The 67,491-nt window shown below is 39.3% G+C and overlaps 1 protein-coding gene and 1 long non-coding RNA gene across 4 annotated transcripts; one reads left to right on the plus strand and one right to left on the minus strand.

Moving 5' to 3' along the window:
* Positions 1–24,523: 24,523 nt before the first annotated feature.
* LOC103163848 lies at positions 24,524–52,190 on the minus strand. 2 transcript variants are annotated; one of them, XR_004770545.1, is made up of 3 exons: positions 52,085–52,190; positions 26,412–26,517; positions 24,524–24,756 (listed from the first exon to the last, which is right to left on the minus strand). It is a non-coding gene; the product is annotated as an uncharacterized LOC103163848 (long non-coding RNA). The 2 variants fall into 2 exon arrangements; XR_004770544.1 differs by lacking the exon at positions 52,085–52,190 and adding an exon at positions 52,029–52,081.
* Positions 52,191–52,217: 27 nt separating this feature from the next.
* Positions 52,218–60,360, plus strand: Znf770 (zinc finger protein 770). 2 transcript variants are annotated; one of them, XM_027422260.2, is made up of 2 exons: positions 52,218–52,347; positions 56,157–60,360. In XM_027422260.2, exon 2 carries the CDS (start codon positions 56,210–56,212, stop codon positions 58,307–58,309), a length of 2,100 nt encoding a protein of 699 aa, XP_027278061.1. In that variant the 5' UTR covers positions 52,218–52,347; positions 56,157–56,209; the 3' UTR covers positions 58,310–60,360. The 2 variants fall into 2 exon arrangements, with proteins under 2 accessions (XP_027278061.1, XP_027278062.1); XM_027422261.2 differs by having other exon boundaries at positions 52,250–52,382.
* The last annotated feature ends 7,131 nt before the right edge of the window (positions 60,361–67,491 follow it).

Here is a 67,491-nt window from a genome sequence, read left to right on the forward strand (position 1 = left end):
GAATTCTCTAAGGATGCTTTGGTTTAGTTTTGTTCTAGTCCTTTGATTTAAATCTGAGAGACATTTAAAATGTCTCCTAAGATCTCCTAAGCAAATTGGGAGCAGGGGGAGAGGAGAGAGGGAGCTAGAAGAAAGAGGAGGGGAGAGGAGGACATGAGGGAGCAGGAAGGTTGAGTCAGGGGAATAATAGAGGAGAGCAAGATAAGAGATACCATAATAGAGGGAGCCATTATAGGTTTAAAGAGAAATCTGGCACTAGGGAAATTTCCAGAGATCTACAAGGATGACCCCAACTAACAATCTAAGCAATAGTTGAGAGGCTACCTTAAATGCCCTTCCCCAATAATGAGATTGATGACTACCTTAAATACCATCTTAGAGCCTTCATCCAGCAGCTGATGGAAGCAGAAGCAGACACCCACAGCTAAACACTGAGCTAAACTACTGGAATTCAGTTTCAGAGAGGGAGGAATGATGAGCAAAGGGGTCAAGACCAGGCTGGTGAAACCCACAGAAACAGCTGACCTAAACAAGGCGGGGGGCTCATGGACCCCAGACTGATAGCTGGGAAACTATAGCATGGGACTGATCCAGAACCCCTGAATGTAAGTGTCAATGAGGAGGCCTAGGCCATCTACGGGGCCTCTGGTAGTAGATCAGTATTTATCCCTAGCAAAAGAATAGACTTTGGGACCCCATTCCACATAGAGGGATACTCTCTCAGCCTAGACACATGGGGGAGGGCCTAGGCCATGACCCGAATGATATGACAGACTTTGAAGATACCTAATGGAAGGCCTCACCCTCCCTGGGGAGCAGAAAGGGAATGGGATAGGGAGTTAGTGGGGGGCAGGGGAGGAGGGGAGGGAGAAGAAACTGGGATTGACAAGTTGTTTCTTGTAAAACAAGCTTGTTTCTAATTTAAATAAAATAATAATAATAATAATAAATTGATTACATCACCCTATGCAGCAAATTATAAAGTTGACTTATCTAACATAATTTTATATTCTATAATATTTAATACAAACTGGTAAATCTATGGGATCATATTTATGTTGTTTGGAATACTAAGAAGACAAAAATATGACTTAACTGTTATTTAACATGAACCCTAGATTCAGTACTCTAGTGAGAAGGAACCTCAGCTCTATTTTGGATATTTGGTATAGGGTGAGTTTCTGGACGGGGGCAAATATAGGAGAATGAAGGGCCTTGCACACATTAAGTCTTCTAGTCAAGTTCAACTCTATGAATCAGGCTGTAAATGATAGTGGGATGGGAAATCTCAGTAGTAAATAGCTGATTCTGAAAAAGAAAAAAACACAACTGAATATTTTCATTTAAAAAAAAATGAAGCCTGGAACCAGGCCTAGTGTAGCAGCCTTGTAATCCTACTGCTCAGGAGGCTGAGGCAGGAGAACTTCACATTCAAATCAACCTGGGCAACTCAGTGAGATCCTGTCTTGAAAGTGAAAAGTTAGGACTAGACATATATAGTTCAGTAGTAGACCACTTCAGCGTGTATGAGGCTCTATATCCAAACTCAGTTACCACAACATAAAAAATAAAATGAGGAAGCCTAGGACAGGTTAAAACAACAATGAAGGTGACTAAGTTTTATCTTTGGTGGCTAACCCCATGCCTGGCATAGAGGAAATGTTTCTGGGGATGGTATCTTTGATAAGAGGATATGCTATTAACTGCCATTAGCATATTTATAAAGCCTATAATAAGACACAAAACACTGAAATCAACATTTTATTCAACATTTTCAAGTTCTCTTACTAATGAATATCTTCTCTTTATTTCAAATGGGTGGAGGGAACTTTTCTGTGCTTTGACCTCACACTTATCCTTAAAAGCAGACGGATCTTTAACCTTTTCAACTAATGAGGTAAGGGAAGTGTCCTAAATTACTCTTGGATCAATCCTATTCTTTTCTGTGGCTTGTCACAACATATTCTCTTTTTACCAAAGAGGAATGGCATATGTGATGCCAAAGGAAAAAGTCTGGAAAGTGTACAAAACATCAGTTCACCCTTTAAAGATAAACTCTAGACAAAGTTCAAGTCCAGAGTAAAAGATGATTTTTTGCTTCCCCATCACAAATCATTTTCTTCTGGCTTTTGCAGATTAACCATCTTTGGATTTCAAAAGGTATGCACTCCTTTTATTGAAATCAGAGGACAGAACCTGCCCATACAGCAAGGAACTTGGTATGATTATTTAACAAATATCATCCTTGGACAAGGACTTGAAACACACATGTATTGATGTGGGGGGAGGGCCGCTCATAGCTGAATTGTGATGGTTGGTAGGAAAAAAATGTATATTTTGCAAAGATCCTGAAGAGTGTACATTCATCCTCCAAACTTTGATGATAGGAAATAAAAATAACTGCAAAAGGGTATGAGAGGAGAAGCCACTGGCTTCCTTAACCACATTTTCCTCCTTGTTAACCTTTTCCTGAATTAGTTGCTGTTTTTCCATCTTAGAAAAGATTGAACAGCAGTAGAATGAACAATGGGAATTAGGATCAGAGTCATTCACTGTAAGATTTTTAAGGAACAAAATCAACTCAAAATGTCTCAGGCTCTCACAAGAAAATCATCCTGGAAGAAGTAACAGTTCCTGGCGATTGTCATTGTCTTCTACGAGAAATCAACACATCTGTCCCTTGGTGTGTTCTATCTCTGTGTATGTGACATTCTTTAAAAGCTGATTCCTTGAATCCCACAGTATTGGGTGACCCAAGATACAATACATAATCCGTAAGGTCAAGATATCATTTTTGAGATAAATACCAGCCAAACGCAAGCCAGAGCGTGCCAGGGGCAGCCGAGCGGCGAGGCCAGAGAGAAGGGACAGGAGAACCGGCTTCCATTCTCTCTGCAGCCCTTAAGAGCCAACGCCGCCGAGTAATCCTGACCTCACCTTGACCATGCCTTAACAGGCGTGGTCAGACACACCTGTAGCCAGCCTCTAACAGGAGTGGTTCACTGTTCCTTACACATTAAAGGGCTTGTGAGTTGGATTTGATAAGGTACTAATCAATTCTGATTCACTTTTTAGATCCTCCCCTCTCCCTTTATAGATCCTTTCATAACTCTCTCTCATTCTCTGTGTCTGTCTCCTCCCTCTCTCCCCTCCCCCTCCCTCCTCCCTCTCCCTCTCCCTCTCCCTCTCCCTCTCCCTCTCCCTCCTCTCCCTCCCCTCCCTCCCTCCCTCCTCCCTCCCTCCTCCCTCCCTCCCTCCCTCCCTCTCTCTCTCTCTCTCTCTCTCTCTCTCTCCTCTCTCTCTCTCTCTCTCTCTCCTTCTGGAATGTTTTACTCCACCAATGGAGACTATTCTCCAGACCTCCATGATGTTGTCAATGTTCTGGCGAACAGGTATTTCATAAACTAATTAAACATACAGAAGGAAGAGATGCTGAAATTCAAACAGATACAGGAAAAAGAGATGCTAAAATTCAAACTGACATGGTTTCCTTCCTTACAGTGTAGTTTGGAAGAAAATAAGACTAAAGAGCAAATAAAATCTTTACTTTGGGTATCTGAGGGCTTAGTTCATCTGTGCTGTTAACCCTTTACCCCAGAAAAATACAGATTGTACTAGGTGGGCACATAGTAGCAAGCTACTAGTCTATTTTTTATTAAAATGCATGCTATATTTTCAGAAGTATCTTGTATTAAATTCTTCAATCTTCTGAAAATAGACAAAGATGAAACTCTATTAGTGGGCCATTTACTTTTCCTCTTTTTTTTCTCCCTGTACCTCCTGAGCTATTTGTTGGATAGAATTAGCATCTTGTTCTTGCTCCTTCAGCCCTCTGTCTTGCCCGGCCCTATTTTGAGTGGTTCTCCTGTTGCCTTTGGATTTAGTCAGCAAGGAGACTTGTCTGCAGTCTGTCAGGATGTGCCTCTGCAGGATGAGAACCAGAGAGAAATTCTGAAAGTGCAGTGTGAGATCAGGACAGATGGCCGGGAAGCATTTTCACTCTTATTTCTTCTAGGAAATTCTGTGCATCTGGAGTAAAACCTTCTTGTCAGATCTTTTACCATGTTGTTCAAAACTTTCAAGAAATAATAATAAACAGCAGAGAGACACTTGGTTTTCTGTCCAGAGTGGCACCCTTTGAATGCTATAGATTACAGAGAAAAGCTTAGGGTTCAGGTGGTCCCCCTCCTTCACAGCCAGTCAGATCACTAGCATACTGACCACTTCTGGCTGAGGAAGAAAATCAGGAAAACACATTTCTAAATATAAAGTTTGCATCAGCTCTCCAGCCTGCGCCTTCTCACTCTTGACTGCAGAACTTCCTCTAAACAGACTTCATATGACAAGAGTGGAAGGGCCTCTTCTCCCTTCTACTCTACTGTGTAGCCTTTGAAGAACCACTCTGACCCCCCCCCCCAGTTCTTACAACTCCACTTAGAGATGAGGGAATGGTCTCATTTCTCAATGGTAGCATGCAACTAGCATTTGGACCCCTAAAGAAATTAATGAACCATCACATCCTCTTTGAAATTGGAAGCTGGGGGCACACAGACCAAATGAAGCTTGGAAACCTCACTGGGATCCTCAGCTGAGATCCTGAGAGATGGGTTAGGAGGGGATCTTATATGGAAGTATCATGATCCTACCTGTGACCCTGAAATAACACAGCATCCTCATTTCTACTAGACAAAAGGCCAGAGACAGGGACTCTCAGAAAAGGAACAAGAATATTATGGAATCAATACTATTTAAATCATGGCAATAGGAGCTGATTTTGTTGAACACTTGCCTGTACCATGTACTGTATTAAGTAGTTTTATGCATATCATCCTATTTAATCATAGCATCTACCATATGACTTCATTCTTCATTTATTTGCAACTGGTTTCTCCATTTACAACAAGAAAGAAATACAGCAAAAGTATGTAATGTATATATACTTTTTGTAGCATGCCCCAACTCTGTCCTGTCTTCCACCTATGTTTTCAAATTCTGCATCTCCTTTGATCTCCTCTGAGATCATCCTCTGCAGGGGATGATGGAATGCAGACCATCTCATGTGCATCCTCTCTACATCACTATGGACAACCACAGCACAGGATGAAACACATGCACACTAACTCTATGAGGAGGAAGAACCCAGAAGATCTAAGCAGGGATAAAAGCTGGGGAAACCCAAACATACTCTACTTGAAGTGGCCAATCACTGAGATCGAACCCCCAAATTAGGCAATTTCTGATTTTATTCTTTTTATAATGAAATAGAATGGGGATGGGGTATTCACTTCTTGCTTCCTTACTCACCCACAGAAGCCCTATCTCACACAGTTCACTTCTTAGGGTATATTAAAAAAAAAAACAGCCTATAAGAGAGCAAGTCCATCAGTTCATCAGCATAGGTTTCAGTCCATTTTATAGTAGACAGATGAATATTATTTTCAAAGAAAAATGTAATTACAAACATACAATTTAGAGGCTAGAAAGATGGCTCAGTGGTTAAGAGCATTGGCTATTCTTCCAGAGAAACCAAGTTTGATTATCAGCACCCACACAGCAGCTTACAACCATCTGTAACTCCAGTTCCAGGGGATCCAACACTTTCTTCTGGCCTCTGTGGGCACCAGGCTCATGCATGGCACTCAGACATACATTCAGGAAAAAAAATCCATACATATAAGACAATAAAAATAATTTGTAATTTAATATGCAGCTTATTAAATCTGTTTCTCTCATCTAGCCAATGGCCCTTTCTTCCCCTTTGAGTTGTTTAAACGAGTTAAAACAGAAGGGGTTTGTCTATTTTCCCAATCAACAAAATATGGCAGAATTTCTCTTATATTCTTGTTGCCCAATTCAGTCATTCAAGATTTATCATATCCTGAAAAAAAAAGAATGGTTCCCTTTTTATCATGCCCTCAGAACAGCTTCAAGCAGATGTCAACCTTCAAGCCCATCCTGGCTGAGTCATCAGGGTATCTGATTGACCCTAAGGACTTGGCTATTCTACACAGAATCCCTTGCCCTGTGACCACAACATGGGGAGTAGATGCAAGCTAAGAGTCAAATTTAAGAACTACCTCATGCTCTTGCCATGTGGTAGAGCCTGGCAGAATCAAGCAGGTGAGCCAAAAGATCACTGCTCCCTTCCCAGACACAGAACCTCTGGTTTAGGATTCATCATTAGCACTAAGCATATAACTGGTTTTGAACCATTAGTCCTATCTGGTTACAGTGGAAGAGTCACAAAGGCATCTTATATGTAAACTATAAATGCAACTGGAATTAAAATAAAATCAATATGTCTTTTTAAGATTCCAATACTTTGAGTATTCTACCAAACACTAAGCCACCTTGGGCAACAGTTTGTCATTTGTTGATCAGTGCTCAAATCCCCCAGTCTGAGAAAAGAAGCTGATGTTTGTTTGAGCATATTTTGCTATATTCTAGTGCAGTAACAAGCCTAGGCACTCTCCACTGTGGTGCCAGTTAATTTCAGAGTAATCCTTTGGGGTTCATTAAATCCATTTGCAGACTGCCATGCCACAAGGATGTGAGGTAATTCACCCAAACCCCCACAGGGAGGAAGAAGAGCCAGATCCAAACGTAGATCTGTCTGAGGCAAAAGCCCACTCTCTCCACTATACTAAAATGATAAGAAGCTGGTAAGGGCTGCTCTGATTTGCCCCAGTGATGTTGTAGTATTCAGTGATTCATACTTACTCCCCAGGTTCCACAGGACTCAGATTCAGTATGTAGAAGGGATCTAAAATCTATGGATGCTCAAGTTCCTTTTGTAAAATGATGGAATGCTTTCATGTGACCTATGTACAACCTCTCATGTGCTTCAAGTCACCCCTAGACTGCTTGAAATAACAAATATATTAGGAATGTTATACAAATGGTTGTTTACACTATATTGTTTAGAGTAATGGCAAGAAAAATGTCTGCACATGTTCAATACAGATGACATTGTTTTCCAAATGTTTTATTGGTGATTTGTATAAATCCTCAATTTAGAACATGTAGATAGAAAATAGCAACTACACATGTTCTTCAATACTACCTTTTCTTACCAGATAAGTGAACACTGAAAATTGGTAGTTTGGGTTATTTAAGACTGATGTCCTTGGAGCCCCTGAATGATGAGTAGCAAGCGGAAAAATAACTTAGGACTGATATAGTTTAAAATTAGTCTAAAGCAACCATTTGGAGTCACTTTATTTAGTGCTCTGTCTCTCTGGATTAAAACATGTGGTGATTTCATAGTCTTTTTCTGCCTTGCTCTTAGGATCTTCTTCTAGGTGTCTTCTGAATATAAAAATGCATTTGGGATGGGTGGTTTGCCATGAAACATAGCAATTTTATGGTGCATGGGGCCAGGGGCCTCACAAATTATGGACCTTCAAGCTCTGCAAGACATTGTCATTTGTTCACCTAGTTATGCTCGCCTTCTTGGTTTGCTGGTCTGCCACTTAACACATTGTCTTCTGCTGAGGATTAGCAGAGCTCAGAAGTTCCTTTGGATACCAAGAAGCCTCAGCTCCATCCTGGCAGGCTTTCTTCCTATATCTCTGCCTTCTAAATTATTTGGGCCCCAGACCAGTGCTGTTCTCATCCATAGTGTGCTTTTTCTTTCCGTTTGCCTCCTGATGTACAGATTGACAGACAAAGACAAGTCACATGTTACATGCTTTCCATCCACATCACCATTATTGTCAATTACTCCTGAGTAAATAGGATCTTCAGACAGGCATGGATGCCTGTTTCTCCAACAGCAGAAAAAAATAGTAAAGTATTTGCTCTTCTATGCCCATTGTTAGGACCTCAAAGCTTTTATACAAAACAAAAACAACTTCACAAAACGACTCAATGGGTGTAAATCAGTTGGAGTAGCAAGCTGCCTGAAAAAAAAAAAAAAAAAAAAAAAAAAAAAAAAAAGGCAGCCCTTGAGATGAAAGATTACTAGGATGAAGACAGGGAGAGGGCTTCCAGATTTTGTCTTGACCATAGGATGATTAGCAAAATGGCCTGGATGAAAATAGAGATCATAGTTTGTTTCTACAAATGTATTAGATGTGTTTTCTTTTCCATATAAATGCTATCTTTCTAACCACTTCAGTGACATCTGCTGTAGTATGGCCCAAATGAATCAACACAGAAATGAACATTAATCTAGGGATTGTGTGCCTCCTCAATCTTCACTGTTATCTCTTCATGTCCTACATTAATTTGTGACTCTCAAAGAAGTGGCCAAAGCACGGGATATGACCTGACACTGCCCACACCTTCCTCAACCTCCAGTTTCAACTGGAAATAGTTTATGATAAAGGTATCTGGGTTAGAGAGCTGATTGTCTCTGCCCTGTTTAAACTACTTAGGTATCATGACCCATATGGCTTTGTACTTGAGCTGACAATACAGAATGAAGAAATGACAGACACGGGTAATGTAAAGCTGGGAATGGGGCTGTGAATTCAGATGGAGATATGCCAGCAACAGCCCAGAAACTCAGTGCATTATTATACACAGCCCTAACTAGGATGAGGTAGGTCAGCTAATCTCAGTAGGCAGGGGGGCTTTTTAGGGGAGTTGTCTCAGACTGAAGCCTTCCAAGATGAAAATTCTTCTGGCACTGTCTTCACTAACTGCTTTTAGATAAAGAGCAACAGTTTTTGTCAATGTCTGTACTCAGACCAGGGGAAGGAAGGATTTGCCATTCTCATGGGCCTGAGGCACTTGGCATCCTTGACATGACCACACACATTCACTCAGGACTCATCTGTTCCCCACATTTAGGAGCTCAATCATTCATCATGAATGAAATACAAAAATACCAGAAGTATTAAAATCCAGAATTTAAAATGTTTTTGATTCTCAAAATACAATTTCCATTTTTAAAGTAACCAAATGCTCCTTAACATTTCTGAACTTCTATGAACATCCTTATTTCTATAATACCCAGATAAAACAGTCCAAGTTGTATGACAGGCCAATAAGGCCATCTAAGGCTACCCAAGAGCTTGAGTTCCATTGTCACCTTTGTGAATGTCTGTTTCCACTAATCTCTTAGTATTAGTAGTTCACCAAGTCATCACTCAAAACCAGCATGTCTCTCCAGCACACTGACATTTTGCTCCATTCACCCAAAGCACCACTCACCCAAGTGTGTTATGAATGCCAGGTATTATTAAAGTTTGGGGAATTTATTCACTGGCTGAACAAATATTTTTGAAGCTTTGGGGATTTCCCAGCAAACAAAAGAAATGAAATCTCAGCCTAAGCCCCAGGGGAACCACTTGGGACAAGGACAATAAATAAAATGCTTTGTATTATGTCTGGTAACAAGCAAGCTCAGTGAAAGCAGAGAAGGGGAACACAGAGGGTCCAAGGGAAGGTGGTAACTGCTTAAATAGAGGAGCCAAGATGACTCCGCCCGGAAGTCTTAACTCTGAGTTGTAAGGAAATGTTGTAGTGGTGGAAAGAGCCATGCCCCTGTCTAGAGGGAATGGGCACAGAGGGAACAGTCAAGAGAACTGGGGTGACTGCAGTGGGAATTAATGAAGAGGAAGATGAACAGAGATGTAGTGGGCAAGGAAAGTCGACTGTGAAAGCCAGTGTTAGATTTTGCTTGGAGTGAATTAAAGACATTTCATGCTCTTCAGTAAGGAGGAGGGGAGGGGAGGGGAGAGAAGAGAAAGAGGAGAGAGAGAGAGAGAGAGAGAGAGAGAGAGAGAGAGAGAGAGAGAGAGAGAGAGAGAGAGAGAAAGAGAGAGAGAGAGAGAATCTAACTTGAATTGTTGATGAATGGTTTGGCTCTTAGGTTGAGAAGACAGTAAGTACTCAACAGATTTGTGAACGATTACAGTCACCTGAGCTAGAGTTGGTGACTGAAACAGTGTTCTGGCTATGGTGGTAGTAAGGGGTTAATTGGGTTATGAGTGATATTGAATGTCACCGACAGGACTTACAGATGAATTAAATGTGGGCATAAAATGTAAGGGACACAACCACAGGAACTGAGATGTCATCTATCTGGGAGGTGAAGGAAAGGAGCAATAAGGAGACAGATCAAGAAATGATAGCACATTGATTGCCAAGCACAGCAATGCTCCTTTGCTGTGTTCCTCTAAATCCAGCCTTTGGCCTTTTCACTGGACTCCTAGTTCTCTGTATTCCTTTCTCTCTGCCATCACTTTGGGGCTTCCCATCATCTCCCTGGAGCGACTAAACTAGAAGCTCATGCTTTTAAGGATGATGACTTAGCTGGGGGTGGCAGAGAAAGTCATCAGAAAAGTTGATTATAAGAAATTCCAGAGTCTTATTTCAGACCTCTCGCCAAAGCAATGAATGCTCTCTTTAGCCAAACATCTATGGTGAAGTAAAGAAAAGAGGGAAGAAGAGAATACAAAGGAGATGCTACCGGCAAGAACACAAGAACAATGAATCGCTCTGCTCTGGGTAAAGCTGTGGCTCTGCTTTACCTTTCTGAAAGGTCCTCATCTCAGTAGCATCTGAGAACTGCTGACTTCTTCCCAGAAGAGCCCCTGAAACGTTTTAGCCTGTTGGAGAACTATTCTGCCATCAGACAGATGTGGGACCCATGTTCTTTCCCAATTATCCCCCTCCTTCCTATCCACATCCAAGGAAGACCATTGAGTTTTTATTTCCAAAAGAAAGACAAATGCTCCCTCAAGTCAGCAACACACAAGCCTGGGCCGTTTCCCTGTGCCTCATTAGGATTGCCTTCTTCCTTTATGCTGTGCTGTAAAGGAGAGGGTTACCTTCATATTGCCAAATAGCAAGACATCTGCCCATGCATTGCAGTGGGTGTTAATGCTGTGGCACCTGCTCTTTCTGTGACCAGGCCTCATAGGGTTGCCAGCTCTAAAACAAAAACTGGGCAGAGAACCAGGGAAGTTACCAACAGCCCAAAGACTCACTTCTGATAATCTCATTTTATTTAGACTTTCTATTGAGAGTTTCTAGCAAATACAAATGCTGACATACTTGTAAATAAATAAATAAATAAACAAAAATCTCTCAAACACCCATAACCCAAATTCAGTAACTGCCAATAGAGGCTGATTGGGATTCATTATTATTCCAACCCGGTGCTCTTCCTCTTGAATCATTTTGAAGAAAATTACAGACAATATATCATTTCATCTGCTTACTTCTCATTGTATATCTATAGTTTAAATACAAAAACTGACTTTTTACACACAAACCCAGCATTATTACATTTTAAAAATAAACAGCAACCTATTAATTGTGAAATAATCAATGAGTGCAATCTTCAGCTGTTTTATGAATAGCCTAATTTTCGTCCCATAATGTTAGGATATGGATCCAATTAAATCCACATATTATGATTGATTGGCAAGACTTTCAAGTGTTAATCTAGACACTGTCTCTCTCCCTTCCCATTTCCCCCTTCCCCTTTTCCTCCCATTCTCTTCACAGATTGCTTGTTGAAGGAATAAGGATTAAGACCCTTTAATGTTCCAAAGAGTCAGCTCATGCATCAGGGACAGGTCCTGGTCTCACTGCTAGGCATGCCTTGTTCAGCCTTGATGCAGCGGGGAGGAGCTTGGTCCTGCCTCAACTTGATGTTTTGTTGATTCCCATGGGCCTTACCCCATCTGAATGAAGACAGAAGGAGTGGATGGGGGAGGTGTAGAAGGTAGGTGGGAGTGGAGAGAGGAAAGGGAATTAGAGAGAGGAAGGAAGGGTAACTGTGGTTGGTACATAAAATAAATTTTAAAATGATGAAAAAATAAAAACACCCTTTAATGTTCCTGGCAGCATAGATGATGTTTGCTGACTGCCCATGGTACACTTTACTATGTGTTTCCTGTAACTGCCAGGGGACTCTGGGGGCTTGTTCTGAAATTAGTTCATTTTGGCACCAACCCCTCCGAACTACTGCATTTCTGTCAAGAAGCAGAAAGTTTGCAAGATACTTTCAAAGTGAGAAGCATTTCATAGCTTTATTTCAGAAGGGCAAGTGACCTTAAATCAAATGTTAGGTTAAAATTATTATTTAAACTCCTCCCAAAATGGGTGGTAATTTTTTGCCATAAGTTATAATCACACAGAGAACAAAAATTGTTCTCTACCTATCTCAGAGCAGAACTTTTTATGTGGTATAATTCACTACCTCCTCTGGGAAGTAATTGGCATTGCTGTTAGAATGCTTGAACACACTTCTGATAGATCTAAATGAGATTAAGGACTTCTGGGAAGCCAGGGTTACCCACCCAGCTGACTGGCCAGCCTAATAGCCTTTAACCAGACATTATTTTTTCTTGTAGCCAGTTTAACAAAGATTAACATTCACTTTTCCTACTGGATCCCCGCAGAGAATCTTGAAGTGGTGCACATAAAGGTCTCACCCCCGTGGTTAGTTCGAAATAAAGCTTTAAGCCAGACTTACAATCTATCTGTCTACCAAGTTATTTCAAGAACATTTAGGGAGAAATGCTGCAATTTTTGTTACTGCCTCATGAGGCTAACAAATGCCATCAAACAGTATTATATTGATGTAGATGAGGCCTCAAAAACTTAAAAAAAAAAAATGGTTTCTTTGAGATCTTTGAACACTTTGATTTGACTAACAAAGAGAAAATTCTTCTTTAGATAGTGTAATTAGAGTTAAAAGAATCTTCTTTCAGATTCTATAAGCACATATGGAAGGTACAACACCCCTTGATAAACACTTTAATAGGGATACCAAAGCATCATGGGTAATCTGTGGACACTAGTGAATCTGATAAATATAGGTTGAGTTGGTAAAAGATGAAATGTCCTTTCACTTTTTAAAAAAAAATATATTTAACTGAATGGAAACTAAAAGACAAATGCTTTGAAAATTTTCATTCTTGAGGATAAGCAAAATTAAATGAGGGGACTTGAGGAAAGGCACAATAGATCAAGTGCTTGTGGCAAGGGCATGAAGACCTGAGTTCTGATCACCTGCATCCATGGGAAAGAAGGGTGTGGCACTATGTCTGTAACCTTCATGCTAGGGGTTTCAGTAGAGATAGGTGGATCCACAGGGCTCTGCCTGGCTGGACAGTCTAACCTAAACAGGGAGTTCTAAGTTGAGAAATAGACCCTATCTCAAAAATTAAAATAGGAAGTAGTGCAAGAAGACATCGGTGTCAACCTCTGACCTCTACACATACACCAATGGGCAAGTTTACCCACATACATGTGCATGCATACACAAAGAACATTAAATGAAAATACAGTAATAAAGGCAGAGACTACAAACACAAATATGTGCTTTTAAAATTATTTTAACCTAGGTATATATGTGATATTTTAATGTATCATATATATGATTTTATATCAAATATAGTACATTTGATATAAAATATAGATATTTTGACACTATCTATAAACTTTTTTGTTTCCAAGGGAAATTATATGAACTTGCACTGGGTGTACTTCAGTAGAGTTGAGCCCCTACTTCTGCAACTATTTAGGATGCCGGAGTACATCTTCCAGGTCTATGTGGTTCTTTTCAGCCCTGAATAAAGAAGTTTGAGCATCTCATCCTGTTCCAAAGCATTAACCTGGTAAAAATAAATTTCAAATAGGATTTATGTAGATGTACAAAACAGAAGGCCCATTTTAGAGAGCCAGCCCTGGTAATTTACACTGCCTCATCTACTTTCATTAGCCATGAGTCACTACCAAGAGAGAACAGGACTCTCACATTAAGGAAATGGACTCTGGGGTGGTGGAGAAAATGACTCTTTCATAGAATTTTTAGAAGGATTAAAAATTATGTAAGGTATTCGGTGCAATGTTCAGTGGATTTCCAAGATACTTTAAACATGTTTAACATATTAAATTATAAACAAACGAATTTAATTTTATCTAAAGTATTAAATTAATATTTATAATTTTCTTCTCTATTTTAAAGCTCCCTCAGGGCTCTTGGAAGAGCTTGTCCATAAACAAAGCCTGATGTAATCAGAGTACCTGTACGTGTGGAGGGAGCTTTATAATCTACAGAAACTCTAGCATCCATTACTGCTCTTAACCCATGCACATGGCTCTGTGGGACAGAAAGATATGCCCCAGGAACCTGGTAAAGGAGGATATGATGCTGTTGCTACATTCCTAAGGGACTGTCACATCACAGTCAACACCTATCCCATACCTCCACACCTCACAGTGTCACAGATTTCTAAGTATGATGACCAAGTGAGGGCATCCTAGGGTATAAGACTTCTATTTCCCAATGCAGGGTAGACCCGGGATATCCAAGAGGAGACAGTCATCCTAATTACAAAAGAAATGAGCAAATACTAAAGCCCATAGACGAGGAGTGCAGAAAACTTCTGCTGTTCAGCAGAATCTCTTGGTTTCACAGTGGGGCTCAGGTTTTCAAGACTTTTACCTCTCCAAGGGAGTGTGAGGGCAGGTTGCAAGGCATTTCTCACCTTGGCCCCTAGCAAGGGGTCAGCACTGGTGTTAATCTCCTTCCTGGATTTAATCATTCTCTTTCTGAGGCCTGGCATGTGTGTCTCAGCATGAGCCCTCTGGCAGGAGCTCTGGTTTCCCCTCACAGAGCAGATGTCTGTGGAGGGCCAGACAGTCCTGCTGTAGTTACTCTACAGCAGCTGCAGCAAGAAACTGTACCACCATGGCGAGAAGGAGGCACAGCCTCCCAAGTCTCTTCTTTAGAGAAGTCTAAAACTGTCACATGACACAGATGTTAAAGAGCTGATATGTATAACAATACTGATAATTTCCTTCTTTCAAAACAGTCTTCTCTATAAGCATTGGGAGGACAGGAAGTGAGTGATGAGGTTGTAGTGTGGAGGTGAGAGTGACAAATGGGAGAAGACAAGCATTTTATGACCACCAATAAGTAGATGTTTCTTAGAGAAAGCTAACCTCTAGTGAAAGAAGGCCAGGGAGAGGGGGTTGATTTGTGGTTTTGCATCACTTGCCAAAAGGAATGCAAACAAATACAGCAACAAGGAAACCCATAGTTTTGCATATGCAGCTACCACAAGAGCAACTTCTGCCAGGTTGTAATGCTGGAAGCTGAAGAGTTTTGAGAGATGATGGAGGCTGAAGAGCTTTGGGAGAAAACTGTTAGCCAAAGATGCAGGGAGACCCCAAGACTGTAGGGAATCTTCTACTTACTAAGGGATTTGGCTATTTTAGAAAAATGGCATTTTGGGAAATTTTGGTTCTATAGGTTTTTAAGAGATTTCACCAGCATAGCACATTTGCCCTAGCAAAACTCTCTTACTTTGAAAGTGACCTCAACAGAGGACTCTTAACCAGTGAGACAAATACCTTTGGAATTACCCCTCCAGGTATACTCCTTGACCTTGTCATTTTGCTCTAAACTGTGGAACTCCAACCTTTGCTCGCTGTACCATCTCAGCTTCCTTCCCCTCCAAATGTCGGCTTCATTCAACCAGTGTGAGAATCTTGGAATAGGCAGGCAGGAGAGATGAAGACAGAGGAGTCAGAATGATGTTACAGGATACTCTTAGCATCGGGAAGGATTGCCAATGGTAGCCTCCCTCTGAAGCATGGGAAGCCTCTATTTTGTGGAGTTCTTCAACAGCTTTCTTTCTGGTAACTTCTATTTTCATCAGTCTCTTCAAACCTAGGGATGGTGAAGCCCACTCCCAACCATTTCTAGCCCTGGGGTCTTTACTCTTCTGCACTGAGTCCCTTAAACTTACTGCACCTTTACAAGTGGCCTCCTTCTTGCATTCCTTTGAGCTCATCTTCTCTTTTCTCTTAACTGACAGCCTTAGGTTATTTAAAGTTGTACACAGATGTATAGATCATAGATCAGCAAAATACACAGTCAGTGAAGTGCAAGGAAAAGGAGGCAGCCTTTCTTCTCTTTATAAGAAACAGATTGCAAGGACAGTTTGATAATAAGGGCTAAAAATAATCCTGAAACTTTACCCTGGTTTCACACATTACTTTTGGCCTCCGATTCCAGAAAGGACTCCTTTATGCATTTTAGAGTCAAGAAGAAAAAAAACCTCTTACATAATCATCATTTTGTTACCCTAAAAGAACTGGTTGTCTTCTGAAGAAACCATTTCCTTTTTCCACACAAAAGAACATCTAGATTTCTTCTGTGGTCTTGGCCAGAACTGCAAGGGGAAACAAAAAATAAATGAAGAAGACTAAAACCATCATGAGAATAGGTGAAGTTTATCCGAGCATGTTGTGCATCATGAATCCACATAAGTGATTCTAGCAAGAAGGAGGTTTCTTTAAGACTGGAGATGTCAGTCTAAAAAGAAAGGCTAAAAGAAAACATAAACCAAGGGAGGGAGAATAATGAAGAAACAATGTAGACTCCCGCAGGCAAAATTGCAAGAATCTCTCCAGATAGGCACAGAACAGGTGGCTGGCCAGGGGTCTTTGCTGGAAGATTGATGGGGTCAGGGTAGGATATGGTCAGCAGCATGTCAGCCATGTATGCCTGTGCCCCACAGAAAAAGAAGTCCCTACAGAAAAAAAGAGTAAATCTCATTCTAGATCATCATGGGAAGACCAGGTAAGCAATGGAGTGGGACTCCTCAAATGCCCCCTGATTTCAGCCCACTTTTATTTTACTTCTAAGCAGGAAAAAAGAAAAAAAAACCTTAGAGACAGGTATGAAAGAGTTACCAGAAACCATGCAAGCACTGCATCTGAATTGGTACATCATATATGAAAGCATTAGCATTGGCTTTGAATGGTTTGTTTATAATACACCCGAACACAGCCCTGAAGACAAAAAAAAATTATTTAGACAAAGTCCTTACAAAAGGGAATATATCACTTTTCTTCCAGAGTTATTATAAGTGAATGTGTGTAAATTCCAACTGTTCTTCAAGTATGATATCTCCATTTTTATTTATTTATTAAGTTATCATTGAAAAATAATTCATTGTAATGTTCAGAGACCTATGTTTGAATCTAGAAGGACAAAGACCAATATAATATGTTTTCAGATGCCACATATATTAGCTTTAGGACATAGAGAAACCAATCTCAAACCTACCAGGAAACTGCTTCCCTGATGGCTAGATTTCCTAATCCTGGAAGATGTTTTATATGCTGCTTTGGAAGAAAGCACATCAATGCTCTCACCCAACACTGGACACTGCATGCCACAATACTGACCTTTCAGGCAACTTATTGGCACAACTGGTATGTGGTAGTAACCATTTTCTACTTGGAGACAAGGCATACTACAGAAGCAAATTCATGGAACTACAGTCCATGGTTTCGGGGTTCTAGGCCCTGGAGTAGAACTTCATATTGTTATTTTGCTAAATGGTCATGCCGTCAGAGTTCCTTCCATGTATTTATGTATATATTAAGTATATATTCATTTTATATCCATGGACCTGGATTATTCTCAATTTTGATCAGAGAAACTTGTTTGCAGTGGGCAGCAGTCAGAAGAGAAATACATAACTGGTAAAAGGGTTGAGAATATGAGACTGGATGTTCAGCCCTGTAATAGGACATCAATATTAACCCATATCCCATCCCACCAAGGCCAAAGGAACATCATGGACGAGGAAGCAGAGAGAGCTTGAGGATGAGGAGGAGTGCTGCGAAATGCTATCTTCTGGCTTTGACATAGCTATCACACCTAAGATTCACAGCAGCTTTAGTTACCTGTACAAGTCAAGCATAAGATCAAACTAGCCAAAATCCCAGTGTGGATAAAAAAGATGCTCTCCTGGCCCTACCCTGTACTGAGGAGCTATTGGTATCTGACAGTTACTAAGGGGGGGGGGGGATTCTTTGTATGTAAAAAAAAAAGAAAAAAAACAAACAAAAAAAAGACCACTAAGTACCATGAATATAAATTTATTGACACAATACCATTCTATCTGGAGTAAATGCCTGTGTTCCCATAGTTTTCTCCCCAGACTCTGAAGGATAAGCCAAGAAGCATTTTTAGGTGAACTTCAATGCCTAACATAGTGGCTGGTGTTTTAATGCAGGTTAAATAGAAACAAAGCCGGGTGTTGGTGGTGCACGCCTTTAATCCAGCACTAGGGAGGCAGAGGCAGGAGGATCTCTGTCAACACAGTTGACAATCTCAATGACTACTAAGTGATGGAGTTGGATGCTATAGGTCACACTTAGTAAATCTGGCTGAAGCAGAACTAGAATGCTAATGAAAGTCAACAACCATTTCCTTACCTGCCCTCAATAGGCAATCCTGGCTCTGGTGGCCCATACAATACAGCCAGAATATTGTTTGTATGTTTGCATCAGAAAATCATTGAAGGGACTAAGCTTTTATTATTTAAATAAATAGTGAATATTATCTTATTCAACAATTCATAATGTCCAGAAAGAATGGGGTAAAATGTTTTAAGTATAGTTTTATAAAACAAAGTTACACACATTCCATAAATTAATATTTAAATGTTCAGTAACAGTCTGAATGATGGTTTTCTAAACATTTCAAGAATACAAAATTTTAATAAAGCAAGATGGAGCTCACATCTTACTGCCCTGATTCGATGTAGGATAAGGATTTTTGACAATGAGATGGGTATTCCCTCAATACAACAGTTGCATGTCATCTTACTATAATCTTTTATTTCAAACTTACATTGGCTTTATTATGGTGACTAACTTATTTCAAGCCACTAGCATATGTGCTATGTATTATTTGTTTTATTTTACCAATAAGAGAAAAGTATTTAACACTGGAAAAAAATAAGAGTGGTAAGTGTAAGGAAGGTAAACCCTTAGGATGATTATCTTTGTTAACTTGGCACAACATAGAATCACCTTATATGAAAGTCTCAGTGAGAGATTGTTGATGTTGGGTTGGCTTGGATGCGTGTCTGTTGGGATATTGTCTTAATTAAGTTAATTGATGGTAGAAGACCCAAGTAAAGGGGTCTTAAACTGTATGTGAGTGGAGAAACTGAGCTGAACACAAATAAGCAGGCAGCTTGCATGTATTCCTTTCTCTCTAGTCTTAACTGTGCATGTGATGTGGCCAGCTGCTTCAGATCCCCGATGTCTTGGCTTCCCCTCCATGATAGACTATAACCTAGAATTGTAAATTGAATACATTCTTTTTTTCCTCCAAGTTGTCTTTTATCATTCCTTCATAGAAACAGAAGTGAAACTGCAGAGAAACACTGAGGTTCACTGGAGATCTGATGATTGGATTTTAAATTATCTCTCCCCTTGAAATCCAAATTCATTCTCAGGGGAAAAAACAGTCAAATTTTTGTTATTCTAATAGCAGTGTTATTGTTTTAAGAATCAAAAGAGATACCCAAATTCCAACCTGCTTAATATTTCCACAGTGGAAATAAATGATAATGCTAGTTTGACTGAGACTTTCCATCTGGTGATTCAGCAGGCAGAGAGAGAGAGAGCAGCTGAGCCTTGTCAATGAGAAACCAATTTGGGCTGGAAGGATATGAAAATTAAACTAGTGTAGTGTATCAGAACATGGTAACATGCTTCTAAATCTTGGCCTGGATGATTTATTGGAAATCAGGAAGTGACTCCTTGGAAAGAGGAAGTAAGAAAGAACATCAGGAGGAGTCAATGGTGCTGAAAGACAGAAGAAACAATCATGAAGCCAAGCAATTCTTGCCTTCAGTTTTTGTACCCATGTTTTATTACATCTAAAGAGAAAGCATGGAGGCTGACTTATTTTGTTATTTTTTCCTTGGGCATATTAAAAATATTTAAAAACCAGGAAAGAGTAAAGTGAAATATAAATGAGAAGGCATAGCTCTGAGTAGAAGAAAAACTATATGTGTTGAAGAGCAAAGAGAAGCCACAAATATAAGAACTTAAGAAGGAAAAAGAGACAGAAGAAAAATGCCCAGAGAGAATCTATCCCTCTGTGTAAAGGAATTTTTATTACTCACATTATAAAAACAAATATAGACTCAAATTTTTTCTTCCACTATTTGGGCTCATCTTACTTCTTATTCTGTGCAAGTCCTGCTGTACATTTTGGTATTTTAAGTGTCTGTAGACAAGAGTTTCAAAATCCATACATCTTCATATTGTAGCAGCTGGTTTAACAACCAATTCTATGTGGCGAGACAGCTAGTTCAAAAAAAGCCTCAGATTTCAGGAATGTGGAGGGGCTAGCCTGCAGGCATCATGCTATAACATTGGAAAGGTGTAGGAAGCCGGTTCCTGCATTATAATGCTGCCTGAAGACACCAAGGTGTGAATTACTTCACAGGCGCTGGGTAATCTCCATTCCTTTGATCTCTGCCTATCCCGTGACTCATTTTTGCCTGAGGAGCTGAAGCCATTCATAGGGTAATACGTCCCAGGCGGCTGGTCAGCCTTTTATATAGGGATGGTTTTCTTAGTTCAATGTCTCTGCTTAGTCTCTGCTCAGTCTCTGCTCAGTCTAATGCATTAAAGCTTGTCTGCAGAAGGATCCAAGTGTCCTGCGTGTGTTTCTTGCTGGCGAGGAATACAGAGCGGGCGCGGGACATATGGTGCTGAAACCCGGGAAGCTTAACATCTCCAGCACCTCAGAGACCCCTCTAACGAGGCGGATTCAGAACTGCAGGGTGGTAAATTCGGAGAGGTATGATTTTTCTGGACTTTGGCTTGGGAATGTTGCTATTTTGGGAGGTTAATCTATTTTGACTTTTCTCACTGTTGTAACAATCTTAAAGAAGTCCAAAATTACATATCAGAAACCGAATGTAATGAGAAAAATTCGGAGAGGTATGATTTTTCTAGACTTTGGCTTGGGAATGTTGCTATTGTGGGAGGTTAATATAGAGGCTTCTATGCTTTTACTAGGAGCTATTTTGACTTTTCTCACTGTTGTAGCAATCTTAAAGAAGTCCAGAATTACATATCAGAAACCGAATGTAGTGAGAGATGGGGCGCGCCTAACAATAAAATATAAGAAAAAAGGACCTCCCGGGATGTCTAGTGACATGGGAGTGTATATAAAAAGAGAAACTACAACGTATAAGAAAAAAAGACCTCCTGGAATGTCTACTGACAAGGGAGTGTATAAAGCTTTAAATCTTGATAGCTCTAATGACTCTAAAAGCTCAAGAGATAAAGTTTTAAAAGAAACAGCTCAGCTGGATGAGGGAGAGACAGAGAAGGAGGGAGAAAGAATGGAGAATGGCCGGTCACACCCCGGTAAATTTAGGAGAGATGAGGAACCTAGCCTCTGCCCTGCAACGAAACTGGAAGCCTTGGAGCTAAACAGCTCAGACTTAGACTCTAACAAGGAAGCAGAGCTAGAGGAGGAGCTGCCAAAAGTAAAAACAAATATGAGGCCATCGCCTGTTAATTCAGCGGGTGTACTTCTATCAGCACACCCACTATTTGGAACCGACTCCTTCTTACCATCAGAGGAGCGAAAAAAAAAAATTACAGATGGCTTTCCCAGTCTTTGATAGGGAAAAGGCCATGCCTGCTATTCAACACTTCTTAAAGGCCTGGAATGCCTGGGGCTTTAAAGCCTCATTTACATTAACGCTGGGGGCCATACCGGGGCCAAGCGTCTCACCTCAAAAACTAAAAGGCCAAAAGGAAATGGTAAAATAAAAAGATATCTTAACTGATTTTTGGAAAGGCCCGGATCCTATTCTCATAAGATCCAGGGGAGCGATATTGTGTTTTCTCACAGGATGAAGAGAATCCCCTGTGGTTCCCAGAAAGATTCAACCTAAAGAGCCTCTACAGACCTTCAAAAGTCGAAACTCCACCCTCTACCCCCGGGAGTTGAGAGCCGCTATTGTTATCCAGATTAACTCCTGTCCTTGGCGGAGAGATGGCAAGGGGTGGGGGTAATTGTTCGATGCAGCCGTTTACAGATTGCTGTTATTTTTGGCTGGTCTGTGAGAAAAGGGGTGGGTATAATTGTTCGATGCAGCCGTTTACAGATTGCTGTTATTTTTGGCTGGTCTGTGAGAAAAGGGGTGGGTATAATTGTTTGATGCAGCCGCCTGCGAAATGCTGTTACTTCTTTGGCTGGCATGTAAGCTCCAGGGCTCAAACCAAGAGATCATCCAAGCGCTTATATTTTGGCTAAGCGATAGGCCGCCGGCCAGACAGCTCTTGCACACCCGGAGCCTAGGCTCACTGCACAGGGTAGAGTGTCTGGTTTGTGCAGCCCCAAAGAGGGATGCTGAGCATAGGCATCGCACAGAGTTGCCTATTATACAGGCTTCTCTGGGAGGTACGTTGACCTGCATAAGGGTTACCTGCCTTGAGAATTTCCCTTTCCCAGAAAAACGGCAGAGGACAGGTCGGGAGTACTTCGGGTCAAACTGACAGCCTGATGGTGACTCTCGTACACAGTCTTAATGTTTGATTTTGGGAAGGTCAACCCCTGCCTCTATCCCTCAACATATGGGTGACCTATTTGCTTGTAATAATATAAAGCCTTTTCATTAATTAATAAAAAAAGGGTGATATGTAGGAAGCCGGTTCCTGCATTATAATGCTGCCTGAAGACACCAAGGTGTGAATTACTTCACAGGCGCTGGGTAATCTCCATTCCTTTGATCTCTGCCTATCCCGTGGCTCATTTTTGCCTGAGGAGCTGAAGCCATTCATAGGGTAATACGTCCCAGGCGGCTGGTCAGCCTTTTATATAGGGATGGTTTTCTTAGTTCAATGTCTCTGCTTAGTCTCTGCTCAGTCTCTGCTCAGTCTAATGCATTAAAGCTTGTCTGCAGAAGGATCCAAGTGTCCTGCGTGTGTTTCTTGCTGGCGAGGAATACAGAGCGGGCGCGGGACAGAAAGGATCTATCAACTGTCTACAGGGTAAGCATGAGAGGAGTTGGGGCTTATGAGCACCAAGGGCTGGCCACACAGCTAGATCACTGTATGTAGATTCTAAAAGAAGATGGGATCCAACAGAAGGATCTGTGCTTGAGCTTTTTGATCACTGAATCTCAAAAAACTTGACTAATTGGTGCAGAGAGTGGGGTTTTAATTTCTTCTCATCTTTATTCCCTAATGCCTTTGAGATATACAAATCTCCAAATAATCATTATCCCCATAAAGATGCCCCAACTTGAGAACTTTCCCCTAGTGGAATTCTGGTTCACAATTCTTTCTTCTCCTGTGTTTATTGTGAATCACTTAGTTTCTGACATTGTAGCCTTACCCTCTTTCTTATCAAGAAAAATATCCTCAGATGTGGACTTTGTGGCATTAGTATAACACTGCACAAGCAATGAGGGCATCTCTCTAGCTTCCCCCATTATTCAGCCTTTTGTCTTTCCAGTTCTTCACCATGGACACCACATCGGTAGAGTCTAAAGCTGTCTTTACACCTAAAGCTGTCTTGCAGGAATAAGATTGCAAAAATAAATTCATGATGGTAATTTCCTCAAAGAAGAGGGTCAAAACTGTGCCAAGTAATTAAATTTTAAAAGTGATTTTTTAGGACAGGAAATCAGGAAATGGGGGGTGCGGGGAGTTTATGGGTAATTCCGGGAAGGCTAAGGATGGATGAAGGCTGAGGTCCTGCACTACTGCAGGATTTGAAGGGTCAGCTCCTGCAAAGGAAAGTGTGTCCGCCCTCCATAGAACAATGTCATACTTTCAGGCCTCAGACTGTCAGCCCTCCATACTGGTTAATATCATCAAGGGAATCCTTGCCTGACAGAATGTAATTTAGGATCTATTAAATATGATTACTTGGCCTTGAAAATGATGGATATTGGACAGAATTATAGAAACACTTTACAAAAGAAAAGTCTCCTTTACATCCTTTCTTGTGGAGCTTAAAATGAAGCTTGGGGAAATCCCTCCAAGGGGCTGTGGCATTTATAGGTTAGGCTTATGAAAAAGAGAATTGATATTCATATTAACTGTAAAAATTGAGCAAGGTGAAGATAGTGAGCATGCAGACAGTTGTGACGTGTGTGTGAAGGCTGACTGGCATGCTGCCCACCTGATTTACTTGCTTTAATTATATAAGTAACATGAAAGTTGACACAATTTGAAACAAACTCCTTGGGCTTTTTATTCAAAGTGAAGCCCCTGGTGACTAATTTTTATGATCCTCCCCCCCCCCCGCAATTTCCAATTACTTAAGTGTTTATAACTGGAATACTTCAGAGTGCATTGCTGGGTTTGCTGTGAGATGGTCTGTGTTTTAGTTTTTATTTAATTACATTTGTTCCTGGTTATATAAATAAAATATAGTCATTGTAAAAATTATTAAACATAAGAAATTGCAAAGATATTAAAAATCATTGATAATCCTTTTACCTACAGATTGCTATTAACTTTTTCTGTGGATGTTCTAAGCTTTTCACACACACACACACAAACACATAAACATGCATATACATAAGCATGCACATACATGTAACCTAATTTTTTAATTTACTTTTATTTTATATATATATAATATACAAATATATATATATATTATTTGTATATACAAATATACAAATATATATATATTATATATATACATATATACAAATATTATATATATACATATATATATACATATTGAGTGAGATCCATTGGAACGTGAGTAACAGGTTGCGATCTGCCATGTGGGTGCTGGAAATTGAACTCCAGTCCACCAGAAGAGCAGCCACTTTGCCATCTCTCCAGCTCTAATTTCTTAATTTTAAAATAGTTACTGTCTCTTGCTTCTCTATTAAATACCATCCGGAGTTGCAATAGATGATGTTTCCAACTTCAAGATTTCTTAGGGTTTGTCTTTGGATGCTACTCAAATAATTTGATCTGTCAAAAAGTGTTTTTGAGAAACAGAAATCAGGCCTGTGGCATTTGTTTTTCCTCTCAGCTCATTCATCTCCGGAATTAGAAGCATTATTGCATCATGATTATGTCATCTTATATATTGACTATGAACATGTATGCACTGTGCACTGTTATACACAGCTCCATAGTCAAGGTTATAAAAAAATAAGACACAGAAACTCCCACTGCGCTAACAAACATGGAAACTAACACATATGCAAATTAATAAAATGCAATGGAAAATGTACAATATTGGAAATATGTATCTGTAACCTGGGCCACCACAGAGAATCAACTGAGCTGACTCTGACTCTTGCATTGTAATTATCTTTTCCTTCAGATAATAATCTGGACCCACACAACATCAAATGCTCTTACCATAACACTAAAGACATTTTCAGAGTCCAGTAAGTCATCACCCCTCTATAAAGTCTACATTCTCCTTTTTTGACAAAATTATTAATCTTATTCCATACCTGTTCCTGAGAGGGCTGACAGTGATTCACACTTGGCCAATAAATATTAAGGTTAGTTATTAAGGCCATTCATTAATATGCCAATGAACTAGTAGTGCCAAGAAGCTCAATTGCCAGGAAAGCCTGTCTTTAGGACACTATCCAGTGGTGTCCTGGATAGTTTTTTTCTATATCGCTTTGATTAGACACACTATCCTAATTCCATTGTCTAACTGCTACATTTTTCTTTCCAGCTGAATTATAACTTCAGTCCAATTTAAAAAAAAATATGATTCCTTGTGCTGGCCATTTTTTCAGTTAATATAGCTAAATGAAATTTATGAAATAGCAATAAGGAAACAATCTATTATACATAACTCTTAATGACATCCACTTTGCTTATTCTTTGCTAGTAGATACTGTAGATCATTTTAAAAATACATTTGAATCCCAGGCTGGAGAAATGCCTGGTGATCTGAGAATACATACTACTCTTGCACAGGACCTGAGTTTGGTTCTCAGCACACACATCATGTGTCCCACAGCTGCCAGTAACTCCAACTATAGGGATCCAATGCTCTATTCTGAACTCTGTGGGCATCTAAACTCGCATGTGCACATGCCCACACACAGACTTATAGGTATTAGCAAAAATAAAATAAAATCTCAATATATATAAATGTATATATCAGATGAATTATAACCATACTTAGATGGTTCTTCAGTTTTCAAGGCTTTATTCTTCTCCATATCACTAGTTTCTTTTCCCTTTGCTGTGTTTGCATAGTCTCTGCTTCCTATGTTTGCCCAGTGAAGGTTGCAGATTATTTTCTCTCCAGCAAAAAGAATTCATGTGAACAGAGGCACTTATGCAGTCAAAACTCACTCGTAAAGCTGAGTTCTGCAGGACTTTCTAAATCTAGGATTTTATTTGTAAAATGGAGGGGTAAACACAGCAGATTGTAGTTGTGTAAGTGTCATCATATTATGTCAGAGAATGGAAAACATGAGGAAAATCAACCTGAATTGAACCAAAGAATTTTAATTGAGGTGAAACTCAAGTAATTGAGTTAAGAATTATAATTTACAAGGTTTGACAGTATGTGTTGACATGAAAATTTCTAATATATATATTTATTACTGAAAATTCAAAGGGCTGTGACATCCGACACATGTACTCACTTTGGGAGGAATCTGAAGCATCTGTGCAGTCATGTATGTCACACTTGTCATGCTTCAATGTGGGATCCCTCCCACAGCCATCTGTCACCTGCAGAAGCATGTAGATCTGTAACAGCCAAGGGAGGTGATTCTTCTATGAGTACATGGGAAAACACGTTCACCAATCAGTGAATCAGCCATTCTCCAACTTCTGAAAGGGGCTTTATCAGTGTGCATTTTTAAGAACAAATTGAGCACAGTACAAAATCGAACCTGTCAATTAACTTAAAAAACAGTAAAGAAGTGGCTCTATCCCCCCACCTGGAGTGAGGAAGTGTATCTATATTCTCACGATTAATACTCAGCTGATGAGAGCTGTCTAGTGTTTCACCAACAATACCATTTTAACTAGGGCTTAAAAATTAACCAAAACAACTGCTTCTGAAAACTCTGTTTCTTACCAAGAAAATCAATAGACATCACAGTGTTTCATAAGTAATAAAATTTTAATTTCTAAAGATTTGATTGTCTCCTTGTTATAGCCTCTTTCATACCTATCTGTGAATGCGAAGTCTCACCTCAGTAACCTAGGATTTCCAGATGTTTTTCTGGAAATCTGCAATCATACATAGGATCCCATACACATAGTCATCGCATCTTAATTAATACTCACTACAACTCTAAGAAGTAGGTACTGTTAACAGCCCATTTAATAGGTGAGATATAAAGTTGCTAAGTAACAGCCTGAGGTGATGCAATCAGTAAATACTGGAGTATAGATTAAGAGCCAGATGGTCTGAGAAATAGCTGCCATTCAACAAGGCAGGAAAGCCCAGCATTATAAAGTAAATGGGAAATGAAAGCCTTTCCATCTGCTGTGCATGGACTAAAAGGGATGCTTTTCCTAAAAGATATTTTAGGAAGCAGGGGATGCACAAAAATTATATATATTATATATATAATATATATTTACATATTATGTATATTAAATTTGGGCCCCTCAAGCACTGACCTTTATTACTACAATTTGATTTGGAAACCATCTTTTATGGCTTAGTTTAAAACTGTTAAGCCCAGACACTCACATAATAGAAATGCTGACATGACCTTGATTCCAGAGGTGCAAAGGGTATAATTGAATTTAAGAACAATGTATCTCATCCATTAAGTCATTAAATAGATCATAATAATCTGACACGTTGGGTAAGTACTACATAAAAGTGGTTAACAATGGTATGCAAATAAAATCAGTTTGCACCATTAGCTACTGTGTTCTAGGTGAAGTTTGCCAAATATAACATTGAATTACAATACAGTCATTTAGGAAATGTTGTGAAAATATATTTAAATTGTTCCTGAACTTGATCCAACATAGAAAAGGGATGTTGGAATCTAGGGGTATTGCCAAGTGAATATGTGAAATTCAGATAGCTTATCTCTACATCCTAACCATAAATACACACTGTACAACCAAACCTCTGGAATTACCCAGATGGTGTAGCCCATCTGATTATAGCGCATATATAAACATGCCAACTACATGCCAAAATCAGACCATTCTCCCACACAGATGTATATTTGGTATTGTTGAGGAAAAATCATACAGATGTTTCTCATCATACAGTCAAATGCCAAAGTCCAAACAAAATCATGAGCGATAGTGTCACAGAAATTAATGTTATCATCCAAGTGAGTTCATTCCAGCTAAAACACCGTACAAAGCCACAACTTACCCATTATTTTGCAGGATGGGATGGAAAACCTGGGTTTTCTATTTATACCCTCAATCTTTCACTTACTTTGACTTTTATTTTATAAATTGTATTTAAATTAGAAACAACCTTATTTTACATATGAATCCCAGTTCTCTCTCCCTCCCACCACTATCAGTAATCCATTTTTTCAGAAAGAGCTACTTAGTAACTTATCAGTTTCAAATGACTATTTTCTATTTCTCATAAGCCCATGAGTCAGGTAAGAACAAGTTTAAAAGCATAATGGGGAACTTAATGAGAGTCTATCTAAAATATGAGAGGGGCAGGGGGAGAAAAACAGGGAGAGAGGAACAGAGGGAGGGGAGGTGGAAGGGGAGGAGCAGAGGGATATGAGGGAAGAAGGGAAGGTGGTTAAGGAGAGGGAGAACCACACATTTAGTTAGTACTATTAGAACACATAAGAGTCAGATTGAAAGAGGAGAGTCCTGCTTTTGACCTTTCAAATTCACATCAGTTTCTGATGACTATTTTTCAATTGAATTTACTGTAAATTTGACTTAAGGATTAAAACCATCAATATTTGATAAGAGAGTCACTGTGGCAAGCCCAACTCCTTCCCAAGAATATTGTGAATCCCACAAATCCCCTAAAATGATAAAGAATTAAATGTACATATGATTTCATGTTGTTTCATTACTGTTGGCTTTTTTGGTGACTGTCTTAGGCTTTTGCCATATCAGTGAGGAGGAAAGGGGCAGAGGGAACTTCACTGTCACTGTGGTGCCAGCCTTTGCACTCCTTAATAAAGCAATTAAATTAAAGATTCAGAACGTACAAATCTTTACACTGAGATAACCACTGAGCAATCAATGATAATTAAAAAAATCAATTGCTCATCTGTAGTAATTCAATTTGCCCACTTAGATATAATTGATATTGTTCTCAACTAATTATCCAAGAAAGGGCGCTGAGGGACTTTTAGAGACTAAAGGAATTGAGCCAAAGATTCTTCCTAATTTGAAATGGGATTGAATGCCATGTTTTCTCAAAAAAAAAAAAAAAAGAAAAAAAAAAAAAAACCTGATTAAGTCTTCCCTAGAAATGTAGTATTGAGCAAACTCAAATGAAGCCAAGAAATCAGGATTTCATTAGAAGTAGTTTAACAGGGTACCTCATGCTTCCTGGGTGACCATAAGCAAACTGCAGGATCTCTCTTCCAGTTCCCTCTTTGCTATACCAGACATAATCACTGCATCCCTCACCATGTAGTTGTAAGCCCTATGTTATTCCTAAAACAGTATTTAGAACTGTGTCTGGTCTACAGTGGTCCTTGCATTTGTATTGATTGACAGTTTATAAAAGGAATGGTAAGAGTTACCAATCTCAAGTGTATTACCTTGTTTCCTTCAACACATCTAGTTCCTATCCATATTTTAATAATCAAGGGCTATTGTGACTTTTCCCCCACATTGTGGGTTTTAATTTTTCTTTGGAAAAAATAACTGAAATAAGGAAAAAATGTCAAGTTCACATTTTCCATATGGCTTATATGGCAACAAGTGATTAAGCCAAGACACCTTTCTCTCTGAGTGACAATTGGTACCTCAGCACCAACGGGGAGAGATACTAAAAAAATAAACCAGGACCTTCTTATCAATGGTCCTTAGCTCTGCTACAGTCCTCAGGCACACTAAATGACATGTTAGCAAGTTATATAACTACACTACTACCTATTTGTTCTGATATTCAATGCAAAAGTGTCAGAGATATCCGTATTTAAGTACACTAAATTACTGACTGCTGGGGCTGGAAAACACACAGAGAAACTATTAGCTATTGAACCCATACCCTGGATAAGAATCTATGGCCCATGTAGATGCAAACCTTTCTAAATTCTAGAGAACAGATATTGAACTATAGTCTACATTAAGCTCTTCACTCTCCCAAGAATTTCATTTACTTTTTGCTATTTGGCTTCAGCTTCAGAACATGTGTATTTGTTCTATGAAAAGCCTTCTGTCCCAGGCAGCTTTTCCTCAGATCCTCTCCTTATCCCATACCTGAATCTCTCAATACCAATAAGACATCTTTGTCTGAATGCTGCCTGTTTATCTCATCAATGTAATTTTAGAGAACTAAGTGATAATTTCAATCTATTTAAGGAACGATGGTATGGAATCAATATTTCTAGACAGTAAGTTTTTTCACCACTGTGGAATGATTAAACAAAACTAAGGGGGAAAAGGGAGCCTCCCATTTTGGTTTTTAGATTTAAAAAGAAGGCATTAAATACAAATTTCAGATAAAAAGTGAATGTCTTAGTGTATGTCCCCCAAAATATTTTGCTTGCTAAATCTTTCATCTGTTTTTTTTTTTTTTTTACTTGATTGGTTTTCCTTTCTTATCATTATTTGACTGCTTGTTCTAATAACCAAGTCATGGGGAACTTCATTAAAGTAGCTATTATTAAATGCTTGTCATGTTAGGAAGCTGAGGGTGACTTCTAGCATTAACACCTTGGAGATGGAAGTTCTGGTATAGGTATTTAATTCAGTGATCTCAAAAGACCAGTAGAAAAATTATCCCTTAGAGAATGCAGAATCTGGAAAGTGTTTCTGACAGGTCTGCTGCATTCCTATGCTAGCAAATGCTGCCACTAGGTCCTCTCCTACCCCAAACCCCTGGACATTTGCACAAACTATATTAATCAGCTGGATGATGGCAGTGCTGAGTGGGGCTGATGAGGGGCTCCACTGTACTGACTGTGCATGAGGTGGGAGAAATGGGAGCCAGAATGTGAACCCTTGGTCCCAAGCACATATCACCTATGTCTCCAGCTAAGGTCATTTCCCACACTTGGTTACTCAGAAATGATCTGAGAAGTTGAAGAAGTTTAGCAATCATGACTCTGATTCTTTGGTCCCATTCCCAACCTACAGAATTTATAATTTCTAGAGATGAGACCTAGAAATGTACATTTTTAATTTTTTTTCTGTAGTAAAACTGGTGTTGGGCCAGGCATTGGTGGCACACGCCTTTAATCCCTGCACTTGGGAGGCAGAGGCAGGCGGATCTCTGTGAGTTCAAGGCCAGCCTAGTCTCCAGAGCGAGTGCAAGGATAGGCTCCAAAGATACACAGAGAAACCCTGTCTCAAAAAAATACTGGTGTTGGGCAACTCTCTGAACTCTATTGATACAAGTACACCTCAGAATCAGACTCTGAATTCTACCTTCAGATCTGGCATTAACTGTGTGCTCTTAGAGTGGGGTGTTCTTGTTCATTGTCCTTCTGTGCTTCCGTGTATTCAATAAACAAATAAATGAGAAAGGAGGAAAGGGAGCAGAGAAAAATAAACAGCATAAATTACAATATCACAGATTCGTTGAAATCATGAATAACCATCACTTGACACCACAGTCAGAGCAGCAGTAGTCACTTATTGCCTGCTAAAAAGAGGGGTTAGAATTGATGCCATGGAGTAAAAGATTCTACCTGCATATTTTTCAGGCCTATGGAGGACACAAAAACTCTGAAAGTCATCCTCATGACTATGGATGAAGACAATGTGCAATGGTCAAGATAGAGTTGACTTTGATGGACACTGGGATCAACACATGGGAATAGTTTTTGAAGTGGCCATAGCACATATGCTGAGCCCTTCTCATGATGGCCAATTGCTCTTGGCACACCCTTTCATTACTGAGACAAAAGCTGTCCACAGAAACATATGTCAACATTTCCCTTTAATATAAGCACCTGGATTGTTTAGAATATTGTTCTCAGAACTGGGATGTGTTGGCTGTTTCTTGTCTTTCTTTCCTTTCTTTCTTCCCTCCCTTTCTTTCTTTCTTTCTTTCTTTCTTTCTTTCTTTCTTTCTTTCTTTCTTTCTTTCTTTTGAGATAGAATCTCACTATGTTGCTCAGGCTGGACAAGAGATCTTTACCCTTCTGTCTCAAATTTGCTATTTTTCTAATAGTAAAATTAGCATTATTATTATACATAATTGAGAAAAATACTATATAAAGAAAAGTTTAAAATCACTTCCAATTACTGTCTAGAAGTAATAAAATCAACATTTTGATGCATTTTTTCAGGTATTTTTCAATTATAATATTTTTATTAATTCTTTGAAAACTTCATGCATGCATGCATGCATGCATGCATGCATGCATGCATACAATGTATTTTGATCATATTCACTCTCCTGTTTCTCCCTCTAACTCCTTCCAGATCTGTCCCAGACTTCTCCAGCCCCTCCCAATTCTCATATGCTCTTAAGCTTTTTATAATCAATTCCAATTGCGATGCCCATATACACATAGATGTAGGGCCATCCACTAGAGTGTAATTGACCTACAATAAGTCATACACTAAAATAAAAAAAAACAACATTTTTTTAATGTTTCCTCCCCAAGAAGTTATCAGATGGAGAGCTCACAGGCCCCAAGGGTGAACTTATTACTATTACTTTACTAAATGGACAAAATATCAAACTGTCCTCTAGATTCATATCTCTACACCCATAAATTAGTTTACCTCTGAGATCTCATCAGACAAGTTTATTTGTATAGTGGCTAGTGACTGGCATCGACATGGTCAACCAAAGGGCAGAGAATAAATACCTGTGGGGTACTAAGCTACTAATAGGGTATCAAGATCGCTATCCATACTCCCACAAGGCTTTGGAACCAATACAGAAGAGAGGACAGAAAGTTGCTAAGAGCCAGGAGTCAGAGATGACCAGAGGGACACAGCTGTCTTCTAGACATGACAGGACCAGGGTACTGTGGTTGCCTACACATGACAACTTTGAGTAAAACCAATCAACATTGCAGGAAGAGCTCACAAGGCACCACCAACAACAGTAGAGCTATTGGCAATTGATTGCTTTTTTCAAGTGTTTTATATTAATGTAAATATCTTTAATAAAATCAATACAACTCAACAGACACAATTTTTGAGTCATGCTTTTTCACTTACCTTGCAAATTTCTAAACTACTGCTAACAGTTTTCAAATGCCATGATTTTAAACCTTGACAGTATTCTATCATATAAATATTACATAATTTATTTCCCTGTTCTTGGAGTTTGGGGAAACTTTATACAATTTTTCTGTAGTAAGTGCCTCAGCCCGCGGGGCTCCGGTAATTCATGAGTCTAAGGTGGATCAAGCCTGAAAATAATGGGCGAGAAACAAGGAACGAGACCAAGCAGGGTTTTTCTTTTGTCAAGGTCTCCGTTTATTGATTATTACAAGGGGTTTTTAAAGAGAAAGGAGGAAGCAGAGAAAGAGGAGGTGGGGGGAGGAATGAATGTTAACTGCTCTCAGGCCAGGGCAGGTATCCAGAATCTCCTGTGTTTATCTCAAGCACTAACCTAAGGAAGTGGGGGGAGGAATAGGTGTTAATTGCTTCTCAGGCCAGGTCCCGGAACCTAAGGGGTGGGATGCAAGGCTAACTGGCCGCTAGCTGAGCATGGGGAGTCGCCAGGCTTGTGTAAATAAGGACTTTGGATCTAACCAAGGCTGGCTTCTGACAAGTATTAAGAGCCAACTTTCTTATTTACACTTTACCACAGGGAAACCTGGCTTGGGTTAAATGTTTGTTGCAGAGCTAAAATTGAAAGTGAGAGTCCATGCTCTGCTTATGTTTTTTACAAACCACAAATACTACTTTGCTGAAGCACTGGTGATCAGCGCCAACTCCATATTTGCTACTTCAGCACTCTGAATTTTCTGATCTTCATTTTAAAAGTAAACACTACCGACAATATTGGCAGTTATTATTGGGGTTAATATGTTGTCCCAAATTGGGGGTAAATGGGAGTGAGGGAATTATTCACCACCCCTGTAACCCCCTTTTTTCATTTTTGCTGCTTCTCATTATATCAGCTAGAGTGCTTGTCATTGATGACATCACTTCCTGGTTTGATCCAAATAAAGAAAAAAAGCTCTCATACTTGGGATACAAAGACAGTGTCCTCTTCATTTTCCATCTCAGGGTCTCCTCTCTTTTTTACCTGATTCCTATCCCATCCCCTCCCCAATATGTCTCTGTGAATGTATCTCTCTCTCTCTCTCTCTCTCTCTCTCTTTCTCTCTCTCTCTCTCTCTGACTAGACTTTGATTTTTCAATATAAAATACTGTATTTTTAGTTTTGCTGTATCATATAGGTAAAAAAAAATTAAGACCCACCCTGTGGTCTTCCTTCCACCAGTGCATATGATAAAGAAAATCAACAGAGGTTTTACCCAAAGAAGCCAGACAGAAACCTGGAAGGCCAAGTACGAAGTTGGGTCTGAACTCCATTACTAACTTCAAGTCTGACCTTGGGCTAGTCTTATTCTCTCTCTTTGTGTTTCTAACTTTGCTTCTGACTTTGTCGCCCTGTCTGTCTCTCTCTCTCTCTCTGTCTCTCTCTGTCTCTGTCTCTCTCTGTCTCTCTCCCTCTCTCTCTCTCTTTGGGTATGTGTGTCTTTATCTCTCTGTATATGTGATTTATTTAATAATATTTTTATTCTTTGAGAATTTTGTACAATATATTTTTATCATATTCCTTCCGTTCCTCCAACTCCTTCAAGGTCATTTCCCACCTTGCTACCACTATTCTTTCTCTCTTAAAAGAGAAAAAGAGGGGAGGAGACCATGAGGGATCAGGAAGGTCGAGTTGGAGGAAGAGCAGAGGACAGGAAGCAAAAAAGATGCCTTAATAGAGGGAGCCATTATAGGTTTAACAAGAAATCTGGCACTAGGGGAATCTCCAGGGATCCACAAGGATGACCCCAACTAAGAATCTAAATAATAGTAGAGAGGCCACCTTAAATGCCCTTCCTCTATAATGACATTGATGACTACCTTAAATGCCATCCTAGAGACTTCATCCAGTAGATAATAGAAGCAGAAGCAGAGATCCACAGCTAATCACTGAGCTGAACTCCCGGAATCCAGTTGTAGAGGGAGGAGTGATGAGCAAAGGGGTCAAGACCATGCTGGGAAAACCCACAGAAACAGCTGACCTGACCAAGTGAGAGCACAGAGACCCCAATCTGATAGCTGGGGAACCAGCACAGGACCGAACCAAGCCCCTTGAATGTGGGTATCAGTTGGAGAGCCTGGGCAGTCTATGGGACCTCTGGCAGTGGAACCAGTATTTATCCATAGTGCATGGACTTTGGGAGCCCATTCCCCCATGGAGGGACACTCTCTCAGACTAGAAACACGGGAGAGGGCATAGACCCTGCCCCAAATGATGAGACATACTTTGATGATTCCCCTGGGGAGTGGGTGGGGGTGGAGGGAATTGGTGGGAGGAAAGGGAGGACAGGAGGGAGAGGGAACTGGGATTGGTATGTAAAATAAGATTGTTTATAATTTAAATAAACAATAAATATTAATTTGCAAACAGAGAGAAAGAGAAAAAACAGCATAGATTCCAATTTGTATTTACTGACTACTCCTGAGTATGGGGCCTGCCCTGGGGTGTGTTTTTTATGCACAGAGTCACACTGAAGAAAACTACCTTTTTCCTCTCCCAACAGCTAACAGTTGTGAATAGATGCTTGGCTATGGATAGAACTTCATGCCCTCTCCCCCTCCTCCATGCTGGGAGTTTGCCCAGCTTGAGCTTGTGCAGGTCTTGTGCATGGTGTCAGTCTGTGAGTTCATATGTGCATCTGCCCTGTTGTGTCTGAAAACTGCTATTTTCTTGAAGTCATGTACCATCTATGGCTTTTATACTCTTTCTATTCCTCTTCCCTCCTTGACAGGAGGGGTGTCATATAGACATTCCAAAATTAACCACATTCCACCTTTATTAAATAATCTTGAATATTCTTTCCAGTTCTGACAGATCATAATTCTGAACAAACATGTTCAGAATACAATCTCTCTGAATGTTTATTCTTTAAAAAAAAAAAACAACTTGTTTGGGGATATTTATGAATATCAAATATCTTTGTGTGCATTCCTTGCACAAATCTAAACCGAGATAATGTCCATAAAGAAGCCCTGTCCTGGAGCTTTCTTATCTTTGATCAACCAGGACATCCTTCTTAAGTATTGTGTCATTAGAAGCTGACACTCTGGATGTTTGCTGGCCCTCCTCTCTAGAGGGTTTGTGTCTGCATGGCCGGGAGGCTTTGCTTACATGAAACCACTTTCTCCTCTCTAGACAATGCCCTTGCCCTTCCCAGGAGACCCAGATTTCCCTCCCCATAAAGTCTTAACCTACTTCAAAGACCCACTTAAGTTTTCATGAGTCTCTATTCTTGTAAAAGTAGGATATTCTGCCCAAAGGGGCATCAAGGTATTTCTGAGCCAAGAATATGTATTTGGAGTTATAGACAAAACACATAATATATAATATATATATATATATATATAATATATATAATAATATGCAATGGGTTGTACCCACTTCTATTCAAGTCTCTTTCTACTCTGTGGGCATAAGATGGTCAGTTAAACAGTCTCTTTATATCCAGAAATGTGTGAAGTACCCTGCTTGTGAGTGAAATGTGTTGTACTATAATAAGAACATACAGCAATAGAGGAAAATGACCCTTCATAGGGGGTATGACTACTTGTGGCCACACAGGAGGAGTGAGAGGAAAATGGAGTTAGGATGAGAAGCCACAGACTTCTCACACTTGGCTCCAACTACATTCAGATTCTGAAGCCATGGCTAACTTACAATTTTATGTCTGGCCTTCAATTTGCCACATGAGTGGGTATAAAATGTTAGATGTTATAGTAACAGAAATTAATTATGACAATATATTATTAAGCATGTTTCTTTGTTGACATGTTTTATGTGTTTTGTATTTGTCTATTTTCCACTGACTCTCTAGAAAACTCATTAAGAAAAGTAATCTCTTTTGACTGACCTAGCCAATAAAATATTGAAGTCTCAAAGTATACAGCACTGAATTAACTAGAAATTCTGAGACCAGAGTCTGTAAATAACATACCTCATTTCACTGTTTTCCATATCACAGTGTTTTCAGGATTAGACGTACTAGCTTCCAAACTTGGTCGTGTAGGTTGCATTACTGTGCTATTTTAACCAGAGAGGAGGAACTATGTATGCATTTTTAAATGGTTTTGGCTGAAATTTTACCCACAAAAAATTTTTACCTTGGAAGCTTTGGCCCAGTCTACATATTAACTGGATGACATTGAATAAGTTATTTATCCTCTTGGGTATGGAATTTCTTTAACTATAAAATGAGGGAGTGTCTCTGTTTCCTTCCAAATCTAAATTTTTATTATTGTCTGTGACTTTATGACAATTTATGCCTACGGCTGTTTAACAGAGAAAATTGCAGAACATGAAAAACTGTTAGGACTTAGCAAAGAATGGAAATGACCATTCAATAGAAAATGGGGTAGGTAGTGTTAGAAAGTAGAGCAGAGTCCCTGAGCAACTTACATCTGAAAAGAAAGTTAAGCATGGGCTTTTGCAGTCTTGCAGGATAAAGAAAAATACTAGAATGCCATATATTTTAAATTGCTGTACTAAAAGAGAAGCCCTAAATCTCTAAGCTAGGTTAGCTTTTTAGAACAAGATGATACACACACACACACACACACACACACACAATACACATAAAATCTGTTGTTTATACTTGTAATTAACATAATGTCTCCCATTAGCATTTTCATCAAAGACAAAAAGTTATCTATATTTTAGTGACTACCTGTAGCATAATAATTTTGTCCCTCATTTCCACCGCCAGGAATATTTATCTTAGTTCATTCCAACTGCTGTAAGACAATGAAGTTAACTAGTGGTTTTATAAACTGCAGAAATGTATTTATTATAGTTGCAAGATTAAGGTACCAGCAGATTTACAGTCTGAAAAGAAGCAATTCCCTTGTGTTCACCAGGAGAAGGGGAAAGATCTCTTGAGTCTTTGTTATTTAAACCTCTTAATGCCATCACCATGGAGACCAGGATCCCAGCACAGGAATTTGAAGGATCACAAACATTTATTCCAGTACATCCTCACGAAGTCATATGAGTGTGATTCTATGCTGAAGAAGAACTTGAAAGCTGGTGTCAAGTCCCACAAATGCTATTAGTGACAATATGAGGAAATAAGGCATTTATCTTCACTATTAGACTAAATCATAATGCAGTCATCCAAAATACTGTCACAGTATCCAAGGACTTCACCTTTCTACTAAAGAATAAGTCTTGAAGTGTACAGCATACCTCAGAAACAAGCTTCATACTTGAGTCCAAATCTTTCGCAACTAATCAAAATACAGGAAATTACAAGATGGTGTGGGAAGATCTGCTAAACCCCCTTTAAAATAAAGGAAGTTCAATAATTCTAACATTAAAATGTTAAGTAAGTATATATCATACTTGGTTCCTGAATTTTAACTCAATTTGTTACATAATATATTTTTGCAGTTCTCTTCTTCTCGGTTTGTTGAACACAAAGAATGCACAAGCAACTATCTGAGAAACAGTTATACAATATCAACCCATTTTATTTGTAACCTAATCATTTCTGATTGTAATAGACTGTTGAAATATGGGAGTTCTGTGAGCACCAAATAGAAAGGTGTCTACAGTGTGGGGGGCTTATGAAGGGGAAGGAAGCATTCTACATACAAACGTTCCTTTCAGCTTAGGAAACTGGGGGTGGGGGGGGGCTTCTTCAGTACATAAGGTGGGATAACCACCATGTTTACACAGTTTGGCATTTTATTTAACCAACACCTGCATGCTGCTTAGTATGTGTCAGGCCCTGCAATGCTTTATACATGTTAGTTCTTGGGTGTTTTTCATAAGAATCTCATTAAGTAGACAATATTGTCATGATCATTTTAAGGAACTGAGGTAGAGGGGAGTTAAGATACTTGTTTAAGGCCCACACCTAACAAGCAGCAGATCTCAGGGTGTCTGCTTCTCTGAGAGTAGCTCATTATTTAAGGAAGGGGTTGGTTACCAAATGCCCTGGATGACCAAGGCCTGTCAGGACATCACTTCTCCACTTCAAAAGCACCTTCTGGTGCTTTTACCTCCACTTCAAAAGCACCTTCTTACCTTCTGGAAGCTTCCATCTCTGTACTCTAGTGATTGTTTCCCAGGGTGTACCTCCCCTTTTGAATATCCTTAGGATAGAAGATATGATGAAATCAACATGAAAGGATTTTAAGGATAATCTCCAGAATAACTTTTCTTGACAAGTTGAGGCTGGTGATCTAAATTTAGAATCAAATGACAAGATGTTGGAGGGTTTTTTTTTTTTTTTTTTTTGGATCTGAGCTTCTAACCACTTTTATCATTTGTATAAAACCATCTTTGGTTTTGTGTTTGTAGATTGATGTGGATGAGTTCTCATTGGCTTTAAAATTATTCTTAAGACAACCGTTCCTATAAATATGTTGACAAAGGACATTTGAAAATGTCATCTGAGCACTCCACAAAAACAATATAAGACTTGCTTAGGGCCACTAAGATGGCTCAGCAGGCAAAGGTACTTGCTGTCGAACCAGACAACCTGGGTTCTGTTATTGATATTCATATGGTACAAGAAGAGAACAGACTCCAGTAAGTTGTCCTCTCATCTCCACCCATGCAAGTTTGCTTGTGTGTATACACACACACACACACACACACACACACACACACACACACACAAAGTATAACAAAAGAAAATTTTTAAAAAAGCAATGTTGGGAGCTAGAGAGATGGCTCAGCAGTTAAGAGCACTGGCTGCTCTTCTAGAGGTCCTGAGTTCTACTCCCAGCAACCACAGGGTAGTTCACAACCATGTAATGAGATCTGGTGCCCTCTTCTGGCCTGTAGGCATACATTCAGGCAGAACACTGTAAACATAATAAATAAATAAATCTTTTTTTAAAAGAAAAGAAATGTTACTTGACAGGTTGTTTTCCACAGCTAAATCTTCAAAGGAAGCTATTCACCCACCAGAAGATAGAATACTCATGCAATGGAACACAAAGCAATTATTAAAAAGACTAAGGTATACCCATCCCTCTACATTTACATAAGATATATATACATATATATTTGCATATATATGTAGACAGAGAGTTCGTGTGTGTAAGCAAAATCGATTCATAGTATTATGATATTCTTATGAATCACTCAGTAATATTTGGTTTGTATGATGTTTATAACATTCGTGTTCAGACTCAAATAGAGAACGTCTACAAACTACTTAGAGTATGTGCTAGAGAATGTGCTGAAAGCAAGGGTGGTGAAAAGGAAATAAATTTTTTCTTTACAGCCTTCCCCTTGCTTTTGGTAAGAAAGAGTCACCAAAGTACAGGTAAGCATATGGAAACTATTAAGCAATTGGACAGAGACTAAGAAATAATCAACTCTAAGTAAGCTGTATATTAGTCTGACAATCTGACTCACGATGCATATTATATATCACTTTATCCACCAATTCATTCACAACTATGCATAAATTACTGTGCTAGTTTTACCAGGCTTCTGTTTTGCTAATGCTGTAGATTTATTGGTTTAACACTCATTAAGTATTAAAGAGGGAGGAAACTGTCCTCCAAAGACTGGCAAGTCAATAGTTAGTGTTGTTATTTTATTCTTACCTATCCCTTTTAGAAACATACATACACATTTACACAGACCATCACAATAGCTCATGCTATTAAAGTAAAAATGTTGTATGTTTAACCTGGAGTACATGAAACTAAAACTAGTCATTGGGGAATGGATGCCTTGAAGGAAGGTAGATAACAAAACAGGTAAAATGAAAATAGAAAAGGGGATGCTTGGGGTAGAAGGCTTCAAGCATGGAGGAGTGTAGAGAATAGGAAATTGTGTTAATAGAATTCTTAACCAAAATGTATGGTGCATGGAAAAGCTATATAGAACCTACAATCTTCTAACTCCCTTCCCAAAAAAAAAAAAACAGTTAGAGGGGACAATAGAACACAGGTGGCATAGAAGGAGGAAGAGGGTGTATTGGTGGCTAAAGGTTTGAGAAAAGATAGAGTGTATTGAGAGAGGAGAAGGTAAGGGATAGGTTATCCCAAACTAAGGATACATGAAGAAGTCTCATGGAAATCCACTAGTTTTCAAGCTAATTGGAAAATGTAAAAATACTTTTTTGAAGGGTTTTTGAGAAGAAGTACTCTGCATGGGTGCACAATGCTGCTCCCAGAAAATATAGGTTCTTAAATGAAAAATCTCAGTGACAGGCATGATATAGATACATCCTTAAAAGTTGTTTAGAGAGGCCCCAAAGACACTCAAAGCAACAAGGCTATTGCCATTGCTCTTGACTTCCCATCTTAAGTAGACAATAAAGCCCTATTGCTGAAGATATGATTCACTTTATATGTGGGACATAGTGAAATCCACCTTGAACTGACTGGAAAACATTATCCCTGATACATAGTGTTTCATAGTGCTGGAAGGTGCCATGCAGGCTGCTGGGGGAGAAAAGGTATCAGTGGCTTTACCCAGCACTGGACCCTGCAAACTACAATGCTGAATAGCTGCCAAGATGTGCCCATTGGTGCAATAGTGGCATTATGATTATTAAATGGACTACATTTGATTTAAGAGGAGGCCTGCTCCGCAGGAGGAATTTCATACATGATACTACAAAATTTAGTCAAAAGCTCATGCCTGGGGAGGTCATAGGCGTTAGCAGAGAACATACTGTTGTTTTGCTTAATCACCATGCTGTCAAACTACATTATAATATTTATGTATATAACCAATGATTGTGCTATTCTTAACTGTTATCAAAAAACCTGTGAGTCGCAGTTAATAGAGACTAAAAAAACTACTAAAGTGCCAAGTATGAATAACTATTAACATATATATGCATATATATACATTACATATTACTTTTGTTTTGGGGATGTGTGTGTGGTTTTTTGTTTGTTTGTTTTTAGCAGATCTCACTATGTATCTCGGCCTAGCCCAGAACTTACTTACTAAGTAGACCATACTGGCCACAGATATCCTACTTCTGCTTCTGCTTCACATGTTTGAGTATTTTGTCTGCATGTACATATAACATATTCATGCAGTGCCTGATAAAGGCCAGAAATTGGTATTGGATCCCTGGGACTGAGTTACAGAAGGTTGTGACCTGCCTTGTGTGTGCTGAGTTCTCTCTCCAACCCCTCTAAATTCTTTTTGGTCAACTCCTCATTCCAAGTACACAAACAAAACATGAACCTTAAAAAAATTCACCCTTACTTTGTACAAGGTACTTGGACATTTCATGGTTTATTCTAGTAGTTATCACTTTTTAAAAATTCATTTGTCATGGCTTCAGAATAGATTGTACCATTTATAGTATAGAACATGCCAGATTTTAAAACACACAGACAAATGCTCCCATATATATCAAATGAAGAGCCAAAATGTTAACTAAATTGAAAACATGCTTTAGTTTAGTTTTTCATTAGTTATACATTTCACATTATTTCTCCCAGTTTTAGTGACTTGCACTCTTGAACAGGGGCAGAAATTCCTGTCCTACAGTTGGATGACATCTGGCTAGAGCAATAGGATGTGTGCTAAGATAGAAACCAGAGCAGCTGGAAATCTGGGAATTGGGACTGTCTTCACCAATACTGAACAGACTTTGGCCACCTATTTGACATTAATATTTTTATGTATTATATGAAACTTACATTTTTTCAGTCTCTCAGAAGACAGGTTGTATTTTGTAGTTGTAAAAGAATTTTAGTGTTGTTTAGTGATATAAGTTAATTTTAAACAAGGGTTTATGAAATGTGAGATGCTGTGAGGAAAATGTGGATCAATCTTGCTTCCCTAGAGGAAGTATGGTGCTTTTAATAATAGATACTAATAAATGGTCTACAATTCTTTCAGAAGTTTAAAAAAAAAGAAACTTTTGGTTGAATAGGTGGGAGACTTCTAAATTGTGCATAACATGAACAACAGTTGTGCCCATTAGATCCTTGCTTGTAGCAAACACATTTATCTTGGTGTCTTTAGAAAAGGAATTAGTTGGGAGGTATCATATTACTCATTATTAACTTTGTGTGTGATAGAAATACAAAGTAGTGGTGGCTTAACTATGATAGTATTTACCTGTCTTAAGAAAGCCTGGAGGGGGCAGGGCTGGAGAGATGACTCAGTGGTTAAGAACAGTAGCTGCTCTTTCAGAGGTCCTGAGTTCAATTCCCAGCAACCACACACCATCTGTATTGAGATCTACTGCCCTCCTCTGGCCTGCAGGGATACATGCAGACACAACTCTGTATATATAATAAATAAAACTTTAAAAAAGAAAGAAAGCCTAGAGGGATTCCTGAATTGACCTGTACCCATGTTGTGAAAAGACTAGGACCCCTTTCTGGATGTTCCTGGGATTCTGATAAATTCAGACAGTATCTATGGGACTGGAGAAAGGAAGAGAGGAGTAACCATGTTTCTGTGTCCTTTAAGGGTATGTCCAGGAAACCACATACACCAATTCTTTTTTAGCCAATTGTTATGGTTTGAATCTGAGATGAGCCTCATAGGCTTATGTGTTTGAACACTTAATCCCCGGTTGGTGTTGCTGTTTTAGGAGGATGTGGAACCTTGAAACTGAGACATTGGGCTTAGCTGGCTGACTTAGTGCTACAGGGGTGGGAGCTAGAGCACACAACTGATACGTTGGTTTCAGTCTGTAGCAGACCTTGAGCCTTCTTGATCAATTCCTTATGTAATATATATGACAATATATGAAAATCCCATATTTTAAATACAAATTTAAATAGTATTATTTTTCATTTATTAAAGGTTTATATAAAATACATAATACATGTAAACATGTTTGTATAAATGTGTTATGTATAGATATACAAATTCATATTTATATAAATTTAGTATAGAGCTCTGCCTCTATGCAATTGTATAAGTTAATTAACAAAGCATATTTGGAGTCAGGCCTAGGGTTGACACCTAAAAGAGATGATGGTGTGAAGAGAGAGAATAAGCGCTAACTGAATTCTGTAAAAGGAGAAGCCTTGGAACTCTGAGGGGAAAATCACAATTAGTCTCACCACTTCCAACCCTACTAATGAAGGTATATGTTCTAACTCCTTAGCTAAACTGACACAGTATGAATCCTTCTCTCCCTTCAACGTCATCATGGCAACAGTACTTCCATTTAAAATGATAAATCACATCATTTTTTCCTATTTCACTACTTCCAATTGTGTCTGGAATAAAATACCAACCCTTGACTGTGGTTTAGAAGACTGCACAGGATCTGACCCTGTCACTCTCAAAGCAACTTGAAGTCAGGACTGCCTTTTTTAACTTGATTACCATGCAGAAACTACTGCCTTCCCATCTGTTCCTAGAAGTCAAGTAATTCCTACCAAAAGGCCTCTGCACAAGCTGTAACATCTGCCTTCAACATTCTTTACCCAATATGCAAATCCCTAGCCTCTTGTGTTTAGATGGTAGTTCAAATGTCATCTCCTCCAGGAACTTTTCTGACCATGTGATCTAAAAAACAAAAACTGTAAGTCTTTACACTAATAATCTTTGAATAACTCTGTTTTAGCAATTCTTATCACCATCAGAAATTGCCTTGGTTAGTATGTAGCTCAGTAGTAGAGTGCTTGTCTAGTGTGAGCAAGATTTTCAAATCCTATCCTGGGAAAGAAAGAAAGAAAGAAAGAAAGAAAGAAAGAAAGAAAGAAAGAAAGAAAGAAAGAAAGAGGAGAAAGAGAAAGAAAGGAAGGATGAAAGAACAAATGAAGGAAGGAAGGAAGGAAGGAAGGAAGGAAGGAAGGAAGGAAGGAGAGGGGGAAGGATGGAGGAAATTCTTTTGTTTGTTGTTTTGATTATTTTCTTTCCACAACCACTATCAAGATATGGGTTAACAAAAAGGAGTTTCTTATTTCTCTGCCTGGTACATCAGGTTGTTCAATAGGTATCTGTCAAGATAATAAACATATATTTGGGTTTTCATTGGGGTTCTGTTCCACAATTACAATGTGGGATAGTTTGAATGAGAAATGTCTCACATAGCCACAGGTATTTAATACTTGGTCTTTGATTGGTAGCACTGTTTGAGGAAGTTTAGGAAGTATGGCCTTGCTGGAGAAAGTATGTCAGGGGATAGACTGGCTTCACCCCACTTTTGGTTCTCTCTTTCTCCCTCTCCCCATCTCTGTGTATCTCTCTCTCTCTGTGTCTCTCTGCCTCTCTCTCTCTCTCTCTCTCTCTCTCTCTCTCTCTCTCTCTCTCTCTCTCTCTCTCTCTCTCTCTCTCTCTGCTTTGTGCTTATGTTTGAAGATGTGAGACCTTAGCTGCCTGCTCTTGCTGCCATGTCTGCCTGCTGCTATGACTCCCATCATGATGGACTCTTGTTCCTCTAGAACCATAAACCCAAATAAACCCTTCTGTAAGTTGCCTTGGTTGTGCTATTTGATCACAGCAACAGAAAAGTAACTAATTCACAAGTTAACATAGAAGATATGATTTGATGGGCCCAATGAGTTATTCATTGCCTCTTCAAAGTAGAGCAGTCTAGGAATAGTGTTTGATGGCAGCAAAATTACCATCCTTGCCTCTGTGCCCAGAGGACCATCTCTATACCCTTTTTTTTTCTTGCTTGTTTGCTCTTTCAAGAACACACCATTCTACTTTAGATTCACTATAAACCCAGAATGATTTCATATTGAAATTCTTCAATGTATCTGAAAATACTATTTTCAACATGATAACACATTAACATCTGCCCAGGATTATTAACTGAACAATTCAAGTCATCACTAAACTAATTAAAGTCTGTTTCTTAAAGCAATAATATCCCTTACTGATTAGATTCTGATCTGGGAACTATTAGAACCATTAGTTAATGTTATATGACACAAGAAAACTGTATAAACATTAGGTGACACAGAAAAGAGAATTTCTGTATTCCACCCCAATAATAGAGGAGTGACAGCTGAAATATGGACAATAATTTCCAGAGAACAGAATTAGGAATTTATTTATTTCTAAGCTGCCAGTATCTCCCTTGGAAGTAGTTGAATTCCTTATATACCTAGGCAATGTGGTAAATTTACTGGGTGTGTATGGCAGGTTTTTGTAATGTTGGTTATCAATAACTAATTGGAGAAATGACTTTGACACATGCATTTAATATTAAAAGGATTTATCAGTGAACCATTCCATGTCACTGTTGGGGAGACATTTGGAATTATCAGGCTTGTTGGATCAGTTGCTATGGGAGAAATTTAAAGACAAGTGTACAGGGGAAACTCAAAAACTCATGGGAAGAATTGAGATATTATGTCACTCTTTATTTTTAGATAGGTTATCCAGGGTTAGAGGAAAAGGCACCAGTTTGTCAACTTGACTTAATTAAGAAACACCTGATAGGTTAGGAAAGCACACATCGAAGCTCAGTGTCTCTGTGATGGTGCTTCCAAAGACAACTAGATCACGGGGGTTTTGTCCTGGTAAATGGATTGGCCCCTTAATGGCATTCCTGGGATGTGGTAAAATGTAAGAGGTGGGGCCCACTTGAAGGTCACTGGAGGTAAGTGTAGCTTTTTTTGTTCTCTTTGGAGGCCCATCACCCAGCTCCCAAATAAATACACAGAAATTTATTCTTACTTACGAATGCCTGGGCTTAGCTTGGCTTGTTTCTAGCCAGATTTTCTAACAAATTGTCACATTTCTCTTTAACTACATTTTGCCTCTAGGCCTTTTACCTTTCCTTATGTATCTTTCTTTCCTTCTTACTCCATGGGTGGCTGTGTGGCTGGGTGGGTGGTGCCTGGCATCCTTCTCTCCTCCTTTTCTTGCTCCTCGATTTTCTCCCTAGATTTCTCCTCCTATTTATTCTCTGTGCCTGACAGTCCTGCCTATTTCTCTCTCCTGCCTAGCTATTGGCTGTTCAGCTCTTTGTTAAACCAATCAGGTATTTCAGAAGGCAGAGTAACAGAGCTTTAAAGAGTTAAAAGCTGGAAGAGCACAGAATGCTTTCTCCACAAAGAAATGATAACTGTTTGGGGCAATTAGCATGCTAACCTTGATTTGGACATTGTACAAAGAAACACCATAGGGTACCTCATAAATACGTACAATCAAAAACAGTAAGTTAAGCAGGGTGGTGGTGGTGCATGCCTTTAATCCCAGCACCTGGGAGGCAGACACAGGCAGATCTCTGTGTGTCGAGGCTAGCTTGGTCTATAAATAGAGTTCCAGGACAGCCAAGGCTACACAGAGAAACCCTGTCTCAAAAAACCTAAGTAAATAAACAACATGTTAATAAATACCAAATCTAAAGCTGGGGACTTAGGGGAAGCAGAGACAGATTTTTTTGATATAATATAATATACAGGTTAGAGGAATTCTGTTACCATAATTCAGAAATTACAATCCAGAAACAGGAGCTTCATGGTGCTAAGTTTTCCTGGTCCCATGAGAAAAAAAATTCAACATCACCATAGTTCTTCCTTCCCTCCTTGGTGGCCCTATACCTTGAACCTGTAATTGTCAGAGAGCCATCCAATGAGGGTTAAGATGTTAGTCCTGATTATAAAGTTTAGTAAGTATGGCCAACACCTACAGTTTAGGGCTAGAGAGATGGATCCACAGGTAGGAGCTTGCTACACAAGTGTGAGGACTGACTGGAGTTCAGATGCCCAAGACCCACATATAAGTCAGTGGGTGTGGTAATCTCAGAACATGGAGGCTGAGATAGGAAATCCCTGGAACAGGGAGAGACATAGGGGATCCCAGGAACAATATGTCTAGCTGGTACAGCTGAACAGTGAGTTCTGGGTTCAAAAGAGACCCATCCTCAATAAATAAAGCAGAGAGCAATACAACTATAGACCTCCACATTCACCTCTGCACATGCATGCACCCACATAAAGGAAACAAGCAAACATACATGCACATATACAAAAGGAAGTTCAAGTTAATGAGCCTGCCTTATTTCTATATAACTGGATCCTCAGCACTTCTGGATGTGACTAAACACAGAGAAGACTGAAAGGTATGGATGGAATGAAGCAGCTGCTTAACCAGATTCAGAAATCCAAAAGATGTTCTCTACAATGAAGGTTTAGAGATATCCTGTAACCTATTAAGAGACTGGGGCTAGCTGTGATTTACAGACTGGGAACTAGCTGTGGTCCAGTGGCCCTAAGTAAATCACAATTGTAATATTCTGTATTTTCTGATTTCAATTCTCTTCTCTCCTCCCTCATTTTTCATCTTATCCTCCAAGCCCAAAGATCCTCAAAAACAGTATGACAAAATATACAAAAGTTGGTAATTTTTTTCTAAGGAAGTATATGATGGAGAGATTTTCGGCACAAAACCCTTCTTAGAAAGGGAGCTGTGTTTGTAGGAAATTTTCTTTGATCATTGCTTAAGGATAGTGAGGAATCCAGATTAGAGCAGGCTACTTCCATGAAGGAGGCAAGCAGATGGTTTTGTGAGTTGCCCTGCGGAGAACAGGAAAAAATGGGGAAAAGATGGGTGACTTCCTGGGAGGCCTGTCACTTTAACAGCATTACAAATCAAGCTTCCAAGTCTGCCCCTGGAATTATGTAAATAATGGCAAGCAAGAAACTATTAGTATAGTAGGCCTTTCCCAGCTTTTTGCAAACAACCTGAGGAACAATACTTGTTCTAAGGTACCAGCCAAATGAGCTACACTTCTGCTATTGCCCTCTCCTTCCTGGACTTCATACTCAATCAGTTCTGATCTACTCAGTTTCCCATTTGTCACTCTTTCTTGTATTGTCTTCTATGCTTGACTGCATATTCTCTACCTAACTGCCTATGAAGAAAGTTCTAACTGTTATGTTATAGTATTACCTCAATTTGCCATGTATTCATACTTCTTGTTTCTATTATATTTTACTTTTTAAAAGATTCATAAAATTTCTTAGTGAGGCCATCTTTGACCACCTATTAAGATATTGTCAATTCCTTCCTGTCCCAGTTTCATTTCTATTGTTATGACAAACACTCTGACAAAAGGCAACATAAGGGGAAAGGGATTATTTGACTTAAAATTTCCATTTCCAGTCCACCATTTCCAGGAAGTCAAGGAAGGAACTCAAGCAGCTAGTGACACACATCCACAGTCAAAAACAGAGAGAATAAATGTGATCTTGTTCATTTTAAGCTAGTGTTCTCTTAATATGCTGCTCAGGGAACAGTGCCATGCACAATGGGCTGTATCTTCTAACATCAACTACCATCAAGGCAACCCACGCCCCAAAGATATGTCTGCAGGCCAACTTGATCTAGATAATTCATTAAGACTCTAAGGCAGTGGTGCCACACTCCTTTAATCCCAGCACTCAGGAGGCAGAGGCAGTTGGATCTCTGTGAGATCGAGACCAGCCTGGTCTACAAGAGCTACTTCCAGGACAGCCTCCAAAGCTACAGAGAAATCCTGCCTCGAAAAAAAATCAAACAAAAAAGAAAAGAAAAAAGAAAGAAAAGACTCTAAGGCAACTATTGATTTTATCATTTGACAGTTGAAACCAGGCAGTACATTGCCTAAAAGACTACATAGCTTACTTCTCACTTGTGTTCTCCTCTATTCTTATCAATGTTCAACATACCTTATATTTTACTGTTTGTTTTCTACCTCCCTTAGTAGTATACAAAGTTGACGGATTTTGTCTTTGCTTGTCTGCCAATCTACCCCACTCCTAGAACAGGCTTGGTCTGCAGGAAATGCCTGATAAAATATACATTGCATGAATGAATGGATGACTAGAGCTTCAGCTCAGAATCCATCTCCACCTGAAGCCTCAAGAGGCTGCATTGCATACACACCTCATATATTGTCTATTATCACATTATGCCTGCCTGTCTGTTGTTGAAGGCCTGGTTGATATTCAGACGTGAATCCCTGATGTTTTTCATGTGATACGTCATTGGATAAATGATTATGTCCCAATTTTACAATTAAAGAAATGAAGTTGGGTTTTGTTTGTTAGTTTGTGTGTGTGCATGAATGTGGAGGCTAGATTCAACAGTACTTTTCCTCAATTGCATACAACTTACTTATTTTGAGACAAGAGTTTCTTGCTGAACCTGTAGCTTACTAATTTGGTAAGAGTGGCTGTCCAGCAATCCCCGGGGGTCCTCCTGTTTCTGCCTCCCCAGTGCTGGGATTACAGGTATGCATTGCTGCTGTGCCTGGCTTTTTGTTAGGATCCTTGAGATCCAAATTCGGATCCTTTCATGTAAACACTCTACAAACTAAGCCATCCTGCCAGCTCCAGGAAACTGAAGGTAAAAAGGTTAAATAACTTCGAATAACACCAGTAAGCTGCAGAGAAAAGTCACTAAAACAAAATGTTACTAAAACTAAATCAAGATCATTCCCATTTTTATCACATGACCTGTTTTCATCCTTACCTCTTACCTTCCATATTCATTCCTGCCCCAGTTTCTAATTACCCATCTTCTGCCTACTACCAAGTGCAAACTGAATCTTATTCCATGAACTTTTCCTTGGTGACTGTTATTTACATTAATTTCTTCCTATTCTACATATATCTCCCAAAATAGCTCTCAGAGTAAATAGATAAGAGTATCATAAAGGTTATATGGCCTTGAAGATTGGTTTCTCTGATTCCTAACTGCACTTCATATCATATAGTCAGGCTTTCAGGTAATGAAATAAGGAACTGATCCCACTGGCCATTAATTTGCAATTTCAGGTAGCATTCTCCTAGATTTTGCAATCTCTCCTAAGAATTTGTGTGATTAGTGATGGATGCAATAGTTTGCATGACTCAAATGGGCTACACTTTCTGGAGAACAGGAAAAATGGAGCAAATCTCCACAAATTATCTGAACTCACAACATCCCACCATTGAACTAGCATTTGGGACATCCAAAGCTTTTTCTTCTCCATGTTTTCTTCTGTTGGAAGGAGCATGCAACCCTTTAAAATTCCCAGATGAGGAGTGAAAGCTTATTCCCTGTAGGCATTTTCCCATAATACCACATCCAGAGTAGCCTTGGTTTTTCAAAAATTAGTCCAACTGTTTTTTTCTCCCCTCTCCCTCTGCAAAATTTACCAATGTTAGAAACTGATCCCCCTACACACACACACACACACACACACACACACACACACACACACACACAGAGTAGTCCTTGGGAAGTAACCCAAAGGTTGATTATACTCAGAAAAGTTTGCAATTTTTCATTTTATCCTGTCTTAAGGTGAGACAATCGCAACCCAAATCTGCAAAAATCTACAATATTCCTTCTCTAATGTCTGTGCTTTATATCTTTGACACCTTATCATCTTACTCAGTGACAATATGCCACTCCAGTGTGTAACTGTACCCTAATAGTTGGTCCTTATTTGTGGACACAAAATATGCTGAAATATGTATGATTTGGGAAGGAGCGAACTGAAAGTGCAGGTCTGGCATTAAGCTACTTGAGTTCAAATCCCACCTCTGTCATTTATTAGCTGTCTGCCACTAAGCTCCTTAATGGCTCTAAGTCCCTCTTTCCTCATCTTAAAACAGGATCTATCATTAGTATAAAATAATAACGTATGTTGAGTACTTTACAAGCTTTTTGTCCAAGTGCCTCTTATCAAAATTGTCAAAGAAGAGCCAACATGCTGGGCAAAGAGTTTTGTATACTGTAAACGTCCGAAGATACAAAGAACCAGTGAGATGGGTAAAAACCAATGAAGATCAAACCCCATCCCCTCCTCCTCGAGAAACCCGGTTCTGTGTGAACTAAGGCCAGGACCCTTCACCTCATCGCTGTATTGACATAAATACGAATCGCTGAGAACAGCCCTAACCCAGAATATACCTAATACAGGGAGTTTTATACACAGCCCAGACCTTACAAAACATTAGTGGGCTTCGAACTCTGACCCTCGATTCCAATTAAGCCTTACAGTCAGTCCTGTCTGGGATTTCCATAATGATGGGTTGGCAACAATGGGAAGTGTACCCTTTTGGCGTCTTCTGTTTTCTTTACTTGGAAATAGCAGTACGGGGAAACGACGCGCTAGGACCCGGGGGTCCTCTAAGAAGCGAGCGCGGGCCCAGAGATCGCGAGAGGCTGTTTCCGGCAGGACCGCATTCGGAGCGCTCCGGAGCGCCGCGCCTGCGCACTGAGCCCGCCGCCGAGCCGACCCCGCGGACGAGCTGCTTGCTGTCTTCGCGAGCCCCTGGCTTTGAGATGCGCCGCTGGCGGGCCCTTGCCAGCTCCAGGTGCGTGTGGAGAACCTCAGGAGCCTGCGTGCGAGGTGGGGTGAACCCCCGGGAGGGTCGGGCCTGCCTCCACCCCGCCGAGGTTCCCGGGGAACCGAACATGGTGCCACGACCTCAGCTCCTTGCGTGTGCTTCGTGGGGGCGGTAAACTCAAAAGAGCCGAGCCTTGTGCCGGTCCTCCTGGGGTCGAATCACTCACTTCCCATCTTTTCACTCAGCTCTTCCCTGCTCCCCATCTTCTGGCTGCAGTCAGTGGAGCTTTCACCCTTGCCCATGCCAGGCATGGGTTTTTACAGCCTCTGAACTCAGCTGCGGGAGATTAGGCTGAAAACATAGTTCAAGTTTAGGGAAAGGTGGTGGTTCAAGGCCAAGAGAGTGGGCCATGGGCAGAACAAGGTAGAAAGAGGCTAAGCCTGTTGTAAATGTCACCAGAGATAATTCTCCAACTGGAACGTTTTTCTCGGGTGTGTCATTTCGTTTTCATTTACTTTTGAGATACATTTGAGGTGTCTTTTCAATGGTGTTTGCTAAAACAGCGGTGCTTTCAGCCCCAAGACAACATTGGATTTTATTGATGTCAGTTTTTATAGTGACCTGGCTTAGTGTTGTTTGAGCTGTTGTCATGATACCTGGATTGGGTCATTGAGCACATCCACTGGTTTGTATTGTTTAACATTAAAAAACAAATAGCCTTAGTGTATTTTTTTTTTTTTGAATGATGACAAGTTCAGTGGAGAGAAAAGAATCAGTTGAATGGGATTAAACCTCCAAGTGCTTAGGGGCATTGTGCTTGGAGTGTGGAAATCCCTGACCTTTTACTTATAAATAGGAAGTGAGATCATCACTTGCCACCAATGATTCTGACAAGGTAGGGTTTTCAAGGGCCTTCCCAAAGCAAGTGATAGGAATATCTCATACTAGTGGTGGCTTCTCAGACACAAACTCTTTTGGGCACAGTGGCTATAGGTGGCCAATTCCTGTTATCAATAATAGTGTAAAACTTTTTGTTTTGAGAGAGGTGATATTTTATAGAAACAGTAACCCAGTGAAAGGAGAAGTATATAAGGAGAATAGAGAAGTCCCTACTCCAGGCCCAAACAAACACTGTAGCTTCACTGTGGCAATTATGAGGTTTTGCTTACCTGCTTCATGGAGAAGCACATATCAGACTTAGTTCACTTCTTTTCCCAGCCCTCACCAGTCCTCCCGCTGGCACACTGGCCTGTAGGAGTCAGGAGCCCTTAGAAGATTTTCTCTTGTGCACTATATCCTTTTAACACTCACTTGTCTTTCTGTTTAAAGACACCACTGGGGAACTGGTTCCTTTTGTCCCACTTATACTGTTGTAGCAAGTGAATAAAGGTTTGATGATTTAAGGTTGGCTCATTGTCCTGATTGACCATCTTGACATTTGTTGCTCATAATTAATTGCCTGGCAGGAATTAGATAAATTGCTGAATTCTTTGCAGTACGATGGGTTTATGATAATTTTAGTTCTCGTAGCTCTTTACTCTATGCCAACATGTTTAGGAACTTTTGCAAGTTGTTCACTTTTTAGTGTGTGTTTTTTTTTTTTTTTTTTTTTTTTTTTTTTTTTGCTTTAGCTGAGTGAAGTAAAAATACTCATGGCCCCAACAGCTGTTTGTTGCTGGGATATATGATATATTTTATAAATTAATAGAGTGATTTATGGTCTGATTGTCTTACTTTTCTTATTCAAATGCCATTTTCCACTTGACCACTAATACAATAATTTTGCATGTATATTTTAAAGTAGTATGACCAAGGAAAGAAAACAGGACTCTGTTGCTTTCTTTAGTACTCTTGCCTGTGGTCTCTGATCTTTGTCACTCTAATAGATTCTCATTGAACACAGTCATTGATTGATTGATTTGTAGGTTCCCCTGCCTAGTATTGTGTGAATGCAGATGTAAGGAACAGCTTTCACATATCTTTTAACTTCTTCTGCCTGAAGTTTCAGAAAACAATTTTTATACTTGCTAGATGATATATACACTCTGGGACTTTATGCTCTATTAAACAAATTGGTCTGATCATCAGCCACTCTTGACTTTACAAACCAGTAATGAGCATGGTCCTGAGTTTGAAAAGCACTGTGATAAGCAACAAGTGCAAAATAGTCTCTCAAATTGTGTTTGTTTCTTAATCAGACTACACAGTGACTGGGTTTGATTTTGTGTTTAAGGAGCCTTCTAGGAGAGATGATGAGCAACACACAGGTTGACTGCTTGCCAAGTCAGCAAACAAAAAAGTTCTGAGTTTCTTGTAAAGTTGTAAAATATACTATAATGAAAGAACTGGTGAAGTTTTGTTTTGTTTAGTTTTTGTCTTAATTGCTGGCTTAGTATAGGCTAAATGGAATAGTAATAAAAGGAAGAAAATTGTCTTTTCTGGACAATGATATGTGAGAATTGTGAAATGTTTTTTAGTTGTATGTGTCTCTTCTCAAAGACTTCTGTAAAGAATACATCTTAGACTAGAGTGACCTATTTTGAATATTGCCTGATGAAGGAACCACACTAAACATTCTGTTCTTTATTCATAAATACATATGTAAGTATGCAATTTGTCAACCTCATTCTTTGGTACCTTTTTTTAGGAAGCCTTCAACAAAGCAGAAGGGAGAAGTAAACTAAATGTAGTATGTTTATCTTAGAAACATACCGAATTATTAAGGAGATAAGAGTCACAACCTAAAATGTGGTTAATCTTGGGCTCAGTAATATCTCACATTTCTATGGTGTTTCACAGTTTTCTGACACAGGCATATACATTATTGCCATTGACTTTTACAGATGCTTGGTATGGAAAAAGACATTGCTCCAGTTTAAAGAATCTCGAATTCCCTTTTTCCTGACACATAAATTAGACAGTGACAAATTTAGGATTAAAACTCAAGTCTTCTACGAATATTATTCTTGTTGTCCTTGTTGATCTTGAGAGATAATTGAGAGTAATTATTTAATTTTTATTTTATTTTGTTTTATTGTATTTTGAGACAAGGTCTCATTTTGTAGTGCTGACTATCCTGGAACTCACTATGTAAATCAGGGCAGCCTTGACTCACAGAGCTGGGATTAAAGTCATATGCCATCAAGCCCATTGAGAATAGTTTTAATGTTGTGTTTCAACCATTTAAATGAAATGTTCTATGCTCAGAGCATGGCTACATGGTGTGCTATTAATTCAATGCAAATATGTCTTTGTTTTAGTATTTTAAATCTTACCTTTTAATTGATTTAAAAATATTTATTTATTAGGACAGTGCCTCGATAGCTGAGGCTTGCCTGAAATTGCTGGATGGCCCATTTTGGCCTCAAACTCATGATCCTTCCTATGTCTAGTCTGTGATTGGTGGTCTTATAGAAATGTACCATAATACCAGGTACTACTACTGATGATGCTACTACTATTTTTTCTCCTTATTCTTCTTTTTTATGACAAAATAACTCATTAACACATCTAATAATGAAGGAAGAAAGTTAGAAGTAAAAGGGCTATTTAATGTTAAAAAATTCATGTTTGGTCCTTTTTAAATATAGCTTATTAAGTAGAAAAGTAGAACTTTAGATATTCTCAAGAATTGTATCTGTTTAAAATTAGTTCTATGATTCTAAAGAATTCAACTAAGACAGTTGTTAAGTTACTTGGAAACACAAGAAAATCCATATTCTCCCTTACTTTTAATCCTTGCCTAAGGACAACCGAATTACTTGCTGCCTAAGGACAACTAACTTAATTTCTTTTGTACAAATCTGAAAATTAATACTTTTTTTTTTAATTTGTAGATGTTTGTGGAGCTTAACACCATGGAGCTCTTCAGAATATACCACTGAAGAATATGATGGCTGAAAACAACTTAAAAATGCTGAAGATTCAGCAACGTGTAGCAAACAGACTGCCTAGGAACAGGCCGTATAGTTGCAATATTTGTTTGAAGCACTTTGAAACACCATCAAAATTAGCTAGGCATTATCTCATTCATACCGGTCAAAAGCCGTTTGAATGTGATGTATGCCATAAAAACTTTAGACAACTAGTTCATCTGGAGAGACACCAGTTAACTCACAATCTGCCTTTTAGTTGTACTATTTGCCAACGCCACTTTAAAAATCTGAAGACATTTGTGAAGCATCAGCAACTTCACAATGAATCCTATCACAATGATGTTAAAGTCAGAAGATTGCTCGAGACCAAGCAAGAGAAGCCTGTGTATGGAATGTATAATACTTTTGCTTCAGAGGAAAGACGGGCACTACACGCATGCTCTAAGTCTGATCCCACATACAGCACTACAAAGAGAAGAAAGCATATTCATGCGTGTACAATCTGTGGCAAAATGTTTCCATCACAATCAAAACTTGATAGGCATGCACTTATTCATACTGGGCAGAGGCCTTTTAAATGTGTCCTGTGCAGTAAATCTTTCCGACAGTCAACTCACTTAAAAATCCACCAACTCACACATTCAGAAGAAAGACCTTTTCAATGTTGTTTTTGTCAAAAAGGATTTAAGATTCAAAGCAAACTTCTGAAGCATAAACAAATCCACACTAGGAATAAGACTTTTCAGAGTCTTTCTATAAAAGTAAAGAGTCCTGAATCATGTCCACTACCCAATAAATTAAATGCAAAGCAGGATGCTTTTGAAAATGGTGATATGGGTGAATCTGAGGAGAATAATTCTCTTGATGTCCACTCTATTTATATCGTCCCTTTTCAGTGTTCTGAGTGTGAAGAATGTTTTGAGTCAGAGCAGATTCTCAATGGACACAAGTGTCTTCCTGCCAGAGGTGGCAAGATTCCAAAGAGGCTCAAAAGAAGCTGTAACTATAAGACCATTGTTAAAAAGCTCTTGGCTAAACTTAAACGTGCTGGGGGTAAAAAATCAGATAACCTTCAATCAGAGAAAAGAACATTTAAAAGCAACTGCTTGAAAAATTGTGAACATCCTTCTGGTGAGCAGAACATGGAAGAAACTCAGAGAACATTTGTGAGTTCCCTTGGCAGACATGGATCATGTAAGGCATCTAGCAAAAAGAAGAAAACACTAACTTTGCCATTTTCTTGGCAAAAGCAATTCCAGAGCCAAAATATGGGTAAAAGTTTGCAAGGTATCTTTACAACAGGAAGCATATTAACTATGGATGGTTCAGCGAATAAGAAAGACTTGTCAATCTGTGGTTCACCAGGTGAGGGATACTTTAATGACTGTGACATGCTTCAGTGTGGCTTTTCAGATTCCAGTGAAAATGCACATACTGGACATAAAATGTGCCCCTGTGACAAATGTGAGAAAGTGTTTCCTTCTATCTCTAAACTACAAAGACACTATTTAATTCATACTGGACAGAGGCCTTTTGGCTGTAATGTGTGTGGGAAATCTTTCAGACAGTCAGCTCACTTAAAAAGACATAAACTAACTCATATTGAAAAGATTCCCTATAGTTCTTTTTGGCAAGTGGACTTTGGAAATGTGAACAAACTTTTCATTCGTCCAAGTGATGATGTTAGCTATAATGCTTCCCAACAGTGTGACGGGCTTAGTTTCCAAAAGTATGACGGCTCAGAGTCCAATCAGGTATCGGGAATTGAAGTCAAGGCAGAACCAGAGGATTTCCTTATCAGTACCCACTGTAGGAACAGGCAGTCTTACCTCACTAACACACTTTTGGAGTCAGAGCAGAGCCATCACTGTTACAGTTACTTAGGCCGTCCTGAAAGAAGTGATGGGCTCCTTTACCAGTGCAGTGTTTGTTGTAAAAATTTCCGATCTCCATCCAAACTAGAAAGACACTATTTAATTCACGCAGGGCAGAAACCTTTTGAGTGTTCAGTCTGTGGCAAAACATTCAGACAAGCACCTCACTGGAAGAGACATCAGCTCACTCACTTTAAAGAGCGACCACAAGAGAAAGTTGTTCTAGATTCAGTTGTGTAACACAAAACTACTAATGCATTTGTGATCTCTGGTGATGTAATACATTTTGAGACATTTTGCCAGAGGTCTACATTAGGTCGAGTGACATAGACAGCTGCTTGTCTTGCATAATCAGGAGTAAGTTAAATAAAACCACAGTGTTTCAGAAACAACCCAATGACTTGAGAAGAAATAGAGTGGTTTGCCGTAACTAGATAACTAAAGTTACCAGCATTCAAACTTGGTTGTATTAAAAGTTACAAATCTATCATATTCAATTTGGCCTTATTTCTTGAATTATTCCTTAAGACATAGTGTGTCTCATATATATATATATATCCCAAGATGAGGCCAGAATTGCCAATCAGCTATAGTAAATCACCTGCCTTTTATTTTACATGGACACTTAGTTCTATTGCAAAACATTTTTCTTACAAGTTAAAAGATAAAATGACAATGGAAATGGGTGGGGGAAATTGCAGCTTTAATTTTTCATAGTGAGTTTTTGAGACTGTGTGGTAATTTTTGCCTTCTTAGACAGAAGTGCCCCTCCCCATTTAGGCTGCTGTTATTTTTCTGTAAGGAATTTAAAAGTAAGAAGCAAGTGGGTTACACCCATGTGTATTTACCATCCAATACCATTTATGCTAACAAGGGTATTTCCCAAGTGCCATGAGCTTTTCCCATATGTCTGCAGTTGTATCTTTCTAGGCACTTAAATGCAGTGCACTTCTTTGCTCATTAGTGTTTGACAGCAGTGGCCAGGAACAAAACTTTGCTTGAATACTTCTTTGAGTGGCCCCATGACAACTAAGTCTGTTCTGTTAAATTTGATCAAATGACAATAGCTATGTAGTTTGAGTTTCATTCCTCTTGAAAGACACTAATACTATAGTATTATTTTGATCTTTGTTGTTCTTTCAGTTAGTAAGGATATTACCCCTGTATAGGAATAAGACGCTGATAGAGTTCAGGACATCATTTTTTCCGAAGAGTTACTGCCATGATTTGACAAAAATACTTCATTTAACCCTAATCCGTGAGAGAAGTATCTTAGTCACAGATATTCCTTCACATTGGTGGCAGTTTGTTAAATCATTGACTAACATCTAAAGCAATGCAAAGATTAACTATACTGCTTCTAAGGTGAAAGGAAATGGGCTGGTGTTTAGCACACTTAAATATAGTGAAAAGCCTGCTCTTGGAAGTGTGGGCAGTGGAATAAGTGTAAGTTTCGATCATGGTGCAAGAGCTGTACTTTGTGAGGGGAGGGAAAGGGAAAAGCTTTAAGCCAATCGAACCTTAAGAAACTTGGGTTTAAATTGAGGAGGTGAAATGTGATGGTCTGAGTAAATAAATACCCAGATGAAATACAGATGTGCCTATTTTTAAGTAGAGATGTTCATCTAACGAGGAGAGCCACATGCTTCAAGGAATAGCTCCTCTGCTGTTTCTTTGAGATTTGATGTGTGTTTTTTCCGGCACACGAAAGCTGTGGTTCACAGAATTGGCTTTGCACAGAACTCTGGAAGGACATGTCTGTTGGAAAAAGTCAAAGCATAAGTAGTTCATGTTTTCTAAGAGTAAACAGTCAAGAATTACTTAATGTGTGAAATTATGGATTTGGGCATTTCCCTAAGTTATTTATATAATTTTATTTGAAGGGGAATGCTTTACATGTTTCTTTCCCACCCAAACAGGGAGAGTTGAATGTTGTGCTCGTATGACTATTAATCTTTGCCTGAGTAATAATAAGGTACCTTTTTTGTTTTGTTTTGGATTTTTTTTTTTGGCTCATGCCTTTTAAAGCTGTTTCATATTGAAAGTTGGAATATTGTAAAAATTTTGTCAAGAGATGTACTGTAGTGCTATTTGAAGTACCTGTAACAAAATACTTACCTTACTATCATTGCAAGCTTCTAATGGGAACTGTAGAAGTGAAAATAAAGTGTGAATTTATGTTCAGATAAACATGTTAAATGATTTGTTGCATGCTAGAACTGTACTTATTGTTGAGTCAATTATTTTGATTTTCTGGAAAAAATAAACTTTATAAATATCTTTTAAGAGAACTAGAATGTTTTTGTTTGAGTGATTCCAGGATTTAGCATGGTTATTTACTGAAGGAGTTTGATTAGCTGAGCTAAAGCAATTACTGCTTCATGTTTCATACTGCAACCATGTCTATGATTTTAATATGTGATATGTTGATGGAAAGTAGATATGGTCAACGTTCTTGAAAAACTCAAATTGCAGAATAATTTAAAAATAAAGTTTCAAGTTACACAGTTTGCACTTTTTTTTTAGAGGAAAAATCACATAACATTGGACGAGCTACCAGTACCACTTTCTACACTGAGCTTACATGCTTGTCTAATCATGTACTTCATGTCTTAAAAACAATTTCCTTTTAATGGTGTGTGTTTGTATGCAGTTATGTGTGTGTGAGTGTAGATAGAGATGGAGGTCAATCGAGGCATCAGATCCCTTGGAACTGGGTTTCCAGGTGGTTGTGAGCTACTCTGTGTGGGTTCTGTGGACTGAACTTTCGCCCTCTACAAAAGCAGTATGTGGTCTTAATTGCTCAGCCATCTCTCTGGCTCCTGTACATCATTTATTTGTGATATCACTTCTGAAAGAATATGTTAATTCCATTGCTTGTCTTATGACCTACCTACTTAATCTATTTACCAACCCTTCTCTTTAACTTCCCTCTCCAGATTTGTACTAATAGAATTGACTTCTCCAGTGCTTTACCACAATTCTTTCTGCATCTCTGTTGTCTATCTAGTATTAGCTTAAATTAGACACATAGTCACACTCTTAAAAGAAATAGCTAAGTCAAGCTTTATTCCTTTCTATTTCCTTAAGAGTTGTGGGAGAAAAGTCCTTAAAATTGATGCAGGAAAACAGAGGTTCCATTATATATTATTTAAAACAACTGATTAGAATGAAAGATCTTTTAGGGCAGATCAACAACAGGCTTGGAAGTCAAGGGACCTCATAAGAATCCTTTGTTGCCAGGCAGTGGTGGCTCATGCCTTTAATCCTAGCCCTCAGGAGGCAAAGGCAGGCAGATCTCTGGGAGTTCGAGACCAGCCTCATCTACAAGAGCTAGTTCCAGGACAGCCTCTAAAGCCACAGAGAAACCCTGTCTCGAAAAACCAAAAAAAAAAAAAAAAAAAAAAAAATCCTTTGTTACAAATAATACTGCGAGATCTGTTTTATGATGTTGAATAGTGTTTGCCTTTTAGAGGCTTCAGGAAGAGAGGACAGTTAATCCTATCTTGTGATTGCTTGTCAAATAGAAGAGCTTAGAATTTCAGTACTAAGTGGAATTCTGTTAACACTGGGGAAAACAAGGAAACAATTGGAAAGAACAGTGGAACAATGGTATTAAGTGGGATATACAGCATGTCAGTGTCTTGCAGCTAAACCAACAAGCTTCTGTTGGTTCTCAAAGTTCAACTTAGTTGTCTGGTAGCCTTTTTGATTACCCAGCCATCCCATTCCCAGGGCTTCCAGTACTTTTTGCTTACAACTCATGTTAATTCTCAGTTACAGCTTAATAAATGCCTGAAACCATCACCTTCAAAAATGGAAAGGTTTGCTGTGGCCCTAAGTCTTGGAGGTTTTATTTATGTAGTTCACATGGTCGGTTGGCTGCTTATCTTTAGGCATATGAGAAAGTGATAGATACATCATGGCAGGAAGTATGTGGTTGAGCAAACATCTTACCCTATGGCAATTGCAAAGTACAGAAAGTGAGCACAACAGACAGTGTCCTACAATCCCTTCCAAAGACCTGACTCAGCTGTAAATGTCACTGTAATATGCTTTCTTGTAGGGACCACCAGCCTGCAAATATGACACAAAGACTTATTATTAATTATGAAAGCTTAGCCTTAGCTTAGGCTTGTACCACCAGCTCTTATAACTTAACCCATTTATTTTCATCTAGATTCTGTGGCATGCCTTGTTACCTCATCTTTCCATACTGCCCATGATATTGCTTCTGTCTCTGGCTGGTAACTCCACCTTTCTTCTTACCGGACCCATCTCTGTCCCCGAAAGTCCCACCTTACCTCTTCCTGCCTAGCTATTGGCAATTCAGCTCTTTATTAAATGAATCAGAAGGTGCTTTGGCAAAGACACATCTTCACAGTGTAAACAAATATTCCACAGCATGTCACACTAGACCTCACTTCTTGAAGGTTCCCATCGCCTTCTAATAGCACCACGCTGAGGATCTGTTGTTAATACTTAAGCCTTGGGGGGGGGGGGTTATTCCAGGTCTAGACTATTGTCACTGTTAGAAGTCACCACAGTCTCCAAGCTTTCATGTGAATTAGTTTTATTAGAAGGTTTGATGGCTGCACTTTACAACAGGGTTTCTAATTCGTTAGATTTGAACCCGCAGTGCATTTACACAGGTTGCTGTTTTGAGACATTTTTAAAATACAGTGATGAAGAAAAATGGAATGCATCCCTTTGATGCTTGCTACAGTATCGGGAAAACACATTCTCAAATGCAGCTTGAGTGTAAAAGAAAGAAGTTAGTGAAGAGTTTACTACAAACATTTAATATTCTCCAGGTATTTTTATTTTTCTTTTTACTGAAAAGACCCCTATAATATACAAGGCAGGCAGCACAGAAATTTCTGAAGCAAATCAAATTATTTCAAAATAAAGAAAAATATCTGTATATCGTATTTTTATGTAATCATGCAAATTGTCTCTGAGTATGTTCATGAATGGAGGAGTTGATTGGTGGAGTTTATCTCGGAAGCCAGTGGTGGAGATTGAGGAAGAGGGTTCTGGGAGGACACTGGATCCCTTGTGAGCTCAGTTCCCTTTCCTGGGGTGAGTAAATGGTTTGGCAGTCTTTGGTCAGAATTGGTGGGGGTTGAAAGGGTGGCAGGGTGCTTATCAACAGGAGGGAATGGGGGAGGGGCAAAGTGGCAGGATGGAGGCAATTTCCTACCTACCTCTCCACTGCTGCCCCACCCTTGGGGCATATTTCTGCTTGGCTTGTGGGGAGCCTCTGTATGTATGCTGCAGCCAGCCCCAAAGCAAACAATGTTTGATCTGGCCAAACAATCTAGAGGTAATTTTTTAAAATCTGTAACCTCATTCAGATCCTTGCATATACTTTCAGAGGGTGTGTTTGCCTTAAATTATGTTTCAATCAAAGCCAAATCAAATGCTCTCCAAACTCCTCTCACAAATGTCTCTCCTGAGTCCTCTTTCTCGCCATCTTTCTCAGAATGTTCCTCCATCTTCTTCCTTATCCCTTTCTAGAAACTTTGGTTGTCCCATTTTTCCTAATGTCTAGTTTTCTGCTTCTCTGTTGATTCTTTTACCTCTAAATAACGGGCTTCTAAAAAGCCCATGTTTTCCCATGATAAGATGCTTTTGGTTGAAAGTAACAGGTCACTTGACTCAAACCACTTGAACAATAAGACTTGTAGTTGGTTGGTTTTTACTCTTTGGGGGTCCTGCCACCAAGCTCCCAAATAAATCTACAATTTTATTCTTTCTAATGGATGCCCGCCTTAGCTTGGCTTATTTCTATCCAGCTTTTCTTAAGTTAAATCATTTTGATTATCTTTTGCCTCTGGGCTTTTACCTTTCTTTATTTCTGTATTCCTTCCTTTACTTCTTGCTCTTTGGCTTGCTGTATAGCTAGGTGGCTGGCCGCTGGAGTCCTCCTCCTCTTGCTCCTCTATCTTTTTCTTCCCAGATTTCTTCTCCCATTTATTCTCTCTGCCTGCTAGCCCTGCCTATCCTTTCTTGCCAAGCCATTGGTCATTCAGCTCTTTATTAGACCAATCAGGTGTTTTAGACAGGCAAAGTAACACAGCCTCACAGAGTTAAACAAATGCAACATAAAAAATGCAAAACATCTTCAACTAATATTCCAAAAACACTTACTGGCTCCCGTGACTTGAAATCCACTGACAGACAACCATGGAGCTGTCCAGTCACATTCTTGAATTATTCTGCTTCCTTCTGTCTGCTCTGCCTTTCATGGTGACATGCTGTTTTCCTTGTGATTTTTGAATGCTTTGTAACATACCTCAGCTTCCTTCATGGTAGGGAGAGTAGGGATCCAAGTTACAAGAACAGAATGTAACTTTCTCAGAATGTCAGCAAACCTCACCTCTACAATCTCCCTCCCAGGCATGCTCCTGAAGCAACAGCAGATACAGACAGAGGAGTTAGGTTTGACTCCATTGGTACTAGTGTTACATATATGAAGATGGAAACTGGTGGAATTTGAGGGTGTACTTGAAGAAAAAATGAAAAGACAACACCATCCTTGTACCTAGCTTAAAAACAGGGTTGGCGGGAGGGGGGGCGTGTAGTTCATTGGATAACAGGATTTGTTAAGCAAGTTAAGCAAGGGCAAGGATCTGAGTTTGAATCCCCCACATGCACACCTGTGTAGCCCCCACACTGAGGTTGGGAATGGAAAGAGGTGGACCCTGGGGGCTAACTCACTGTCCAGCCAGTGTAGCAAACAGCAAACTCCAGATTCAGTGAGAGACGGTGTCTCAAAAAATAAGTAGAACATGATAGAAAAAGACACCTGATATTGACCATTGCAGTTCACATGCACCTAAATGGGTACAGTGTACACCCTCACATACTTGGGACACATGTATGATCACATGCAAACATGAAAGGGCAAAACCCTGGCTACTGTGGTGCTTCAGCCTTCTCACTTTACCGTCTGCCTCCTTTGCATCTTCACTTCTGGTTCACTTCTTAGTCTTCCGTTGCCTGGTATCCCCCACTTCCCACTGTATTCTTGGGATCTGCCTTCTCAATAGTTGCTGAGCGGGTGTTGTTGGTTACAGTGACATCTCTCCTACACTAGATCTGGGGCAGACTGAGTCTAATTGCAGCCCAGCAGTCAGGCATGATCTGTCCAAATCTGTTAGTCTATTCTGTCTCTCATTTTTTTCATCACCCAGATTGTCTCTGGGGTAAACACTGACCTAAGGAGATGGTCAGAGTGGATGCTTGTACTTAATTCAGATTGAAGACGGAAAGAGTACACATAGAGTTTCCACTCTAGTGCTGTGAACTGCTCATCAAGTCAAAACAGAATTGGAAGAGTCAAAGCTTACGAGTCACGGAGGAATGAACCAGAACTTTCACAAACACCTGTCTGATGCCTACACTGGCACTAGACCATCTATCCATTCCTATAGATAGAGTTGACTTTAAAGCCGACTTTTATTTTTCCTATAACAATAAAATATCCCAACTAATGTTGATGACTAAAAGTCTTTTAATTGCCCAATTCCTGTGCTTGGTAGAATTCTTGTCTTGTTGTTTCCCTGAGGCACTTGACACCAATGACATCCTTGCCTTTGAAGCCCTTCTTTCCTGATGCCAGGGTTTCTCTGCTTTTTTATTTAAGAACATGTTATAGGAAATGTATAAAACAAAGGAAAACCATTTATTATACATTGTATTTTATACTACATTACAATCTTTCTGTCACAGTTTAGACAAGTGAGATTTGTTATATTTTTCTAATTTGTTCTATTACCAATAAAGCCTCAGGAGTCATATATTGGGGTGCAAACATCATAGATCAAAGAAGCTGTGGAGGAAGCAACTGTGTGACCTTCCCTCCACACTGCCCAGATGGAAGAGGGGCTGACAAAAAGCCTGCCAATCTCCAACTCCCTGCCTTCTTCTTCCTGTGCCTTCCTATCCATATCTTGGGTCTTTGGTAGTCTCTATGACTAATTCTTTTTAACTAGTTGCTAGCTCCACCCCCTGATTCAAGGTTAACTGTATAAATATAGTGTCAGGGTGTCATAGTGCACTCAAACATCCCACAACAGAGATTAGACAGGCAGAGCTATAAAAATGTCTCTGTAGTTAAAAAACATTTGCTGCTCTTCCAGAAGACTTGAATTTGAGCCGCAGCACCATGTCTGATGTTTCTCAGTCACCTGTAACTCCAGCTCCAGGGAATCTGGTCCCTTCTTCTAGCTTCCACCGGCACCTGCACCCACATTTCTATATGCATACACATATAAATATATTTTTAAAAGATGGAAGCAGGAAGAAAGATTATGATACTACATTTTGTCATAGATCAGTTGGGCATTAAAAATTACAGCCATTCACACAGAACTCTAGAAAGCAACAAGACAAGTGCTAATATCCTTCTGGCTACCTGATTATGAGATAAACTGTGAATTTAACAAGTAGACCAACTGGAAAATGTTACCTGCTTTCTTCCCCCCCCCCCCGATACCTCAGATTGTTTTTCTATATAATGGAATCGTTTTTTCCTTTAAAACTCACTCTACCTGTATATTTTCTATGTGATTTGTGGCTCTGCATGTCTTTCAACTACTTTGAATGGATTTATGCTCATAGTGCCTCGCCAGTGTCTTCCTCACTTGTTCATTGCTTTGCATTGTTCCTTCTAGGGCTCATTCTTGACTCTTTTCAACCTTTAGATTTGTGGCACTTCTGCTGGCCCCTCCCACCCACCCCCATGTTACCTCTTTTAACCTCTGTAAAACACCACTCAAAGAGGCATCTTCTTCTTCCATCCCAGGAACTGAATTAAGGTTCTCAGGCTTTGTAGTGGTGCTGGGTGGTGGTAGCGCATGCTTTTAATGCGCACTCTGGAGGAAGAGACAGGCAGATCTCTGTGAGTTCTTCTTCATGGTCTATGGAGTGAGTTCCAAGACATGCTCCAATACTACAGAGAAACTCTGTCTCAAAAAAGGGATATCTTAACCCCCCAAAATTTCTAACCTATGGTTTCACACTATCTTTATAACAATCTTCCTTTAGATTTTAAGATGTTCAATAACTCAAGTCTCATTCTTTATTCCTAATAAACTTCCACCATGATCTGCTCCCAGGGCTTTATGTGGTGGCTACAGTGAAGTATAGAAATAACAGTTTCAGTTTATCAAGATTCATAATCAAAACCATTAGATAACCTTCCCTATTGTTTTATAGATGCTACATTTGAAAATAAGATGTCAGTGCTTATTACATGTTCAGATTTCTTTGCATTTAAAATCATAATCATGCAAATTTTAGCTGTGTCTCTCCATATAAACAGTAAAAGATGGAGAGACACCTAATTTTTTCAAACTATTCATTTTGGGCAGGGCACTATATATCATAAAATTAAAAGAGAGAGAATGAGCTGC

Source organism: Cricetulus griseus, chromosome 6 (genome assembly GCF_003668045.3).
Source record: "Cricetulus griseus strain 17A/GY chromosome 6, alternate assembly CriGri-PICRH-1.0, whole genome shotgun sequence".
In the NCBI taxonomy this organism is placed as follows: domain Eukaryota; kingdom Metazoa; phylum Chordata; class Mammalia; order Rodentia; family Cricetidae; genus Cricetulus; species Cricetulus griseus.

Bases quoted from the DNA above. Each gene is read 5' to 3' on its own strand.
- Znf770 (XM_027422260.2), top strand. From the start codon at position 56,210: ATGATGGCTGAAAACAACTTAAAAATGCTGAAGATTCAGCAACGTGTA.